Source organism: Microtus pennsylvanicus, chromosome 10 (genome assembly GCF_037038515.1).
Source record: "Microtus pennsylvanicus isolate mMicPen1 chromosome 10, mMicPen1.hap1, whole genome shotgun sequence".
NCBI classification, from domain to species: Eukaryota; Metazoa; Chordata; class Mammalia; order Rodentia; family Cricetidae; genus Microtus; species Microtus pennsylvanicus.
The window spans coordinates 4799139-4871227 of record NC_134588.1 but is presented as its reverse complement, the minus strand read 5'-3'; the positions used below and the strand labels follow the sequence as shown (position 1 = coordinate 4871227).

At 40.8% G+C, this 72089-nt stretch overlaps 2 protein-coding genes across 5 annotated transcripts; both read left to right on the top strand.

Annotated features, from left to right (window-relative positions):
• Positions 1 to 348: 348 nt before the first annotated feature.
• On the top strand, positions 349 to 10931 carry Serpinb12 (serpin family B member 12). 3 transcript variants are annotated; one of them, XM_075987388.1, is made up of 8 exons: positions 349 to 516; positions 2780 to 2918; positions 3001 to 3012; positions 3197 to 3321; positions 4333 to 4450; positions 8192 to 8334; positions 9299 to 9466; positions 10527 to 10931. In XM_075987388.1, exons 1-8 carry the CDS (start codon positions 349 to 351, stop codon positions 10929 to 10931), a joined length of 1278 nt encoding a protein of 425 aa, XP_075843503.1. The 3 variants fall into 3 exon arrangements, with proteins under 3 accessions (XP_075843503.1, XP_075843505.1, XP_075843504.1); XM_075987390.1 differs by lacking the exon at positions 3001 to 3012 and having other exon boundaries at positions 2780 to 2867; XM_075987389.1 differs by lacking the exon at positions 3001 to 3012 and having other exon boundaries at positions 2780 to 2914; positions 3184 to 3321.
• Positions 10932 to 42749: 31818 nt separating this feature from the next.
• On the top strand, positions 42750 to 58346 carry Serpinb13 (serpin family B member 13). 2 transcript variants are annotated; one of them, XM_075987387.1, is made up of 8 exons: positions 42750 to 42769; positions 43870 to 44051; positions 44549 to 44605; positions 53413 to 53535; positions 53903 to 54020; positions 55841 to 55983; positions 56151 to 56306; positions 57629 to 58346. In XM_075987387.1, the coding sequence occupies exons 2-8, from the start codon at positions 43887 to 43889 to the stop codon at positions 58028 to 58030; spliced, it is 1164 nt and encodes a 387-aa protein (XP_075843502.1). In that variant the 5' UTR covers positions 42750 to 42769; positions 43870 to 43886; the 3' UTR covers positions 58031 to 58346. The 2 variants fall into 2 exon arrangements, with proteins under 2 accessions (XP_075843502.1, XP_075843501.1); XM_075987386.1 differs by having other exon boundaries at positions 53407 to 53535.
• Positions 58347 to 72089: the final 13743 nt, after the last annotated feature.

Here is a 72089-nt window from a genome sequence, read left to right as displayed (position 1 = left end):
TAGTTCCTCCCCTCTCCCCTCACACTGTTTCCCTCACCCTCGCCCCTTGCCTTCCTCCCCTTTTTTTGTCCCCCTGTTTCCCCTCCTTTTCTTTTCTTATCCTTCCTGATCCCCTTTCTTTCTCCCTCCTCTCTTTTCTTCTCTCCTTCCTCTCCCCTCCCCTTTCTTCACCTCACATATGCAAGTGTTCTATTGAGCTACCCTCCAAGTCAATTTTATACTTCTTCACAAACACATTGAATAATTATGCATTGTTATGTCTTAGGCATTAGAAATAAGAATTGGTTGTTTATCCATATTTACCTATTTACTTCCCCCACTTTTTTTTAGACGGTAACCAGTTTTGCAATGGACTCTCTTATTGCAGCAAATAGCAAATTTTGCTTCGATTTTTTCCTAAAGATAAGCAAAGATGATATTCATAAAAACATCTTTGTTTGTCCTCTGAGTCTCTCAGCTGCCTTTGGCATGGTGCGCCTAGGAGCTAGAGGTGACAGTGCCCATCAGATTGACGAGGTATGTATCCAGAAGGATGCTGAATAGCAATCTGACTCTCATGTGAGTTGGAGTTGCTCTCTGCGCTCAGCATTTGGGCTTGGAAGCCTCTAAGGTTTCGTTTCTATTGGTCTTTCGTATGGGACTTCTCTATCCTCTCTGCCTGATAGTTTTTCCCATTCATCTTTATCTCTTCACCTCTGTCTTCATGCTTGTCACTCTTTCTCTCTACGGTTATTGCTACCAATACTGTTGGTATCTTTTAATATGAGTATGTTTCATCTCTTTTTCCTCCATTAACTGGATGTGTATTAGGACCTAGATATTTATCCAATAGCTTAAGATCCTTCTGGACTTTCTAATTTCATTTGTCAGAAAATTCCATTGGCTTTTCTTTTGATATACCTCCCAAATCCAGACATTCTGAACTCCCTGAGCTCTTCTGGTTGCTTCTGTGAAGGCATCCTACGCTGCTCCCATTAGCAGTATGTTTCTAATACTTGGTTCCCTTGTGAAAGGAAAATGAGTCTTATGTTGGGGTCTTTGTGTTCCTTTGCCATTCTTTTCGATTTCTGTGACAAAACATTGTGACCACAGCAATGTGTAAAAGAAACCATTTGGTTGAGCCTATAGTTTCAGAGGGTTAGAGTCCACGAGGGCCAGCAAAGGCATAGTGGCAGGCACAGCTGAGAGTGCTCGTCAAGAACAAGGACTAGGAGGCAGAGAAAACATGCTAGGAATGGAGCACGTCTTCAAACCTCAAAGCCCACAACTGGTGATGCACCTCCTCCAAAAAGGTCGTGCATTCTCATGCTTTCAAAGCAGTTCCATGAGTGAGAGACCAGGTATTCAAATGTTATGAGCCTATGGAGGCCACTATTGTTCAAACTACCACACTCAACACTTTGGTTTACTTTCTCCTTCATCATTGTTTACTACCTTTGAAAGGCTCACTCCTATCTTCCAATCTAATGCTCCATCTAAGCTCCCACTCCTATAAATGAACCTGGCACACTTACCCACAGTACTTCTCATCACAGTACACACAGTAACCAATTGCTGTGCATATTGTTCCCATACCTTCTGCAATACCGCATGATCTCCAAGAGATTTTGTCTACAGCAGCACCAGCCCAGAGTAGCCCCCAACAGATACCTGTAAGAGTAAGTGCACATGACAGAAGTGCTCCCCACCCCCTTCACTCAGCTCTAACACACTGCACAAAGGCTGGGTGTCGACACACAGAGGAGCTGGATTTACAGACTAAGGCACACTTGTTTGGGGGTCACTATGGTCTTATATTTACTTGCTCTTGCTTTACCATTATTTCCTGTTCCATAAGCAACACTTAGCGGTAGAATGGGGCTTGCATCTTCCAAGACCACCTGGTGTTCTTTCTCCATGCAGCTCCCATAATGTGGATCTGAGCAGTGCAGGGTGTGCCTGCCCTTCCCCACTTCCTCTGACGTGCTGAGCAGCTTCCCTTATGTTACACTCACTCTCCTGACCGATGTGAAACTCCGGGTCAGTGCTGTCCAAAGCAAATACAGCTAAATCCACATGTGAACTTAAAACACTTTTAGTAGTCACATACAAATTTTCAAAAGACAAGACTAAGTTTAATAACAAAATTTAGATAATTCAACATTTCCACAGTACATAATCAATAGGTATTTTAATGAGATATTTTTTATCCTACCCTTAAGACCTCATGTGTATTTTGCATTTGCATGGAGCTGGGCGGTGGTGGCGCACGCATTTAATCCCAGCACTCGGGAGGCAGAGGCAGGCGGATCTCTGTGAGTTCGAGGCCAGCCTGGTCTACAAGAGCTAGTTCCAGGACAGGAACCAAAAGCTACAGAGAAACTCTGTCTCGAAAAATCAAAAAAAAAAAAATAAAGACTGTGCATGGAGAAGTGTAGGTTAGTAATGGCACATAGCTCATGAATTCCTCCTGTCCCTTGATTTGACTATATTAATTCTAGTTTTTCTCTTTCCTTTCTTTGCTTGTGTTTTGGAAAAGGTGTCCTATAACCTGTGCTGGCATCAGACTTTCTATGAAACTGAGAATAATCTGGAACTCCTAATCTTCCTGCTTCCTCTGGGGTTGAAGGAGTGTGGGGCTCTGTGTGCTAGGCAAGCGCTCCATGGACTGACGTGGTCTCCGTGTAGTTAGAGGAGGAGGGCACTACCAGCCACACCCACTTCTGGGAAGTACTGTAGATGATTTTGTTGACTTCCTATTCTTCACGTTATCTGAAAGGCCCATGTCATTATCCCACAGGTGCTGCACTTCAGTGAACTTTCCACGAATGGGAGCCAGGAACCCAATGATCCCTGCTCAAAAAGCAGAGGAGACGCATTGTCGGACAGCTCCCTGGAAGGGCAGAAACAAGCACCAGCGTCTCAGGAGGGGCAGGCGAGTCTCTGAGTACACTGCTCTTTGCTCTCTGCTGACTGCGCCTGTGCTCTGCCTGACGATAGACGCTTATTCTGCAGCTTGAGGCAGGCTTCACAGTCAGCTGTGTCGTTAGTTGTCCCCCAGTCTTCTCTGCCTCCCCAAACCTCGTAACACAGGACAATGATGTGGGCCTGGCCAGCGATGCTTTGCTCCTGTGAAGATACCATTTCTTTAGTGGTTCTTAACCTCCCGGTTTTTAGGAAAGCATGTGTTTCTTCTTTTGTTAGGATGAATCCACAGATGAGAATGAACTGCTTGGCTGCTACTTTGGGAAACTTCTCTCCAGATTAGACAGAGCCAAAACATATTACACTCTGAGTATGGCTAACAGACTCTATGGAGAGCAGGGATTCCCAATCTGCCCGGTGAGTTACAGGGATGGAGGTGTCCACAGAGCATGCTCCATAAGTAAGTGAGTAGGTGGATGGCTCACCTTCCTCATACTCCATGGGGCTATGGACTACAACCTGCTTCCCGAGGTCCTAGACTTCTGTCTTTTTCCATCCAGTTTTCATTTTGGGTTTAGGAGTCCACTTATAACTGGCACAGCATGGACAGGAGAGTCACATGATTCACAGCCCACTGGCACATACATGACTTTGAAAGATGCTCAGTTGACTGTCTTCCCCAGTCAAGGTGCATGGTGGTCACGTTTTGTGGCTTCTCTACCTGTTGGCTGCCCTGAAGGCACTGGTCTAAGAACCTTTATTGCGCCTCAATTAGATAGTTCCCATGGGGACTGCGCTTTGCAGAAGGTGCCTGGTGCCAAGAAAGGTGACCCCACTGGGTGCTCAAAGCCACAGGTCTTTTTTCTGTTGGTAGGCGGTTTTCACACAGAGCAGATTAGGTTCCAATTAGATCCAGGGTCAAGAGAGTGAGTCACATTGCCAATAAGTATGATGTATGTGAACAGAGGCAGATGTGGCACAGCTGGTGTGAACTGGATTAGTCAAGGGTGCTAAGGTCCTACTTTACATCACAATAAATTATTGTAGCAGGCTGGTATCTTACATCAGCTTATAAAACTCCAGAATTTTGAGAATTAAATGCACACATGCAATTCATTTATTAAAGAGTGTACAAATCAATGTTTTTGGTAATATATTATTTATTTAAAATTATGCTTAATTGCAAACTAAACCATTTTAAAGTTTGTTTGTAAGTGTAATTAATTATGTCTACAACTAACAATTATGCTTTTCTGAAACTTTGTTATCTCCCTAAAAGAAAGCCTGTGAACATTAAAATGGCCACTCCCTTGATGTTAGGTGACCAGGAGTTTCTTTTCTGGGGTCTTCTTATCCCCATCTTATCCTAATTACCAGCACCTCCACATGATTTTGTCATGCTCTTTCCCATATATTTAAATTGAACAGGAGTATTTCGATGGTGTAATTAAATTCTACCACACGACGGTTGAAAGTGTAGATTTCCGGGGGGATACTGAGAAGTCGAGACAAGAGATCAACTTCTGGGTTGAAAGTCAATGCCAAGGTAAGGAAGGACTAGCAGTGAGGCTGCCATTCCTTTCCCTCTCAAAGGAAAGCAGTGGGCCCACTGTGCAGGTTGCTCATCTCCTGCGGCTGGCGTTTTCATGTGTGGTATGTGTTCACAGCTCATTAATGGACAGCATCTGACGAGGCTAGGCACGTCCAGGGTGGTGGCTACTTACATGTCAACCATTTGTTTCTGCTTTTTCTTCCTTCTAGGATCTCTGATTTCTTTTAAATAGTAACATTTTATTCTCAATAAACTAAATCCTTAGGGTGATGATTCTGTGTAACTCTACTTCATCTAAATCATGGTAGTATGAGTTTAGCATTTTTATCATCAAAGTGACAATCAAAATATTATTGATTCAAAATAGATAAGTTTAAATTATTAATGTTTCATAAAATTATGTAGAAACAAATGAAATTCTTACTGAAAAATGGGAACAGTTCTGAGGATAGAATCTATTATAAGAATTGAATGAGAAGAAATTTAGAGATCAAAGCACTTTTAAATAGCAAACTAAGTACGACATGTACACATGTGTAATACTACAGGGAATAAACTAAGTATGACATGTACACATGTATAATACTACAGGGAATAAACTAAGTATGACATGTACACATGTGTAATACTACAGGGAATAAACTAAGTACGACATGTACACATGTACACATGTATAATACTACAGGGAATAAACTAAGTATGACATGTACACATGTACACATGTATAATACTACAGGGAATAAACTAAGTACGGCGTACACATGTACACATGTGTAATACTACAGGGAATAAAAACTTTGAGAGGGTAAATATTAAAAAGAAAGGGACAAAAGGGAAAAGAGAAACATTAAGTCAGAGTGAGAGTGAACAAGTTGAGATCTCTGATTTCTAAAGACTTTTGAAATTACTCTTATTTATTTATTGTGTGTGTGTGTGTGTGTGTGTGTGTGTTCATGTGGGCATGAGCTCGACACGCACATGTCAGAGGACAACTTGCAGGAGCCAGTTCTCTCTTCCCATGTGGGTCCTATGATTTAACTCAGATTGTCAGGCTTATCAGCAAGTGGCTTCCCCCTCTGAGCCACCTTGCAAGCCCATGACTTTTCAGGCATGTTTCAGCTCCCAGGGCTTTTATCACAGCTTTCCTGTGAATGGTCTTCTGGAAACACACCGATGTTTGCAGCACCGAAGATCATCTTTTCTACACGATATCCATTTAAAATTGTAGTTCATCCATCATATTCGAATTATCGAGGACTCTACCTTTACTTACAATATCTATCATGTAACAAGATGATATAAAACCTTAAAAATTTTTGGTTGAGAAATTATAATGTTGAAAGCTATAGTAGCACTCATAATGTATTACATATACTTAGAATTAATATAAAAATAGGCTGGCTTAATAAGAATCTACTTATGCATATATACTTTAGCATCATTTTTCATAATAAATTAAGAATGAAGGAAACTAGGGAGTTTAAGTCAGGTAAGTGACTTACATTTTTATAATGGCATCTGTATGCATGTATGCATGTGTATATATGGTTGCAGTTTGCTAGGACTCCCCCCCCCCCTTGATGGCCCCTCTCCTCTCCTGGAACAACCAGTCCTCCCGCTTCCATATCCTGTCATCCATATGACTTTAGATTCTCAGTAGGAGAGAAAGCAGGCAGTGTTTTATATTCCTTCCCCATCACCCATTTGTTTCCTATCCCTTTAGAGCCCCTTCCTCCCTCATGTGCCCACCTTTTATACTCAAACCCAGCAGGAGAGGAGACCTGGGCTATTTGTCTTTCTGAGCCTGGCTCATTTTGCCTACCTCGATGACACACACTTCCATCCACTTTCCTGAAAATAACATAATTCCATTCTTCTTTATGGTCAAATAAAACTGTCATGTATGCATGCAGATTTTACTTATTTATTCTAATAAGAAATAAGTTAAGCAAGAGTTGGGCCTCTTCATTTTTCAGTTTATTATGACTCAGCCAACAAGGAAAAAGCCTAACCTGTTCCGAGTGGTTTACCCATTTGTTTCTTCACTTGCACTTGTCCCATCAGCCTCTCGACTCCCCACAATTACTATGGTAGACTCTGACCAATTCAAGCCCCCGGTCAGGGGGAAGTGACATGTGGTCATTATTAAGAATGAGGGCAGGGTTTCAGCCTGAATCTCTAGATAGTGAAGAACCCCTTTTTACCTGTGCAAGCTTACTTTACAAACATTGGTTCTTTATGTCAGGCCTGAGTGTTAGAATAAGGTAGCTGATGATTACGAGTATTGCTGGAGACATTCTTGCTCAGTGAACTTTGGCGAGCATGAAGGAAAAAGGTGGTCATATAAAGTGAGACACTGACTGGGGGCGCTTGCACACTTGAGTGGCTGTCAGTAGGGAACCTCAGTGGTTAGATTATTAGTTGTCTTTGGTGCAATATTTTCTAGTTTTCATTTCATTTGGATGCTTATACTCATTGTTTGCTATGCTTTTAACATGGAGTTAAGGTCAGCTTACTAATAGTGTTTTTGTAGGGGAAACCTTTAAGTCCCACAAATATTTACTCTTCCTTTTCTGTGTGCCACAGAATTCCTGCTCTTTCAAGGTACAATTTAGTTATCAAGAGAGTAGTAGTTTGGTAAAGAAATCCTGACTGAACCCTAATATATATTTTCTATGTTGGGCCCACACGGGCATCAACAGTCTTTAGCAAGTTAGCTTTCCTGATATATTTTAAGTATTGTTGATATTGACATAATGTGTTATAGAATCTATATACAGCCTTTCTCAATGTAAATTAATATCCCTCATTAAGACCTTAACTGGCATAAAAGTGGCTGGTGATGAAAGGTAGAAAAGAAAGTGTCTTGAAATGGACTAAGTGTTTGATGACAGCAAGGACCACCTCTTGCCAATTTTAGGGATGCTTCCCATTTTTCTTAATATTATTTTAGAATGGAGGGTGCCTGATGAGAGTTAGTTTGAGGGATGGAAGACCCCAGGATCAATGATAACTCACCTTGTTTATTTTTGCCTCTTGGGCATCTTCTTTTATTACTTTCATAAAATTATTCCATTAAGAATGGAAAGCTATCACTATTTCTGGGAGGCTTAGTCATTATGTGGGGTTTAGAGGGTACCCCTACAAATGAATTTGTGTGTTTGTGAAACTGAATGAACTCTTCATTTAAACTGAAAGAGAGTATAGAAACTTCTACAGAGTAAGTTTTATACTGTATCCTAGTCTCTCTCTCTCTCTCTCTCTCTCTCTCTCTCTCTCTCTCTCTCTCTCTCTCTCTCTCTCATCTATTTATATGTATATCTATCTAGCTGACTACCTGCCTATCATCCATCTATCTGTTTATATGTGAGAGCATATGTTGAACTTCAATAAATGCTTGAGAAAGGAAGTTCATACTGTAGTTATTCTATCCAAGAAATTATAAAATTCAGGTGATTAGATATATAATATGAAACATAAATCATAAATGTCTGGTGACAATTTGTAACCAAAAGTGACCCATAAATCATAGAAGATGCTCTTGTTCCCAGTGCTCTGACTTGGGTCTTCCTCTAGGGGAGTGAGCCTTCTCCCCAATAACGCCCACTCTCCTTCAAGCCCCCATTACCCTCTAGGTTTCTTGGGTAAGTTCTTCAGTGAGACACTCTCTAATGTCTCCATGAATATCGTTCATGCAACACATGCTCAGGTTATTCTCTGGCACCGTTCTTCTAGGTAAAATCAAGGAGCTGTTCAGCAAGGAGGCTATTGATGACTCGACTGTGCTGGTCCTAGTGAATGCAGTTTACTTCAAGGCCAAGTGGGAGAAAGAATTTGACTGTGAAAACACAGTTGATGCACCTTTCTCTCTAAGTGAGGTACTTACTGTTGTGGTTTTTAGGTAGCCCACTCCTAATTTCTGCTAACTGTGATCAGTAGTGTCCAGACTCAAACCTGTTAGTTGTGGCTTACATCTATAAGAAACCATTTTGTGTTTACAAAAGGCAGTACCCAAAGTTCCCTGCACATTTTAAACATAGCTATTCTACAACACACATACATTTTAGGGCTTTACATATATACTAAATGCATATAATCTGTTAAAAGTTTGTGTAGATGGGCACATGTCTAAAAGCCCAGCATTTGTGAGCCAGAGGCAGTAGGATCCCCACAAGTTCAAGTCTAGCTTTGTCTACACAAGGAATACCACAAATATAGATCTACATATTAAGACCTTGCAATAAAAAATAAAACAAAACAAATGTATATACTTAAGAAAAGAGATGGGTCTATTCATTTTGAATCTGCTTCTTATCTCAGATAGCTAACACATGAGACAGCTCAACTTACCTCTAAATTTTCTGTCCCCAACCCTGACCATCTCCCCCTATTTTTATCTATCCTATATCCCCTAGTCAGAGATTGTAAACACTGAGCTTTTGGGGGGGGGGTGAAAGTGGTCTGGGTGTTGTAGGCAGTCCAGGAAATAGAGCAAATCAGCCAGGTAGTTCCTGAATGTTATCAGGATGTACATTGATAACTGTTCTTTCTGGACTTGTTTGGGCTGAATTAGGGTGTGGGAGATATTTGGCTTGAAAATCTAGTAGTAAGTAATCTCATGAACTAAGGAACTGATGAAGGACATGGGAGGGTAAAGAGTTGGCAAAGCCAGGGCTGCTTCATTGATTGGTAGGCAGAGGGTTGTCTTAGGTTGGGTCACTGGTTTGACTGGGGACTTCTGGGGTATATTTTTCCATTCTTTAACCTCCCTCATTCTCAGGGATGTTAAGATTATGGGTGGAGCTCTCCATGACCTTTTGTGATTACCTCCATGTTGTGCAGAATGAGAAGAAAATGGTAAAGATGATGAATCAGAAGGGGAAGTTCAGAATTGGCTTCATTGAGGAACTGCAGGCACAGATCCTGGAGATGAAGTACACCATGGGGAAACTCAGCATGTTGGTCCTGCTTCCATCTTGCTCAAATGACAATGTGAAGAGTCTGCAAGAGGTACAGCTTCCTTGCCATGCCTGTACAGATTCCATATCACAGAGGAGTAGCATAGCATCCATCATCCAGAAAGGATGCTATCTCAGCTAGTAGAGACATTGGAGACACGTGGAATCTGAATGAGATTGGATATCCATTTTTCATTTGTTTCAACCAAATGAACAAATGCCAGAAATGTCAGAACAAGAATCTGGATGCCAAGTAGTTTGAGAAGTTCCTCCTTTTAAAGTAGCTTGCCCTTTGGTCTCTGCCATATCTGCCTTTTTAGCTGCAATTGTTTTGGAAACAATTCTACCAATGCCATTTGGTAGAAGTAGAAATACTGATACTAACAGAAAGGAGTCAATGAATGCTGTCGAGGTCCAGATATCTCTGTTCTTGGAAGAGGAGTAAAGAGAAGATAGGGAGATAGATAAACAGAAATAGAAATATATCAACAGTGTAGTTATAGTAACTGCCATTGTTCACAATACAAGACACACTAGCATTATTTTACTGTATGCTAAGTGCATTACAAACATTACTTTGGTCCTCAGAAGGGGCTTATTGTGTTATCTCTGTTTATGGGAAAGGAAATTTTACTTCACAGTGGCCAGGCTGGCCTGAGCCTACCCAACTGAATTTTTCTTGTCTTTGAGCATAAACCTGCCAAATACCAAAACACAGTGGGATTTTTTTTTGTTTTTGTTTTTTTTGTTTTTTCGAGACAGAGTTTCTCTGTATCTTTGGTGCCCGTCCTGGAACTAGCTCTTGTAGACCAGGCTGGCCTTGAACTCCCAGAGATCTGCCTGCCTCTGCCTCCCGAGTGCTGGGATTAAAGGTGTGTGCCACCACCGCCCGGCCTCATAGTGGGATTTTGATTGGCCTGAAATTTCAAGGGGGAAAGTTAGACAAAGTCTAGAGAGGAAAGAATGAAGTAAACATATTTTGAAGTTTAGAGAAAGTCTTTGGAGTCTATATAGCTGACTACTAAACAGATTAGCTCGGGAACTTTGAAGTAACTGAGATACTTTTGCTGGCTTGTAATCTGACCTTAAATATCATTTTCTTATTATTGTAGCTTGAAAAAAAAATAAGCCATGAAAAAATCATGTCCTGGAGTAGCTCAGAAAATATGCCCGAAGAATCAGTAGCCATTTCTTTCCCCCAGTTCATCATGGAAGATAGCTACGATCTCAACTCTATTCTACAGGACATGGGCATTAAGGACATCTTCGATGAAACGAAGGCTGACCTGAGTGGAATGTCTAAGAGTCCCAATCTGTATTTGTCCAAAATTATCCACAAGAGCTTTGTGGAGGTGGACGAGATGGGCACAGAGGCGGCTGCAGCCAGCGGGGCTGTCACTGCCGAGAAGGCCATTCCATCCTGGGTGGAGTTTAATGCCAATCACCCTTTTCTCTTTTTCATTCGGCACAATCCAACCAACACAATTCTTTTCTGTGGCAGGGTCTACTCTCCTTGAATGCCCTCTGGCAATACACAGTTTCCCCCCTTTTAAACATAGGCACTTGTATTTTTGCTGACTGCCAGAAGCTAATTGCCTTCTGCTGCAGTTGCATGCCCAGGCCCTCAAGCCACCCCTGAATTTTGGTGATTACCTCTGCCACCAGAAGCCAACTCTTCCCTGTCGGTGAAAGAAGTAGTCTTGTCTCCCTAAGCTTTACTACCCTAAACTTTTAAGCATATAAATTCACCTTCTATGATTTGGAGGTCAACACCATGCAGACTGTTATTGCTTTTATTTAAGTTACCTCCTTCCTTATGAAGAAATATTCTAAGTTTGTCATTAAACCATTCTGAGAGATTGAAAACTCAAAATGTGATTCAATGCATTTGGGAAACTTGGTTCTGCTTCTAGGGCAGTAATAATCACGGGTACCTCCTAGGCAAGACTCTCGACTCCTTTTTATGTGTGCTGTACTACATAGAGATGTCTTGTGATATCTTTTCAGTTCAGAGAAGATACAAGCTAGAGACTTATTTAAGTGATGGATCAAGGATGTGTGCATGTCCCAGCCAATACTTCTTTGACCAGGAGAGTGACATTTCTTTTATGCGTTTGTTCCTGACCCAGGAAAGTGGCAAGTCTGTTCTAAAGGTTTGGTTTCAATTTTCTATAAGGGCTTCTTTTATAATCATGCCTCTGAGGTATCATTACTGTGAGCTTCCTCTATCTCTTTGCTCTCCCTCAGAGAATACCCATTTACAGCTAGCTGATCCTGAAGACCAGAGAGCTGAGGCTAGGGCAAGACTGGCCACCATTATAAATGGCTGGGAGAACCTCTCTTCTGTTTCCTCTTTCTGATATTTAACCTTCCAGAGGCCTATTGCTGGGCATAGTGAGAACAGTCCTTGACTGGATGGATACCATGTATATAAAAGCCTTTTCAGAAAAACATATCAAGTTCCAGTCTGCTAAAAGATGGATGAATGTATGTTCTGGGCCCAAGCTTTTAGAGTTTATGGCCTCGGCTTTATTTGGGTGCTCTGGAATGGCCACTGGCACTTCTAAATGGGTAATATGTCAGGTTCTACTTTAATAAGGACTCTTTTTGGTGTGGTCCAGGTTTTGTACCCTGCACGGCGACTTTCCTCCTCAAGCTGTCACGACACAGGGTAGGGTGGCTGCGGCAGGTTTTTCAGGAAGCTGATGACCTTGGCTTGATCTGATGTTGACCTCCTCCCTTCCTTGTGACTTTTCATTGCTGTGGGAAACAATTCTTACATTTTTATCCATACTTCCCATCTTGTATGCTTATTTATGAAACAAAACAATTTGAAATGCCAGAGAGGAAAGGGATCACCCTTTTAAACGATTTATTTTTAAATGTTATGTATATGGATGCTTTTTCCGCATTTTATGCCTGTGTCCCACTTGTGTACAGTGCCCATGAGATCAGAAGAGGGTACTGGGTCATTTGGAACTGGAGTCTCAGATGGTTGTTATCCAACATGTGAATGACAGGAACCAAACCCAGGTCCCTGAAGAACAAGTACTCTTAACTCTTGGGGCATCTCTCCAGGTCTAGGAAGGATTCAATAAGATTCACTCCCCAGAGCCAGAAAGAACGTTCAGATCAGTGAGCTGTGTGACTGATAGGAAGCCCAATAGGTCATGATAATCATGACCATCAGCTCATTCATTTCCCAGGGCGCAGTTCCCTCTGCCCAGCAGTATTGATGGGGGCAACAGATGGGAGATATGCTTCATAGACACTTGCTTCCTCTCTCACCATTACAGTATTTGTAAGAAAACTTTCTATTCAGAGACTTTAACAGGCCTCGCATGTGCTTCAGACTCCCCATGAAATTACTTTGAACAACCTCCTCTTTCTGATTCCTGTTTGGACTACTGCATCTTTCCCCCATCAAACACCTCCTCAAATTTTCTTCTTGATCTGGGCAAACTAGAACTTGGTCACTTCATATAATTACTATTTATTTTTTCACATGTGTAGTACTTTAAAAACCAGTCTACTTTTAGCTCAAGGCTGCTTCAATCTGAGAAGCTGAGTGGGAGATGTACATTGGTTCAGTGGATTTCTTAGATCTGTAGTTGAGTGACAGTCCCAAATAAAGCAGAACTCATAAAGATAAAATGTGCTGAGCTATAAAGCTGCTAGAGAAATGAAAGTGTAAAGTAAGGCTAAGTAGGTGTTAGAGGTGGCAAGAGGCAGCACTGGAGGCTCAGTGGGAGTGCTATATAGGAGGCCCAAGTCGGCTCCCGGCTAATGCACTTTCAAAGTTTCCTACAAATAAAGGAAAGGAAAATAACCCGCCTGAAAACATAGTTAGTGAAATAAGTCAAATAAGAATGTTATTCTCATAATTTATGGGAAATGTTGGAGTTGAAGATATAAAACAAGGGCTGCGGAGGCGACACCTATAAAAGAGAAGGGAGGTTGGGGAAATGGCACTGTGGGTAAAGCACTTGTCATGGAAGAGTGAAGATCTCCATGCACAGACAACTGGACACACGGCAGGTGCATCTAGACAGGCAGCTGACACACAGCAGTAGTGTATCTAGAGTCTACTGCTTATACTGCACAATGGGAAATGGAAGAGAATCCCAGGGCCTTAGGTAGATAGTCTGGTATGTGTAGTGGTTGGTTTTGTTGTTGTTTGCTTTACTCTTTTTTTGGGGGGTACCATCCAGCTCCCAAATAAATCACACGGAGGCTTATTCTTACTTATGAATGCTCAGCCTTAGCTTGACTTGTTTCTAGCCGGTGTTTCTTAACATAAACTATCCTGTCTATCTTTTGCCTGTGGGATTTTATCTTTCTATTTTCTATATACCTTTCTTTCTTTATTATTCCATTGCTGGTTGTATAGCTGGGTGGTTGGCCCCTGATGTCCTCTTCTCTTCTTTTCTTGATTCTCTAATCTTTCTTCTCAGATTTCTCCTCCTATTTATTCTCTCTGCCTGCCAGCCCTGCCTTGACATTGACCATTCATCTCTTGATTAGACCAATGAGGTGCTTTAGGCAGACAAAGTAACACAGATGTCAGAGTTAAACAAATGTAACATAAAAGAATGCAACACATTTTTTGAGTTATTAAACAAATGCTCCATATCATGAATAAATGAAGTACATCTTCAATAATTTTCTACAACATAATGGAGAACAAAAAAAGACCCAATCTCAGAACAAGCAAGAAGAAGAGGACCAACACTTGAAGTTGTCCTTTGACACACACACACACACACACACACACACACACACACACACACACGTAAAAGAAGAGAAGGAGACAAAGACAGAGATGCAGAGACAGACATGAGGAAGCAAACCCATGAATTATGATGTTCCTGAAAAATGGTCATGCCAAGAAACTTTACAAACAAGAGTTTGAGAAAGATATAATGATGTGAATAGTGACTAAAATAATTTATATATAAAAGATAAAAACATAAACATATTTTTCCTTAGTCTTTGGGAATTTCATACTAAAATAAAATTTGATCATACCCAAGCTATTGCCTCCCCTCAATTTCTGTCTGACTACATTCACAGGTTAAAACAGTTATTTTGTGTTGGATTTTGGAGAACAATTAAACCTAGTCTGTAGTTTTGAAAAGCAAATACACATTTAAAAACTTTCACATCCAGGTTGATTTCTTTGGGTACAAATCACTAGAAAATTATTTTCTTATATTTCTGTGTATGTAAATGTGGGTTTTGTTTAACCCTAACACCGAACACCGTGCTGCAAAAATCAGTGAAATTAAAACGAAACATGTGTTATTTGAGTGGACTCTAATGCAGGCAAAGACTCAAGAATCCAGCCAAGAAATTGATCCAGTAAAAATATATTCTCAATTTATAATCACAAGAAGAAAAGAAACTCCCTATTTAGAATTTTTGCACCCCTAACAGTTGTCAGCAGCTATAACTCTTCCCATTCGTCCATGGGTTTTAGATGTTGGATCCATGTTTGGGATGAACTTCAAGTTTCAGAATAATAGTGCAGTCACGAACTCTCTGAATTAGGATAAGCCTAATACTTCTTGCGTTGTTTGTGTTGCAGTATTGGTGGCCTCCATTCCATAAAACTATCAGCTATTCATGCCTTTCCCTCATTCTGAGATCTATGTCACTCTTATTATTCACAGAGAGCAAATGGCAAACTGAGGTACGAGATTCAATAATTTCATCAAGATTATGCGGAAAAAAAGTGTCTGAATCTAGATTTGATTCTGTCTCTTAGTTGCCAAGCACTGCTCTTGCATCCCGCTAAGCAAAAATCAAGGATCAAGGAGTCATTCACTGGCATCTCTTTACTTTACCCACTGCTCTAAGAGAGCTCAGAACTCACTTGAAAGTTTTGGGTATATGATAGGATCTGGGTTTGCAGTGCCAGTGTTCTTGAAGTTCCCGAGATGGAACATTCAGGAAGGTGCAGAGTACCATTGTGGTTGCTGGATTCAGGACTGCAGTGTCAGACAGTGAATGGCACAGGCCCATCTGCCAAGGCCGGATCAGTGTGCCAGCTGGAGCTGTGGTGGCTCAGTGGTACTTGGTAATCTCAAGGGAGACGAGATGTTTCAAGAAAGCTTATGAGTCACCAATACACTGAAATGGAAACACACACAATGTCTCCCATTTTTAAATCTCCAAGGTAGGTTGAGGCCAAGCCTTGAAGGGTACTCATTCAGTTTGATGAGGGATCACATATGCGAAGATCAGCCTATCCCCTAGACCTACCCAATACTGGAGGGATATACTAATACAAGGAAATCAACTTCAACATAGTTTGTAGATCAAAGAAAAGACTTAAAAATATAAAAAACGTAGTCCTAACATTCACTAACTTAGGGCTCGTTCTTCCAATGAATTTCATTAGTATATCAGATGGAGAGCAACCTGAGCAAGGTAACAGACTGGGCTAAAGAGTCAATCAAGTAAGTGCTCCATGGACATCTATAAATAAAAATGGAAAGAAATCAGAAACGATAGCCAGGCTTGTGGCTCATGTCTGCAATCCCAGCATTTAGAAGGCTGAGACAGGAGGATCACTGTAAGTTTGAGGCTAGTCTGAGCTACACAGTGAAATCCTGTCTCAGAAACAATGCTAAGAGTCATGTGCACGGTGGTTTAAGAAATGTAACCCTCCATCATCGAGCATTTCAAGAATAAGGGAAGAAGAAATTGAGGGCAAGCATGAAAAATATATCTTCAGGACCAGGGGCTGAGATTAGTGGTAGGAACATTTGCCTAGAACTGTCCCATCAGGAACCCATGCTTCCATACTGTGGCAAAATCACACAGATCAAAGAAAAAGAAAAAGCATTCTAAATGCACTTATAGTTAAGAGAAATAATTCATAAGAGAGAATGAAAATCAGGATTTCCTTTGGTCCTTTGGTCTTGTAGACACAGAATAGTATTACCGAGTTCATGTTGGGGCTGAAGAGAAGGCAGAGAGCATAAGAGTGCTCTTCCAGAAGACAGGTCTGGTCCTAGAACCCCCAGGGAAGCTCAGGGTTGTTAGTAACTCCAGGCCAGAGACTACAGTGCCCTCTTCTGGCCTCTGCAGGAACTACGTGTAAATGATATACAATAAAAGTACAGGCAAAACAACCAAACGCGTCAAACAAAATAAAAAACAAAACAAAACAAACTAATACGTTTGTCATATAGATTGTTATTTAAGGTCGAAGGCACCGAAAAAGGCCTCCGAGTTAACGATTTGCTAACCCTAACCTTCAAAAGAATTTAGAAGTTTTACCGTAAAAATACAGAAGTTATGAAAAAGAAATATGAGTAGCAATTACAAAAGGAGAAACTGTGGCTTTAAATTAAGGTAGAATGAGCAATTATAAGAAAATAATTGCAAGACATTAACAGTTCCAGTTATGTGATCTGGACGTGAAAGGTGGTGTGGGACAGCACTAATGATGCTAAGGGAACGAGAGAGCAGAGGGAAAACCTTTGGGGTTATTGCTCTATATTTAGACGCAATGGGAGAATAATTTAACTCTAGAAATTAATAGAAAATGAGGTACAAGATTTGTATTGAACTATGAGTAACCTCCGAAGAACTGAGATAACTTCCAGAATTATTAGAAAAAGAATACTGACAAACAAAGAGGGATGCACACGGTGTATCCACACAGACATACAGTGGCCGGTACATCCACACGGGACTGGCTTAGAGTGGCTGAGCTGTGTGGGTCGGGTGAAAGACAAGCTGCGTTACAATGACAGGGATCTGGCCGCAAACTATGCACAGGAGACAGGAGGTGCTCAGGTTTCTCCAGGGAAACAGGACCGAGAGGATAAAGGCATAGAGCACGGATGGTTGTGGAGCAAACGTTCGGTGAGGAATTGCTCCTGGAGAAGGCCCACGTACTGTGTGTGCACGCTGAAGAGACAGATAAGCTCCATTGTCACAGGCTAACTGTGCAACTGTAGCACATGCTGCTCCCGCTGCCACCCTTGTTGAAGTTTCAAGTTAATCTGATAAGTTCTTGTCCAAAAGTACGTTCTCTAAATCACTGACAGTTCAGGGCTCCTCTTAGGGGCTTCTTTAAAGAATACTTGTTGGGGTGTAGAATGCTTGGTGTAGGGATTTTTAAACTTGTTGTTCCTCTGAGGGGCTGGGGATGTGGTTCAGTTGGTAGAGGGTTTGCGTAGTAGGCAAGAGTGCTGGACTTGATCCCCAGTACCCCATAAAGAGGGCCTGGTGCATATATCTGTAACCCCAACGTGCGCGCATGCACGCACGCACGCACGGAGGCACACACACACACACACACACACACACACACAGAGTATAATATTCATGCATTCCATTGATTTACATTTGCTTTCGAGAATTCTCAAGTCACTTTTCTGTACTTTATAATGGATGACTCTTTTAAACCCCCCTCACCCAATCCTTCCCTTTCTTCCTTTCTTTGGAAATATTAAAGAACAAACTTACTGGATTTATCTTAGTTTTCATCATGTACTGTCAGTTTTTCCAGTACATATTTCTAGGCAATTTCAATGTATAGATTCAAGATTTATTTTATTTTTGAAATACTTTCTTGGATCACAGGTTTAAATAAAGTTTCTGCCCAAAGATTTTAGTTTTGTTTTTTAGAGACTACAATTTCACATTTTAAATGCTTCTTTGTTTTCTCTATTTTTGTTCTATCTGACCTTTCAACTCCATATTCTGTTTTTGTTCTCTATTTTTCTACCTCTTCTCTATGTCCCTTATGGTACTGCACCCTGTAGGCAACTTATTTAATCTCATTTCTGGGAAGAATTAGTTATTTCTATAATTTAATTTCTTAGGTTAAGACAACCATAGTTTCATAGCTTTCTTTTTATTGTTATTTTTGTTATTCACATATGTTCCAAATCATGTTTAGGGGCATCCTAAACATCCTTATTTCTTGCCAGATGTTACTCAGAAATTCTGGACTTCAGGCTTTCCTCTGGTGGTAAGCTTGCTGGGCGGGGTTCCTGAGTCCAGAAACACTGATTTTGCTCCTTCCCACCTACCAATTTTCAGGACTTGTTTCAGACTTCATTATTCTCTGTCAGATTTTCCCAGGTTCATCTTCTCAGGGTTTTTAACATCTAGATTTAGAATTTATTTTATTTTTGATTTTTAAAATAGATTTTAAAGGTACAGTTGCCTGTGTGTGCTAAACTGTGGAATATATTCAGACTAGAAGTGATTGACATGTTATGAAAGGGACAGGTTCTGTTACTTTGTTTTTCTTGGTTCAAGACTGCCCTCTTCTGTTTGTGTAGATGAATGCAGTTTTAGAAAGGATTCCCAGAATACGGTGATGTAGTTCCTTTAGGAGAGTTAAGTACTAGCATGTGTTAAGTACCTAGTGTGTGTGAGGTTCAGAGTTCAAACTTTTGATATATATATATATGCATATGTACATATACACACATATGCATAATACATAAATACACACACACAATGTTGCAAGGTAAAGACTTGGAGACCACCCAGCATGACCAATGTTCAAATTTAGAGTTAGTATTAAGCCAGCCAACAACTGCCTGCAGAGAAGCGCGGTTTCAAGGTGCAGACTTGAATACATTTTACAGGAAGCTTTTAAAGGCAAAGAACACAGAAACTCATACCTTGGTTGGCAGTTACCGGGGAAGTCAAGCTAGCCAGCAGTTTAACAGAGCAAAAACTGTAGCTAGGGTATTTCTACCCTCAGATTCTAGAACAGGGTTGGTATTTTTCCATGGGACTTTTCACAGCAGGGGTAGAAAAGTCTTGGGGGTCAGTTTCAAGTAACACCAAAGAAGACCCCAGGTGAGAGAGGATGAAGGAATCATGGCCCCACCTCCACATTTATCCAAACCTCGTGTGTGTGTGTGTGTGTGTGTGTGTGGTTTTCTCAAGACTGCTGCTGTTACTGAATTTATGTTCACTGAGATTGAAGTGAAGTGGTTTCAGTTTTATCTCAGTAATAAATATTGGTAAAGGGATACATAGACGGCATTTGATAATTTATAACACACTGTAGAAAAATACTTATGAATAAGTTGTGAATTTAGTAGGAAAGAATTATTCAAAGTGGTTAGTGAGCTATCCCTTGCAAAAAGATTACTCACTAGCAATAATATTACCAATTCATTCCTTTAATTAATTCATAGCACTGCAGTCTATTAGAACCCATCTTTTAGTATCATATTGTAGATATCTTGTCAAGAGAATGTGAATTTAATGATAAAAGACCCTTGAATCAGATCCATTACTGTACCTACTGTGGATCTAATGTAGAGTGGGTGCTCAAATGTTGAGGAAATGATGGAAAACTCCCAGCCTGATTCATAAGATAGAAAAAAACCTGTGAAGTACTTGCCAATGAATCTAATCAAGTCTTTTGATATTTTAGTCAATGTTCTATTGCTGTGAAGAGACATCATGACCGTTTAATTGGGACTGGCTTACAATTTTAGAGGTTTAGTCTTTTATTAGCATGGTAGGAAGCATCACAGCATTCACGCAGGGTGCTGGACAAGGGGCTGAGAGTTCTATATCTAGATCCACAGGCAGCAGGAAGGGAGGAATTCTGGGCTTGGAATGAGTTTTTGAAACTTCAACCTGCAGAGACCTCTGACAGATAGGGCAGAGGCAGAGCTGGTCCTGCTGGTCTCTCCCTGGGGCTGAGCAGGAGGATGATGAGTGTCTGCTGACAACCCAGACCTCCTCTGGCCACTGGAAAGAAACACACTGAGTCAGGAGTCTGTTGAAACAGGATCTCATTTTATTGTATAAGGAAGGGGGTTGTGATGGAAGTGGGAGTCTTGAGATGGGGTGAGGAGGAGAGGGGAATAAGGGCCAATAATATTTTACCGTGTTAGTTGTGGATGGGCAGAGGTGGTCTTAGGTCGGGCTATGCTCAGTCACTTATATGCAGAAGTTATGGCCAAAGACATGTCACCAAATTCGAGTTAGGCTCAGGAAGTTACACTGGGCCTCATGCCTGAGCCTCATGAGGCCCAACATGATGGAAGACATGACTCCTGTCTTAGGTTGTCTCCCACGTGGAGATTTTGCCTGTTATTGAGTACCCTGTATCTCATCTATGAAGAATCTATTCCATGACCTGTCTTAGGTCATCCCAGCCTGTCTGAGATCTTACTCTCATCACTGGACAAGTGGAGGGCAGGGAAGGGGCGCTCATAGGAGAATAACCAGTCATATGAGGGGCCAGACTCCTGAGTGGTCAGCTTATGATAGTGTACCTCAACCTGGTGTAATTTAATTGTCTCCAATCTTTGGTGAATAAATTGTGTGATCTTATTGAAAACACAAGGCCCAGCAGTAAGGAGGAGAATAAGGAGAAGAAAAGGTCTGAGTAGGGGAAGGAGGTAAGGTAGGAATCCGTGAAGGACCGTCTACAGCGGATTATCTTGAAGGTCTCCTTTCCAGGTCTTCCTGGAATTTTTTGATCTTGTTTTGCATGGTCCCCTACTTACTGGCATAAAAGCAGCACTTGTCCTGAAAGAACAAGCAGATGCCTCCCTTTCTGCAGTTAGTAGGTCTAGCCCTCTTCTGTTTTGGAGGACCATTTCTGCTAGGGAGTCTAACTGGTGTTGCAAGTCAAGGATGGTACTGGAGATGGCCTTCCCATCACCAATTAACTGAGGGAATAGCTTTCTAAAAATATGTGAGGACAGGCCTATCCCTGTAGTCACCCCCAGCCCAACAAGGAGGGAAATCATTTGTATGGCCCTTTTAGACTTCCGCCTATGTAGCGAAAGAGCACACAGGGACTGCCTCATCCCTAGGGATGATATCTACATCAGGGATTAACATGGCAGGGGCACAAAGGCCTGTACAATTGTCAGGCAGGAAATCATAGGCCATCCCCCACCCCCCCCCACAAATGAGGACCATTCCAGCAGGAGGGCATTGTTGAGTATTGGATGCTGTCATGTTTAGATCACAGAAAGAGGGATAAACATAGCCCACATGTGTGCCAGAACTGTTGGAGAAGGGAGGAGCCCAGATACAGGAATTAGAGTGTTGGAGGGATGGGGCCGCTTGTTCTTACTGGCTGCCCGGCTAGTTTACATCTGAAATAATCACACAGAAACTATTAATTAAATCGCTGTTGGGCATATTAGCTCTAGCATCTTATTGGTTAACTCTTACATCTTAATTTAACCGGTTTCTATTCATCTGTGTATTGCCATGTGGCAGTGGCTTACTCACACAGTTTCAGCACATCTATCTCCAGTGGCAGATCCATGGCATCTTTTAACTCTGCCCTTCTTTCTCCCAGCATTCAGTCCAATTTTCCCCACCTACCTAAATTCTGCCTTATTAACAGGCCAAGGCAGTTTCTTTATTCATTAATGGCATTCAAGCATACTGAGGGAAATCCCTCATCATTAGAGGAGGCATAGGGAAACACTGAAATGGGAAACATGGCCAGCAATTTTTAGTGTAGTAAAGGTAGTATCTAAAGCTAAAGCCAGTGGCCAAGGGGGTCTTGATTGGAGGCAGAGCCAACAGTTCTCTGAAAGAAAGGGGTTGTCTGGTTAAGCATAGAAAAAGCCATGTGGAGAAGAGATTCTGTGTTTGGACCGAGATCAAGATCACCCTGGTTCTCAGGAAGGGCAATGGGATGGTAATTTAACTCTGGGTATTGGGCCAAGATGAGCTGCTCTATCTTATGTTGGACTTTCTGTTCTCTAATCTTGTCCTGGACACCCCCACGATCAGAGTAGCCAATGGGGGTGTTAAGCTCCTAGCAGACTGTGGCTCCTGGGGCTCCCATACAGGTAGAAAATTGGGGTCCTGGATCTCCCCTTATAGCTTCATTTCTTCCTATGGATGTCAAACCATTTCTTGTGGCAGCCCAATAGATTTGTCCTGTGGAACTATGTGTATATTGCTCTACAGTGGAATAACAGGCTGGATTGATATTCTGATAAAAGACAGTGCAAGGGCAAGGTCCTGGTTTGCCATCCACCTGGGGTATGATTTTTGGTTTTTCTATACATACCCATTTGTTGGATGAGGAATCTGGAGGAAAGGCTGGCAGAACTTACAAGTCTGAACTATCCTTTTAAGGTCTTTAATTGGTACCTGTGGGAACCTGTGCTTTAGGCTCCTCCAGTGGGTCGAAAGGTGCAAGTGTGTAGCTTTCGTAACAGTATTGCATTGAGGCTTGTCAGCCAGGTGGTCAGACAGCTGATTTCCCCTCAAGGTGAGTTTTGGTGGCCTCTAAGATGTTGTAGGAAGATGAGATTGATTCTTTGTTTAAGTAAAAGGCGAGCTTGAATCATAAGAAGAGATATAGGGTTGGAGTATAATTTAATATGGGCCTCAACCAGGCTGGGTAAAAGATTAACAATGTAAAAGCTATCAGAACATAGATTAAATGGTTCTGGTATGGAATCCAATGCCATAATGATGGCAAATAATTTTTTAAACTGTGAGGATCCCTCCACCTCATGGGAGATTGACTTTATAGGTATTGACACCTCTCCCCACAGGAGAGGCGGGAATAAGACTAAGGATGCTCCCAGGTGCCCCATCAATAAACACTGTGAGAAAATCAAGGTTGGGTTGAGACAGAAAAAGCTAAGGGGCTTCCATTCCATTTGCGAGGGCCATAATGCCAGTCAGTTTTGCTAGGAATCCATCAAGGGCTATGGCAATTCTACTACTACTTCTCTGATGCCAGGTGAAATCAGTGATTTTAAATGGAACAATAAGGGAATGAGGTTCTGTGCCAAATGTCCTGACTGAATCATCCCTGCTTTTAATGATGCAATCTACTATCTGATTGGTCATGGGGACTCTGCCCACCTAGAGGTGAACCCAATGAATGGGCTCCCCCTCCTGTGCTAATAGTGTGGTACACTAAGTTTCCCCAGAAAAGGTATATAGGGAGACAGGCAGGTCAGGATCAAACCTCTTTAGGGCCACTGAGTCAATGGCTTGTTGGACCTGGCATAAGATCTGTCAATGGCGAGAGGATAAAGTGACTTGGGAGGAAAAATCGAGGCCCTTTAGGAGTTCAAACAATGGAGCCAACTGTTCCGTGGAAACATATATGCATGGTCTCATCCAATTTATTTCTTCTATACCTTTCGGAAATGAGGTAGGGTATAGGAATCCTGAATATGTAATTGGGATTTGGCTGGAGAAACCAAATTGAGGGAGAAGATGGACTCTAAAATTTTAAAGGGAGTGATAGACTGAATTTTATCTGGAGCCACCTTGAAGTTATTGTTCTTTAGAATGGTAAGGAAATTCGCTGTGAGGTCTCGAAGGCCTGATGAAGTGGAGCTTCCCAAAATAATGTCATCTATATAAATATAGAATAAAATATTGGGACATTCCATTGAGTAGGAAAAGATGTGTGACATATAATACTGACATAAGGGTGGGCTGCTAGCCATCCCCTAAGGTAACAAGTTTATTTGAACCTCTGATCTGGGCCCCGGAAGTTAGTTGAGGGCAGTGAGAATGCAAACTTTGCCATGTCATCTGGATGTGATGGCCAGACGTGCCCCAATAACAGTTGTTTAACCAAGGCATCAAGTTGTTGTAACTTAAAAGAAGGTAGAGGCCACTGCTCAGCTCATACGGGGTTCCCAGGAGCCCATTGGATCTTTGGCACTGGAGAGCAAGTAGTGGCACTTAGGACTAGGGGTGAACCCGGGAAAAGTCTTGCCTGAGTTTTTCAAAATATGGATCATCCTGATAATTGGGATGGGCGGCCCCTCCCGCTTCAAATTGTTGCTCATATTCCTCAGTATCAAGCAAGTCTTGATGAAAGGCCTTATGGTCAGTAGTGATATAGGTCTCAGCCTCCCAGAGGATATCCTGACCAAGGGGGTTGGCAGTCAGTCCAGAGACCACTAGGGAGCACACCTTCCAGCGATTACCATCGGGATCAGTCCAGCTTTATCTGCCATGATGTAGCTTGCCTTCCCACACCAAGTAGGGACGCTCCAGGACTAGCTGCCAAGAGAGGGCGGTCCTCTTTTCTGATGACTGTGTGATTGGTCCCAGTGTCTATAAGGACCCTAAAGGTCCTATCTCCAATTGTTAGGGTAATCTTTTGGTCTCAGTCCCGTTATCAGAAGCACTGTCCAGTGTACTTTGACCACCCTTTTCCTCTTATTTAATGGGGCTGGGGATGGCATGGCCCCTGGGAGAGTTTAAAGGCTCCACCTGGAAATTGAACTTAGACTTACAGTCCCTGGCCCAGTAAAATCCTCTTTTTTTTTTTTTTTTTTTTTTTTGCAGCAAGGACACGGAGTGCGGGGTGCACCATCTCTTGGGGAGGCCGACGAGGAGCCCTTGGTTTTATTAGGGAGCTCTCTCTTGAAATGGCTGTCTCCACCACATCCAAAGCAGGTCAACTTTCCCCCTACTAAAACCTGCTGAAGAGAGTTGACCAAAGTGGTCATTTCCTCCTTATGGGTAGCCTGCATAGCAGATGCTATAGCCCTCATTTGGTAGGTGGTGGAGCCTACATCCTTTGAGGCAATGGCCCATCTTCCCATGGATTAATCTCTCAGCCCAGAGCAGGCCAATTTATGATCAGCGTTCATCCCATCCCAGACTAATGTTCTAACAAACTTGTCACGAGAAGCTCACCAGGAAGAAATTTTCTTTTGAGGCTCTCTGACACTCCGTCTATAAAAGAGGTTACATCCTCACTAGACTTTAGGGTGATCCGCAAGATCGTGATTCAGTGGGACCCTCTTCCACTTTATTTCAAGCAGCCAGTCCCAATGCCTGATCCTGATGGGAGCGGGGATGTTGGCCTGCTGAAGGCCTGTGAAAAACTGGTCAGAGTGCTAGAAAGCATCCTGTATGTGAGGGGATTTGGGGGGTTAGCGGCCTGGTTTCTTTCAGCCTGAACCTGCACTCCTCCCTGAAGAAGGCATGCCATTTTAGGAACTGTGAACCCGGGAGTATAGCTCTCACACGGTCTCTCCAGTTGCCTGCGGTACATGGTTGATGGGCCGTCCCCTGGAGGATGGTTTCAGCCCATGGTGAATTGGGTCCATCCTCAAAAACAGCCTTCTTTAATTAAGGTCCTGAGCCTCCCAGGGGGTACCAGCAGTTAGGCCAGTTACCCATGGGGTTAACATTTACAGGAAAGAGACTGTCCACTTCCCTTCCGGATGTGCCCCGGACACAAAAGGCTGGAGGTGCAGAAGGGGTATGGAAAGGGTTAGTAGGGAATCCCAAAGAGGGCCCTTTAAGAGCCAAGGGGTGCTATCAAAGGGATCAAGGGGTGGGTATAACAAACTATGCTGATAAGGGTGGCTCAGGAATTTTGGGCTAGGCTCGGATTGCACCTGTGAACTATGCTGACTAGGCTGGTTGGGGAGTTTCGGGCTAGGCTCGGATTGTGCCTGTACGTCCTTCTTTTCCCAAGTCTGTTTCCCTTCTCCATGACTCTCTTCAAAGGTAGTGGCCTGTTTTTTCTCTTTGGAGGACCTTGGTGGAAAGCAGCCCTTTAAGGCAGTGGCAGTTGGAATGGCTCCCAGAGGGGGAATTTCCCCTTTCTCTACCTGAGCTCTGTGGAGCAGGATTTCTACCTTGTTCCAGGTATTCCAGTCAGAGAGGTTGCCGGAGGAAGCCATGGAGCAACCCTAAGGAGATATGTCTATGTCTGGAGGGCTTGGCTATCAGATAGATCAAGGCCCCTGCTTTTAAGTAGGACCCATAGGGATTCCAAGGCAGAATTCTGCCTAGAAGAAGACTGCCCCATTTCTTATGAGGGCACACTCACCCATGGACTGATTAACTCGTCCTTACAGGGGGCACCAGTCTGTTGGGATAGGGCAGTGGCAGAGCTGGTTCCGCTGGTCTCTCCCTGGGGCTGAGCAGGATGGTGGAGTGTCTATCAATGATCCAGACTTTCCCCAGCACCGGAGAAAAACACACTGAGTCAGGAGTCTGTCGAAGCAGGATCTCGTTTTATTTTATCAGGCACGGGGTTGTGACGGAGGTGGGAATCTTGGGACAGGGCAAGGAGGAGAGTGGAATAAGGGTCAGTAATGTTTCACCACGTTAATGGTGGCTGGGCAGAGGCGGTCTTAGGTCAGGCTGTTCTGAGTCGCTCATATGCAGAAGTTATGGCCAAAGACAGGTCACCAAACTCGAGTTAGGCTCAGGAAGTTCCACTGAGCCTCTAACCCTGGCCTCATGAGGCCCAACATCCACCCTCCCCCACTTTATCCACCACAGCTCCTAATCCTTACAAATAGAGCCACTCCCTATGCGCCTATAGGGACTGTTTTCATTCAAACCACCAAACTGAGGAATGGCATCAATGTGGGGCCATTAAATACACCTGTGTAGGTGGGCATGGTGGAGCATGCTGGAACCTCAGTCAGTACTCAAGAGGCAGAGGTTGGCAAACTGCAAAGTGGAGGAGAGCCTGCGTTACACAGAGAGAGTTTGTTTTAAAATACAAACCCAAAAGTAAATGAAATTTCAAGTCTAGCTTAAACACTGTCAGAAAGTAGAGAGTTTGTAGTGGCTACCGAGGTGAAAAAACGAAGCGTTTCTTCAAAATGTCTGCCACGTGGCCTATGCTGATGGTGTCTCTCTTCCTCAGCTTGTAGCATTCTTAAGTAGAGAAACCCAACTCAGAAACCTAACCATGTACTAGTATTCTTTTATACTTACCTACTTTATAAAATACTATTTGCGAATCAATCCATTTTACTTTCTGCTGTTTTCCACAATGTGAGTAGATCACAGTTAATTTTTATTTTGTTTTAAAGCTTAAGTGAGGAGTTTATTGAGAGACAGAGACAAAGAGGATGGATGAGAAGAGGCAAGGAGTGGCCTGCCTTTTCAGAAGAGCTGTGAAGAAAGACCACAGTTAGTTTTAAAAATGTCGTTAATGCACGTTTGGCTTCCTGGTACGTGGCTATTTTGAATAGGGCTGTTGTAAACCCTTGTGCACATGACTCTTGGTGCCCTGCATGCATTTAACTAGATGCTTGCTTGAGGTGAAATTGCCAGGTCATGGGGTACATATGTTCAATTTCAAAAGTATTTTCTGACTAATGAAAGAGTTTAAATTTTATACAGTATAATCTGCTAATCTTGAATATTATTGCCAGTGCTTTAGTGAGTCTTTGTAGCACAGTAACCTTTTGATAATGGAAATTTGCATATGGATTCTGGAAATACAGTCAAGATTTCTTTTTCCCCGTGTGTGTGTGTGTGTGTGGGGGGGGGTATCTGATGGATTCAGTGTAATTGTTGGAAAGTCCATTCTTTCCTCACTGTCCTGCAGCAACAGCTTAAATAAAGCTTGAACATGTGACCTTTCCCACACTGGACAGGCTTAGGTGTAATAATAGGTCTCCTGTCTGACAGCATAGCTTTGCTTGCCTCCTTTCTACCCTTGAAGGTTGTTTGGCTACTCTTTGTCTTTTTCTAGTTCCTATAAGTTAAGTATCAATTTGAGTATTTTGAGAAATAAGGCCTGGAACTGTGACTGAGATTACAGTGATGAATTTGGAAAAAATGGACATCTTTAAGATACAGAATTTTTCAAGCCATAAATTGAACACATGCTTCCACTTACTTAGTCTGCTGGACTCCCTTAAAAGTATTTGTATTTTTTCTTTTAAAAGTTTATACAGTTCTTGTATTTACCTAGTATATATTGATTTTTAAAATTTTGCTTTGCAGGTTGACAGATAAATTGTATGTGTTGTGTACAACATGATGATTTTCATGGGTGTGCATTGCAATGCCTGTGTCCAGCTACTTAGTCTCACATCACTTTCTTTTTCTTTCTTTTTCAGAAAGGTTCTTTCAGTGTGGTCCGGCTAGCCTGGACTCCTCTTCCTGCCTCAGTTTTCTGAGTGCTGGGATTACAGATACGTGTCATCATATTCAGCATTCAATAGACTTTTGATGTTTATTAAATTATATACTAACATTTTCTAATACATGTTGTCAATGTATTTGATTTATATATTGATCTTGCTTTGAGTAATCATTCTAAGATTGCCCTTTAATTATATTGGTTGAATTCTGTGTGAGTATAAATATATTTTTTTTGAAAAATTAGTTAATTTATTTATCAGTTAATTAACATCTCTATTGTACTTCTGAGGGTCTCTGATACAGTTTTGAATGGGTGCAGTGGTGGTGTGCACAGTCTTTTCATTCCCTTTTATTGTGTATATAAATAATATTTATTTCCTGCCAGGATTACAGTTCTTTCTTTTAGATTCTGTGTAGCAAAGCTAAGTTATTTGAAGAAAAACATTATAGTGATCAAATGATGTATACAAAAATCTTACATTTTAGATTTCCTTCCTCTAATCATAAGGAGAAAACTCTCTCCTTCTATATGTTTCTGTCTCCCTTTAAGTACTACCAAGGGACATAAAAGACAATAAACTTCTTGCACAATGTGCAAAAATGACAGTATGTTAATTTAAAGTAACCCCAATTTATATCCAAAGAATTTTTTCATATGTCTTGTTGAATCAAGAATTTATGTAAAGGAAATATATATATATATATATATATATATATATATATATATATATATATATATAAGAGTCGCTGAAGAATTCTGTAAATTTTGCAAAAACAATGTGTTGTTTGGACTAGGTATAAAAACATGTTTGTCTTAGGTCAAGTACCTTAAAAGTAAAGCCAAAGACATTTATTTTTGTCCTTGCAATTTTTGGAGGGAGGAGATGCTTTGAGAAAAGAAATTTGAAGCAAGGGGAATCATTAATTATTAGTATGTTTCCACTAGAGATTTGTTTCTCTGCTCAAGTATAAAACCAAGACTATATGACAGTTAGCCCTGCCTGATGTGGGTGGTGGGCACATTCAGGTAAAGATTGTTTACAATTTTATGCATAGGTATGATAAGTGCTAGTCATTTTACTCCCACCACCTTTCTTCATTTCTCCTTCCCTCCCACTAAACCTTTCTTTTTCATTAGTCTTCCTTTGCTTTCATGCCTTCTTTTGTGTGTGACTCACTGAGTTCAACTAGAATCACTGTGTGAGCATGGGTGAGTGATAACCAGATGTGAGCACTGGTTACTGTGCCACTGAAGAAGATAATACTTCTCCCATTAACCACAAACTAGCAATGGTGTCTCAGGGAGAGGTGAGGTCTCAGACTCCTGTCCTATTCACAATGAGATGTTGAGGAGGGTCAATCTTTTGAAGGTCTTATGCTGTGGGATAATCCTTGGTACTCTGTGAATGTGTATTGCTCTAAATGGTTAATAATAAAGCTGGTTTGGCCTAATAAGACTAGGCAGGAAAACCAAAATGAAAATAGAGAGAGGAAGAAGGGTCGAGTTGAGGAGATGCCAGCCAGCCACCAGAGGAACAAGATACAGCCACCAGAGGAACAAGATATACTAGAGAACAGGTACGTAATAAAATATAGATGAATAGAAATGGATTAATTTAAGTGTTAAGAGCTAGCTAGACCCAGCTCAGCCTGTCTGGGCGCTGGGTCCAAATCCTCAGGGCAACCAAGCGGACCGGAGTTCCTTTGTTTCAATAGCCTGCCTGCACCAAGCAAGGTTGGCGCTTTGTTTACGAGCTACCCAACCAGCATGGAGACCTGATCTCGGCACCAGGAGAGCCAGCATTGGGGAAAGCCATCATTGGGCACAAAGATCTGATCTCGGCACCAGGAGAGCCATCACTGGGGAGAGCCATCACTGGGAAGACACATCAGTAGGCAAGGAGACCTGATCTTGTAAAAGAAGATCCATAGGGGAGCATTCAGAGGAAGAGATGGGCAGGTGGCCAATGCAAGAATTCACCCAACAATTTGAAAAGCAACATGAAGCCACCAGAAACCAGCGACCTCACAACGGGAGGACATGAACACCTTAATCAAGAAAAAGTAGAAAAGATTGACTTCATGAAAGTGATTGACGCTCTTAAACAGCATGTAAAGAACGCCCTTATAGAAATGGATGAGAAATATAACAGAAAATTTGAAGAATTGAATAAATCAGTGAATGATACCCTAGACAACCAAGGAAAAACAATCAAACAGATAAGGGAAACAGTTCAAGACCTGAAAACTGAAAAGGAGGCAAAGAAGAAAACACAAACAGAGGGCCGGCTGGACATGGAAAATTTAAGTAAACAAACAGAGACTACAGAAACAAGCATAACCAACAGAATATAAGAGTTAGAAGAAAGAATCTCAGGTTCTGAAGATACAATAGAGAAAATAAATGCACTGATCAAAGAAAACAGCAAGCCCAACAAACTCTCATCACAAAACATTCAGGAAATCTGGGACACACTAAAAAGACCAAACCTAAGAATAATAGGAGTAGAAGAAGGAGAAGTGCAGCTCAATGGTCCAGAAAATATATTTAATAAAATTATGGAAGAAAACTTTCCTAACATAAAGAAAGATATTCCTTTGAATATTCAAGAAGCATACAGAACAACGAATAGGCTGGATCAAAAAAAAAAATCCCCTCGCCGTAAAATAATCAAAACACAAAGCATACAGAATAAAGAAAGAATATTAAGAGCTGCAAAGGAAAAAGGCCAAGTTACTTATAAAGGTAAACCTATCAGACTTACACCTGACTTCTCCATGGAAACCATGAAAGCCAGAAGGTCCTGGATAGATGTACTGCAGAAACGGAGAGACCATGGATACAAGCCCAGACTACTATACCCATCCAAGCTTTCGTTCACTATAAATGGAGAAAATAAAATTTTCCAGGATATAAACAAATTTAAACAATATGTAGCCACAAATCCAGCCTTACAGAAAGTAATAGAAGGAAAATCACTAACCAAGGAGTCCAACAATGACCACAATAACTCAGACATCTAGAGACCCTTCACCAACACAACTCAAAGAAGGAAAACACACAAACTCTACGACTAAAAAAGAGACCGGAGTTAACAACCACTGGTCATTAATATCACTTAATGTAAATGGACTCAACTCACCTATAAAAAGGCACAGGCTAAGAGATTGGATAAGAAAACAGGATCCAACATTCTGCTGTTTACAAGAAACACACCTTAACCACAAAGACAGGCACCTACTCAGAGTAAAGGGCTGGGAAAAGGCTTATCAAGCAAATGGACCTAAGAAATAAGCAGGTGTGGCCATACTAATCTCTAAAAAAGTTGACTTCAAACTTAAATCAATCAGAAGAGATGGAGAGGGACATTTTATACTCATAACAGGAACAGTTCATCAGGATGAAGTCTGAATCCTGAATATCTATGCCCCTAATATAAAAGCACCCACGTACTTAAAAGAAACATTGCTAAAACTCAAGGCAGCCATCAAACCGCACACACTAATAGTAGGAGACTTCAACACTCCTCTCTCACCAATGGACAGGGAAATCAGACAGAAACCTAACAGATAAATGAGAGAATTAATGGAGGTAATGAAGCAAATGGACTTAACAGACATCTATAGAACATTCCACCCAAATAGGAAAGAATATACCTTCTTCTCTGCAGCTCATGGAACCTTCTCGAAAATCGACCACATAGTCAGTAACAAAGCAAACATCCACAGTTACAAAAAAATATTAGTAACCACCTGTGTCTTATCAGATCACTATGGATTAAAGTTAGAATTCAACAACAATGCTACCCCAGAAAGCCTTCAAATTCATGGAAACTGAACAGTCAACTACTGAACCGTACCTGGATTAAGGAAGAAATAAAGAAAGAAATTAAAGTCTTCCTTGAATTCAATGAAAATAAAGAAACAACCTACTCAAACTTATGGGACACTATGAAATCAGTCCTGAGAGGAAAGTTCATAGCACTAAGTGCCCACTTAAAGAAAACAGAGAAAGCACACATTGGAGCCTTAATAGCCCACCTGAAAGCTCTAGAAAAAAAGAAGCAGACTCACCTAGGAGGAGTAGAAGACTGGAAATAACCAAACTGAGGGCTGAAATCAACAAAATAGAAACACAGAAAACAATACAAAGAATCAATGAAACAAAAAGCTGGTTCCTGGAGAAAATCAACAAGATTGGCAAACCCCTATCCAAACTAATCAAACAGCAGAGAGAGAATTTGCAAATTAATAAGATCAGAAATGAAAAGGGGGACATAACCACAGACACAGAGGAAATTCAGAGAATCATTAGATCTTACTACAAAAGCCTGTATGCCACAAAACTGGAAAATGTAAAGGAAATGGACACTTTTTAAGATAAATGCCATATACCAAAGTTAAACCAGGACCAGGTGAACGACATAAATAGACCTGTTAGTTGCGAAGAATTAGAAGCTGTTATCAAAAATCTCCCTACCAAAACAAGCCCAGGACCAGATGGTTTCAATGTGGAATTCTACCAGAACTTCCAAGACAACCTAATACCTATACTCCTTAATGTATTTCACAATATAGAAACAGAAGAGGCATTGCCAAATTCCTTTTATGAAGCTACAGTTACTCTGATACCAAAACCGCACAAAGACTCAACCAAGAAAGAGAATTATAAGCCAATCTCACTCATGAACATCGACGCAAAAATCCTCAACAAAATACTGGCAAACCGAATCCAAGAACACATCCGAAAAATTATCCATTATGATAAGTAGACTTCATCCCAGAGATGCAGGGCTGGTTCAACATACGAAAATCTATCAATGTAATCCATCATATAAATAAACTGAAAGAAAAAACCATATGATCATTTCATTAGATGCTGAAAACGCATTTGACAAAATTCAACATCCCTTTATGATAAAAGTATTGGAGAGATTAGGGATACAAGGGTCATACCTAAATATAATAAAAGCTATATACAGCAAGCCGACAGCTAACATGAAATTAAATGGGGAGAAACTCAAAGCCATCCCACTAAACTTGGGAACACGACAAGGCTGTCCACTCTCACCATACCTCTTCAATATAGTGCTTGAAGTTCTAGCAATAGCAATAAGCCAACATAAGGGGATCAAGGGGATTCGAATTGGAAAGGAAGAAGTTAAACTTTCAATATTTGCAGATGATATTATCTCGTTATTTGCAGATGATATTTGAGGGTATACATAAGCGACCCCCAAAACTCCACCAAAGAACTTTTACAGCTGATAAATACCTTTAGTAATGTGGCAGGCTACAAGATCAACTCCAAAAAATCAGTCGCCCTCTTATACACAAAGGATATAGAAGCAGAGAGGGAAATCAGAGAAGCTTCACCTTTCACGATAGCCACAAACAGCATAAAATATCTTGGGGTAACTCTAACCAAGGAAGTGAAAGATCTCTTTGACAAGAACTTTAAGGCATTGAAGAAAGAAATTGAGGAGGATACCAGAAAATGGAAGGACCTCCCTTGCTCTTGGATTGGGAGGATAAACATAGTAAAAATGGCAATTCTACCAAATAGATTCAATGCAATCCCCATCAAGGTCCCATCAAAATTCTTCACAGATCTTGAGAGGACAATAGTCAACTTTATATGGAAAAACAAAAAACCCAGGATAGCCAAAACAATTGTATACAATAAAGGATCTTCTGTAGGCATTACCATCCTTTACTTCAAACTCTATTACAGAGCTACCATGATGAAAACAGTGTGGTACTGGCATAAAAATAGAGAAGTTGACCAATGGAATCGTATAGAAGACCCAAATTTTAACCCACAAACCTATGATCATCTCATTTTCGATAAAGGAGCTAAAAGTATACAATGGAAGAAAGAAAGCATCTTTAACAAATGGTGCTGGCAGAACTGGATGTCAACCTGTAGAAGAATGAAAATAGACCCATGCACAAAACTCAAGTCCAAATGGATTAAAGACCTCAATATCAGGCAGAACACACTGAACCTGATAGAAGAGAAAGTGGGAAGTACCCTACAACAGATGGGCACAGGAGATCGCTTCTTAGGTATAACCCCAGCAGCACAGACATTAAGGGCAACATTGAATAAATGGGACCTACTAAAACTAAGAAGCAAAGGACACTGTCACTAAGACAAAAAGGCAACCTACTGACTGGGAGAAGATCTTCACCAACCCCACAACAGACAAAGGTCTGATCTCAAAAATATATAGAGAACTCAAGAAACAAGACTTTAAAAGGCTAATTAACCCTATTAAAAAATGGGACACTGAACTGAACAGAGAATTCTCAACAGAAGAAGTTCAAATGGCCGAAAGACACTTAAGGTCATGCTCAACTTCCTTAGCGATCAGGGAAATGCAAATCAAAACAACTTTGAGATATCATCTTACACCTGTCAGAATGGCTAAAATCCAAAACTCCAATGATAGCCTTTGCTGGAGAGGCTGTGGAGGAAGGGGTAACCTCATCCATTGCTGGTGGGAATGCAAACTTGTGCAACCACTTTGAAAATCAGTGTTTCGCTTTCTCGGGAAATCCGGAATCAACCTACCCCTGGACCCAGCAATACCACACTTGGGAATATACCCAAGAGATGCCCGTTCATATGACAAGAGCATTTGTTCAGCTATGTTCATATCAGTATTATTTGTAATAGCCAGAACCTGGAAACAACCTAGATGTCCTTCAATGGAAGAATGGATGAAGAAAGTATGGAATATATACACACTAGAGTACTACGCTGTGGTAAAAAACAATGACTTCTTGAATTTTGCATGCAAATGGATGGAAATAGAAAACACTATCCTGAATGAGGTAACTCAGACCCCAAAAGATGAACATGGAATGTACTCACTCATAATTGGTTTCTAGCCATAAATAATGGTCACGGAGTCTACAATTGGTGAACCTAAAGAAGCTAAGTAAGAAGGTGAACCCAAGGAAAAACATATAGTTATCCTCTTCGTTATGGGAAGTAGACAAAATTGCCGGGGAGAAAATTGGGATCTTGGGGGTGGGGTGCGATGCCGGTAAGGGGAGATGGGGAGAGAAAAGGGAAAAGGGGAGGATGGGGGGAACTTGGGGAAAAAGGATGATTGGGATAAAGGAATATTGGATAGGGGATCACGGAAGCACAATTCTTAGTTAAGGGAGCCACCTTAGGGTTGGCAAGAGACTTGAACCTAGAGTGGCTCCCAGGAGCCCAAGCCGAGGTCCCCAGTTAGTTCCTTGGGCAGCTGAGCATAGGGAACCTGAAATGACCCTATCCTATAGCAATACTGACGAATATCTTGCATATCACCATAGAACCTTCATCTGGTGATGGATGGAGATAGAGACAGAGACCCACACTGGAGCACTGGACTGAACTCCCAAGGTCCCAATGAAGAGCAGAAGGAGGGAGAAGATGAGCAAGGAAGTCAGGACCACGAGGGGTGCACCCACTCACTGAGACAGTGGGGCTGAACTATTGGGAGCTCACCAAGGCCAGCTGGACTGTGACTGAAAAAGCATGGGATAAAACTGGACTCTCTGAACATGGCGAACAATGAGGGCTGATGAGAAGCCAAGGACAATGGCACGGGGTTTTGATCCTACTTCATGTTCTGGCTTTGTGGGAGCCTAGCCAATTTGGATCTTCACCTTCCTAGATATGGACGGAGGGGGGAGGACCTAGGACTTTCCACAGGGCAGGGAACCCTGACTGCTCTTTGGACTGGAGAGGGACGGGGAGAAGGGGGAGAAGGGGAGGGAAATGGGAGGCTGTGAGGAGGCGGAAACTTTTTTTTTCCTTTTTTCAATAAAAAAAGAGCTAGCTAGTAATAAGCCTGAGCTATAGGCTGAGCATTCTATAATTAATATAAGCTTTTGTGTGTTTATTTAAGACTGGGTGGTAGAGATAGAAGAAAAGCTCTCCTTCTTTTACAGTCTTTTGCAGATACCCGAACTGTAGTAAGTTCATGAGTGCAATGGCTGTAGCAGGCCCAAGAAATACCTTTTGCTGCATGATGGAGGAAGGTCATTGGTTAAATAAAAAGAAACTGCTTGGTCCTCATTGGTTAGAAGGTAGGTGGGAGGAGTAAACAGAACAGAACGCTGGGAGGAAGAGGAAGTGAGCTCAGACTCCACAGCTCTCCTCTCCGGAGCAGACACCTCAGAGAGACGCCATGTCCCAGCTTGGACCCAGGATGGACTTAGGCTAGAATCTTCCCGGTAAGACCGGTGCTCACAGATTATTAGAGATGGGTTGATCGGGATATCAGAATTAGCCAGTAAGGGCTAGAGCTAAAGGGCCAAGCAGTGATGAAAAGAATACAGTGTCCGTGTAATTATTTTGGGGCATAAGCTAGCCGAGCAGGCAGCTGGGGTGTTGGGGACGCAGCCCCGCCGCTCCTATTATTACTTCAAATGGCGCCCACGTGGACAACTGAGTCCACAGAAAGCCTGAGACAGCTTGGGATGTAATTCTAGAACAAAATGACAGTGTTGTGCATGGTTTTTTGGTAGCAGCACTCTCTTGGGTCTACTCTGCTTGCTAGAAGCAAGCAAGTGCTCTCGTCTAAGAGAGGCTTCCTGAGGCAGCTTTAGCTGCAAAGCCTGCAGCTCATTAAGAGGTCCTGCCACAAAACACTTAAATGATGTTGACGAAAAGCTGAACGCATGCTTTTCGGTTTTTAGCTGTAGCAGGAAAAAAGCTGTGCCATTTAAAAATGCCAGCTTTCTGGGCCATCCTGCCAGGGCAAACTCTGACTGTTTGAGGCAGGAGGGCCGGCTACTGAGAGAGGACTTGAGTGTTGTCTGCTGTAGCTTGCTGGCTGGCAGGGACCTTGAAGCGCCATAGAGTTGTGGCTATAAACATGGCTGCAGCCTGTATATCCGTCATGAGGCTGGAAAGCTAAGGAATGGACTGGATCTAGCTGGCAAAGCCACGGCTTTAATCCCACCCATATTGCTCAGTAATTTAAAGGCTCTTGTGGTCAGAAAAAGAGAGATATACAGTAAAGAGAGATTCAAAGACAAATTAAATTTCTAAATGGTTTACTGTGTGTTAAAAATATAGCGGGCTAAAAGTTGAGGTTCTTAAAAAAAAGCAAGAGAGTTGTTGTGTGTGGTAATACACACCTTTCATCCCAACACTTGGAAGACAGAGGGAGATTGACTCTGTGACTTCAAGGCGTGGTAGCACACGCCTTTAATCCCAGTGCCTAAAAGGCAGAGACAAACAGATCTCTGCGAGTTCAAGGTGTAGTAGCAAACACCTTTAATCCCAATGCCTGGGAGGCAGAGACAGGCGGATCTCTGAGAGTTCAAAGACAGCCTGGTCTACAGAGTTATTCCAGGTCAAAGATATATGCTCAAAAAGCAAAAAGTTAACCTAGGAATGTCACAGTTTAGATTCTTAAGTGCCCAGTGATTTAAAGGCGCAAATCAAAAGTGCTCCTGGATAGTAAAAAATTGCAGATTCACAATAGGACAGATTCAGACCACTAAATGAGTCACAGTGTTGGATGAATGTACGTAGGCTTGGGAGAGAGAAGAAAAAGAATATAGAGAATAAAGTTAATGGTTTTAAAAAAAAGGTAAAGTCTTTAAAGAGACAGAGTACAGATAGTTAAGAGATTAAAAGAAATAAAGAAAAATAAGCCACGTAAAAATGGAAAATTCACAGAGAGTCTGGATTATGTACATTGTGTTTTCTTTAAAATTTTTGACTGTGAAGGAGCTAAGTACAGAGAGACATTTCATTATATGGGCTGCCAAGTGGAACCAGAACGGATATCATGAGGGTATGATTTCAGAGTTTGGGTCTAAGGATATGATGCTTTGGAGAGGGTCTTCTTTTGTTTTCACAGAGGACCAGACCCTGTGGATTGCATCTATCCCGATATGGTATGATAGACCACGACCTCCTGAAAGGTTCCTGTGAACACCCTCAAAAAATTACTTCACTCAACTGCCAACTGAGATAAACCTGGCACACAGGTTACACCCTAAATGATCTGATTAACAGCGCCCCCATTCAGCAGGAAGCAGTTTGGAGAGAAATAACTCCGCCCATATTCCCAAAAAATGTTTATAAATGTTCTTTTACATTTAAAGGGGGATATGATATAGGTATGAATAATTTGCATTAGTATAGATTTTGCTTTATTGATAGAGATTTACGGTCAATTTTGTTATATATATGTATTTCTGATATTAAGGTATTGTGATTGTGTAGTTCATTATTAAAATATAATATATAATTAGGAAATATAGGTTGTTGATGGATAATCATAAATAATAGTCAAGTTTGTAGTCATGTTAGTTAGTATTTTCTAGATGTGCGTATATATATTTCAGATAGGCATTCTTCATATTTTTCAAAGATTATAGAATATGGCATTTTAAATGATTTAATAACTGAGGACTTTTCATGACAATGAGACACTCTGCTCCTGGCAGCACCAATCTACTTCAAGAGGAAGATGGGCATCGAAGAGGCTCGTTATGGAGTTTGATAGCCATTTGGGCAAGAAACTGCTCTTGCCTGGACTATTGCATAAACTGGTCATAGAGAACCCACAGAGAAAGGACTACTGAACTTGCCTAAGGTGAGATGATCTTTCGGGGTTCCTGATTCATGAAAGAGTCTGCGAGATATTCTGCAGGACACAACAGATAGTGACTGAACTGACTTTGAATTTTCCTGCTTTATGGAAATGTCTGCTGGATACCATGGGCCTGAAGGCTGAAGATGGATGCCCCAACAGTACAGAGGAACTTTGGGTGACTGTCCAGGCAGCGAGATGTCTCTGTCATTTCTAGAGTTTTAAAAGTTGCTTTTTTCTTGTTTGCTTATGTAGTATTGTATCTTTCTGGAGTCTTTGATGGAGTTAAGAATAGTTAGTTATAGTTATAGTTTTCCTTAGTTATGATAAAGATTATTGTAACTTTTACTTGATAACTGTTTTGTTATATGTAATTTTGCTATGTTAAAGTTAAAGCCTTTTTTTTTTGTTTAAACCGAAAAAGGGGAAATGATGGAGGAAGGTCATTGGTTAAATAAAAAGAAACTGCTTGGTCCTCATTGGTTAGAAGGTAGGTGGGAGGAGTAAACAGAACAGAATGCTGGGAGGAAGAGGAAGTGAGCTCAGACTCCACAGCTCTCCTCTCCGGAGCAGGTGCCTCAGAGAGACGCCATGTCCCAGCTCGGACCCAGGATGGACTTAGGCTAGAATCTTCCCAGTAAGACAGGTGCTCACAGATTATTAGAGATGGGTTGATCGGGATATCAGAATTAGCCAGTAAGGGCTAGAGCTAAAGGGCCAAGCAGTGATGAAAAGAATACAGTGTCCGTGTAATTATTTTGGGGCATAAGCTAGCCGAGCAGGCAGCTGGGGTGTTGGGGACGCAGCCCCGCCACTCCTATTATTACTTCAGCTGCATATCTCTTCATCCTCTGGCACTTACATTGTTTCTCTCTCATCTGCCCAGTGTTCCCGAACCTTGGAAAGGAGTTATAGACACCTCATTTAGTGCCAAGCATGTACAATAATTTTATTCTTGACACTTTGACTAATTATGAAGTTCTTGCATTAACCACCACACACTGAAATAAGAAGAAGGCTGAATATCACTAACCTCAGATAGTCGTCAGGAACTGGGTAGGAACTATCATTTCATGTCTGTTTTCTAGGAAACCACAGCTGAGTTATAAGTAGCTACTGGGTAATTAGATTCCATTCAGATGGGAATCATTGACTCTAGTAAAGGCCAGATGAAGGGGTAGATGTACAGACTGGGGAAGGAATCTAATTGAGACACCAATAACATCTAGAACAGCATTATAGACTTGAAGAACAATGCTATAAGGATAAATAATAGACAAATAGATGCCATAACAGAGCTGTGAACTGTGGTAGAAGTTAGGGAATTCAGTGTGGTCTGCTTCATAGTGTGCCTATTTCATTGTTTTATTCATTGGCACCAACATTTTCTTCATTGAGGCTGTTTTCAAGCCAGAAAAAAGAGACTGATAAAGTAGAAGATATGGAAGGAATCTCATGATTGGGGATTATAACAATACTGAGAATATAGAATGGGAATGTGTAACCGGCTGGAGACATTTCAGTGTCTCCTAGTTTATAATATGAGCAGTTCCTGTTGATGGCAATGGTTAATGTCTGACTGTGTAAGTAGGCCACTAAAGGACTGCAATGAAGGTCAGAAAAATGGGAGATGCCAAGAAGATACATAGAAAGAAACCATGGAGTGGTGGGAGCAGTTAGAAAGGACAGAGAGGCCAGGTACAGAGGACCAGAGTAGCCTCCTGTTTGGAAAAAAGTAGTACCAGCAAGATAGTGAAGGCGTCCAAAGGGGAGCCTTGAAGGTAAGTAAAGGGAGAATGGCTTGGAAATAGCAAGAATGGGATGGAGCCATAATGGACTACGCTTTCTGATACCAGGATATGAATGGCTGTCCCCTGAGAAGACTGTGAAATGTCTGATCTCAGGGGAAGTCAAATTTCTTTGCAAAAACAGATGTAATGTTTCTCATTAGAAACAGAGGTCATTTGTAAGTATCTACACAGTGGGGGCAGTGAGTATAAGAGCCACAGAGAAAAGATTACAGAATTAAAGTGAATAGGTGAGGCTGGAGAGATGGCTCAATGGTTAAGAACATTGACTGCTCCTTGAGAGGACCTGGATTCAATTCCCCACACCCACATGACAGTTCACAACTGCCTGTAATTCCAGTTTTAGAGGACCTGACACCCATGGCAAAACACCAATGCACATAAATAGAAAAAATAAATTAAAAACAAAACAACCCAAAAAAGTAGATAGACATATTAAAGCATGAAATATTATTGTACATTCAAGAATTTTATACCATCAAAACCCATAACATGACTGTATCATTGACATCAGAGTTAACTATAACTAATTAAAACCCCTAATTTATTTCCATTTTACTGATGTCAGTTAACTATAATTAAATGCTAATTCTTTCTAATCCTTACTTAATTTGCATATTTCCAGTGGCAATTAAAAAGGCGAAGCTAATTAAATATTGCTTTGAATTTGCTTTAAAGGCAATAATAATTTTTTTTAAGAACTAGAAAAGCCAATTGTGAATATTAAGATGGGTACATGAGCTGTGTCTTAAGGTCGCGTCTCTGAGAAGGCCCCTCTTCAGGCTTGCTGGAGCTACATTGCCTTCCCAGGAGCAGTTGCTTAGCAACGGTGACAAACTCACATCCTTGATTAAGACTGAAGCTGAGTCCCAGTCTTCAGTATTTCTCTTGTTCTTTTGATGAACTGGTAAAACTAGTTGGGATGTTCCAGGGTTGGCAAAACTGGATTTTGGAGGTGCAGTTTCCTACCGAGTTTTCCCTACTTTGTGGATTGTTTCCCGAAACCCCATGGGGTTGTTGAATATTCATAAGCATTAGTATTTAGCACATGGTAGACTCAATAATTATTTATTGAATGCATTCTGATGGGAGTTAATGGACAGATTATTTGGTAACAGCTATGGTTGTGTGTGTCTGTGCACACGTATATGCCTGCAGGTTTGAAGTTGCCTGCCCAGACTCTTCTCTTCTTTCCTAGTTCATGCCTAGCACAATTATGTTCTTTAATCTTATTTGCTTTTGGCGCCACAGAACAATACAAACGCCAAATAGAGCTTCATATAGTGAATGGCTTGTCAGGACCCAACACTGTCGATCCGGAGTAAATAAAGCCTGATTTAATTGGTGTCTTATTAGGCTACAAAAAGAAGTGGTGCCCAGTCTTGTCTGTGCATCCATCATAATCACGCTGGGTGATTCAAAGCCTTAATGCTGGCTCTTTCCACAGAGAGGGTTACTCTTCTAGGTCAGTGCTGGGGCACAGACGCTTGAGTTGCTCCGAAGAGTGTGATGTGTTTCTAAGGTGCACAACTGCTGCTCTACAGAGTCTTTCCCTCCCAGAACATCCCTGTTACCATTTAAGGATAAAAAGCATCTCCTGACTTGTTCTGCCTCACAGGCTGTAATTCCCCTGACCTTGCCTTTGGTTGCAGCTTTATCCTCTAGCTCTGGTTTGAACATCTGCTTTCAATCTTGCTTTGTTCTCTGCTTGACTTGAATGCCTTTATGATTGGTTTCTAAGCATAATGTCCAAAGATCTTGAAGAAGTTCACTTCCTGTGTACCTGAAGCACACATTATTTGTGTTAAAGTTGAAAAGGCAGTTGCTGAATAACTAAGCACATGACTTTATGACCATAAGGAAAATATAAGGAATTAAGCTGTCAGTTTTCTCATAAACTTGTGAGCTGTTTTTATTAGGGAAACCGTCATTGAGAAAGCAGAGGCTGTCTCACTGGAAAGACTGTAATGACTGGGGAGAGGCCCAGAGAGCTTTAAATTAGAGGCCTGGGCAGCTCACTTCACATACCTCCTGTCCAGCCACTTCTGTCCCTTCAGGAGTCAGGTAAGCTCTCCCTCAGGTTCAGCTTAAGAGGCTGTGCTTTGAGAATAAGGATGTTTGCTGGTTTGAAATAAATATATTTTATTGTGTATAGACTCTTCTTGCAGTGATTTTATTTATTTCAGTGCCCAAATGGCCAATGTAGTTTATCTTCTCCATCTTATTTGCCTGTGATTTAAATCCTCTTATTTCTGAGTAAGGACTCCCTACAGAGGACTGAGGCTGAGACTCCAACAGTGAATGTCGGCTTGTGAATTTCACAGCAGGAGTGAGGCTTAGAGTATAAGGCTCTTGGGAGCTTTAGTCATTGTATTTTGCTTTGGGTTTCTTTAAAAGACTTTATGAAATAAATGTTGAAGAAAACATAAAGCTTATTTGTACTCTACTTCTTTATTTTTGATGAATATTAACTGCTCTTTGAAAATTATTTTTTGTGTGAATTAATAACAGTAAGATTAGCTCATTGAGTAAATCAAAAACAATGCAAAAAAGAAAAGTATTGAATATATTAAGAAAAGAAAACCAAATCCACCTAACAATCCCCAACTTACTCCACTGCCCTTTAGGAGAAAATTCAGTCCATAGTATACTTTCTGTGGGGATAGGATTCAGGAGTTAGGGACCTTAATAAGTTCTACTCTGAACTGGACTTTGACCTGTTCAGAAAAGGGAAGTTATTAGATACAACTGTAGAAATGAATCTGGTTTGGACAACACTGCTTGAATGTGAGGCCCGTGACGCTGTCTGTGCTTTGAGAACTCTGTTTAACCACAGCTGGGTGCCTGGGTAAGGTGCAAATCAGCCAATCAAGGGCGGGTCTGTTCAGAGAGCTTATCATAAGATGTGGAGGTGGGGACCAGACTCTGTGGCTAAACAAGAGGAGAAAACCATTAAGGCATTACCCTACCTCCCGGGGAAATGAGAACTGAAAACTACTGAATGAAGCTAGAGTCCAGCTGACTTATGTCTTCTGTTATGGGAGCAGAGGTAGGGATTAGGTAGCAGTTCTGAATCTCAGTGTTCTGGATGGATGAAGGAAGGTGTGATCATAGCATAAATCAGCCCAGTCCGGATGCTGTGTTGATTGTTATTGTTGTTCTAGAGAGCTTGGAAACCGTCATGGACTCATTAGACACGGCAACTGCACAGTTTGGGTTTGATCTTTTCAAAGAGCTGGATAAAACAAATGACGGCAACGTCTTCTTTTCCCCCGTGGGCATCTCAACAGCCATTGGCATGATCCTCCTGGGGACCCGGGGAGCCACTGCCACCGAGTTACAGAAGGTGAGGAGCTTCCTTTGTCTTTGCCAAGTTTCAGGTGGAAACTTGGCTTTGTGGTTTAAACCTCTGGCATTGAAAATGTGCTCATCTTGACTTGTTGCCCAGAAAATAGATGATGATGTGGAACAGTGTCAGGTCTCTCAGCGAAGTCCTCCTCCCTCTCTAGACACCGCAGTATCATTTTCTCTTTGATGCATGGAGCTCCTTTGGGTGGGAGTTGTGGTGAGTGGCCTTGCCAAAAGCCACTATTCTTATATATAAAGAGAGAATATGAAAGTCCAAAGCCATTGTGATCAGCTTTTTAATTTCTATTTGGTCTACCTGACGTATTGTAGATAACTAGGCTCCTCCTTTGGAGATTAGTGAGCAACCTAGACATTTCCCTGGCTTATCAAGGAGATGATACTTGGGTACCCTTAAAAATACTTTGCCAGCCTTCCCTTGGCTATGTGAAATATTTCTCTATTCTGACAATAATGACAGTGTTTTCTCTCTATCAGGTACTTTACTCTGAAAAAGGCACAGGAAGCTCCAGAATAAAGTCTGCAGAAAATGAGGTGGGACATGTTTCTATATCCTTTAGTGTGATTCCTTCTTAGGTGTAGGATCAATGTAGGAAAGTACTAGAAATAGCATACCTCATTTACTATCAAGCAGTAGTTAGTCACTAGAGCCAAATACCATCTCTAGGCATGTTAGTCCATTTTCTGATGCTGAAACAAAGGACTAGGGTCTGAAAGCTTGACAAATAGGAGCTGGTTTGTTAAGCTTATGTTTTCTGAGCTTGAAAATCCCAGACCGAGTGTCTTTATGTGTTTGGTTTCCATGGAGACTCTTCTGGAATACATTATATGTGAAGGATTAGGGGATAAACGTTGGTGACACATATAAGGGGCTAAAACTTGTGGGCTGTTCTTGCTTTGAGAGACTGCCATTAATCTCTTCTGAGGGACGTTCCTTTGGTGACCTAGTCAGCTTTCCTACTAAGTTCCTTAAGGGTTTCACCACCTCTTAACATTGCTTTACCAGGGTTAGATTTTTAGAACATAAACTCCTAGGAGAAAACCACTTCCAATCACAGCATTTGTACTGTACACAAACAGTAGATTCTCAATAATGATGAGAGATCAGAATGTTAACACACAACAACCACTATGAATGCTAACACACCAACAGGTTGTTATAACAGCTTTGGGGGTGCAGAGAATTGGGTAACGTTCTGGCTTGGGTATGCCAAGACTTTGGGACTTTGGCAAGTAATTCACTTTCGTTAGTCTTCTGTGACATTTCTGATAGAATCATCTAGATCATTCATTTAACTCACCTAGTACTGTAGGAAACTGAAAGCAATATTATTGCTGAACTGAATTAATATTTTGCTTCTCCTGATAATATTTCCTTAAATGCTATCAGCACAGGAGCATTGATCATCTTCCAGATCTAGCTTTCTGGTATCTCTTGCTTGGTCTTACCAAATACAGAATGGGAGGGGCCCATTAGGTCACAGGTTAGCATCTAGAAGTAACCCAAGGTCTCAGAAGGGCACAATTGCTCTGTCAGAAAGCACAGCACAGCATAGTACTGTCAAGCTCCCAACATTGTGAGCTGGTCACTTCATAATCCCACAATGCTAGGCTGCCTGTGTGCTCTGTTTCAGCTTTGGACTTGTGCTTCCTTCTTGGGATTTTTAACTGAGTTAGATCCGGTGGCTGTTCTCATGTGCAACTGAGACATGTAGTAGCTTCCAGAGAACTTCTCCACATAATAGTTCCTCAGACTACACAGGCACCTCATCTGGGGCAGATGCCGTTATCCTGGGTGGAGAGATTTATGACTGGGTGCAAGTTGCCTTTCAGTTCATATACGTGCCGTCTTCCACCATGAGACAGTTCTGCCCCTTCCCTAGGAGTTCTTGGGAGCTGAAGAAATGAAGAATAGAGGTACTGACTTCGACAAAGACATTGGGGCTGGAGCATATTCCGGAGGCAGCTGGCCCAATCTCCTTATTAGTAGATGAATAAACAGGAGTGAAGTCCAGTGGCAGGCTTGACATGTACTACTAGTATGCCATGAATTCAGAATATTCGGAACTCTTCTCTTCCAAAATGGTGTTAAAATCTCAAGACAGCGTAGGAAGGTCTAAGGAATATTGCAGTGAATACCTGTATGAGTACCTGTATGAGGTACTCAACTGCATTTCTATGAGAAAGATGACCATTGCCAATCCTTGATTCCCTTCCCTGAACATAAACCTCTCTCTTGAGAGCAGAAGCTCCATTCTCTTGAATTAGGAACTTATTATCCAATGCACTTCTTATTTTGCTACAAATGGCAAATGGGTTAATTTTTACAGCTATTTCTTTATGTGTTCTAGAATTTCTAGTGGTAAATCTTTTATTTGTATAATCATATACTGAGTCATGATACTTTAAAATTAAACACATTTGGTTTACTAATATTATGTTAATTTTGAAAAATGCTATAAATGATGTCAAAAATGTTTTTCATGAACATTTCTGTCCAGGTTTAGTATTAAAATAGCTCCAGGCCCTTAAAATGAGCTTATTATGTATTTTAAGTATATAATATTTTATCAGCTCCTCAAAAGTTTTTTGTCTGTATAAAGTTTGTTTAATTGCTTTTATCATCTCTCTCTCCACATCTTTTTATATTTTCCCAGTTCTTAGTTTTGCCCCCACTTTCATGTTCTTTTTTAAAAAATGTAAATAAGCCACAGAGTCCGGTTTGTGCTGCCATATACTCATGAATACGGTGCCATCCACTGGGTCGTCGTGACTCTAGAGAAGGCTGATGCTCCCTTCCCTAGAATCCGTCAACTGTCAATAGCTTCTGAGCTCAAGAGCCTTAAGCCCCTCCCATCCCTGTGCTGGAACCCTGACTGGCTTAACCTTGTGTGGCTCGTGAGTAGGCAACCACAAACATTGTGAGTTCACGAGAACAAATGTCTTGTCATTTCCTGAAGATACTTTTGTCATGGTCCTTCCCAACCTCTGGCTCTTACAATCTTCTGTGGTGTGCCCTGGGCCCTGGGAGGAGACAATGTGATACAGATGTCCCATTTATGACTGAGCACTTATTCTCTGGACTTTGACAAATTATTTTTTTTTAATTTTTAAATTGTGGATATGTTTGCATAATTCAGAAACTCACTAATTCATTGGGTAGAATTTGGATTAAAACTATTTTTACCTTTGCTATTTCCCTTTTTATGTGATTTAGGTTTTATTTATTTAGTGGATTTCTTATTAAAGAGTTGTTTTGATTCCATTCTCATTTCCTTTTGTGTCTAGTCTATGGACAAAACATCTTACCCTTAATATCAGTCTGGTATTTGAAATTGATGATCATCTAACATCTATCACATATAATGCTCTACTCCTTCTGTCTGCCTTCCCTTTATGTACCAAAACACAGTTTAACCTCTTTTTAGGTCCTATATTTGTATGCTTAAAAATCCCCTACCAGATTTTGAAGTGATTTTTGAACTGTAGGATCCTGGCTTTTTTTTTTTTTTTGTATAATTACTGTTACAAGACAATTTTATATTTTCATGTGGTTTTATGCAGTTATGTATCATCTTTTCATTTCAACTTGAAGCAATTTAGCACTTCTTATCAGACCCCCTACTTTTATTTAACTGGAAAAGCATTAATTTCTCCTTTGTTTTTGAAGGACAGTTTTACTGGATATGGTATTCTTGGTGAACTCTACCGCATTCTTTTCTTTCAGTATATTTTAAATAGCATATCAATCCTTTCATAACATTTTTTTTCTTGGAAATTTGTCAATATAAGATGCTCCCTTGTATCTAACAAGTGTGTACTCTGGTTCTCGCTAGATTCATTTTTTTTTTAATTTTTACAGTTTGGTTATGGTGTATGGCTTCAGAGGTCTTTGTAGCTTTGTCTTGGATGGAGATCTTTGAGCTTCTGAATGTCTGTTCTTGTTAAGAGCCAGGCCAATCCAAGATTTTCTTAGAGGCCCCTATGGAAAGGAAGCTAGTTCTCTTTCCTTCTTTACTTTCTCCTTCCCATTGTCTCCATCTTTTTCTCTTTTCCCCTTTCCTTTCTCCCTTTCCTCTTTCTGTTCTTTTGTTGAGACAGGGTATCACTATATATTTCTAGTTGTCTGGAACTTGCTATATAGACATGCTGGCTTTGAACTCACAGAGATCTGCCTACTTCTGCCTTCTGAGTGATGAGGTTAAAGACATGTACCACTGTGCCCAGCCTGGGATAGATATGTCCCACTGTGCCCAGCCTGGGATATACTTCTGAGTGCTGAGGTTAAAGACATGTACCACTGTGCCCAGCCTGGGATAGACATGTCCCACTGTGCCCAGCCTGGGATAGACATGTCCCACTGTGCCCAGCCTGGGATAGACATGTCCCACTGTGCCCAGCCTGGGATATACTTCAAGTACCACTGTGCCCAGCCTGGGATATACTTCAAGTACCACTGTGCCCAGCCTGGGATAGACATGTCCCACTGTGCCCAGCCTGGGATATACTTCAAGTACCACTGTGCCCAGCCTGGGATATACTTCAAGTACCACTGTGCCCAGCCTGGGATATACATGTCCCACTGTGCCCAGCCTGGGATATACATGTCCCACTGTGCCCAGCCTGGGATATACATGTCCCACTGTGCCCAGCCTGGGATAGACATGTCCCACTGTGCCCAGCCTGGGATATTCATGTACCACTGTGCCCAGCCTGGGATATACTTCAAGTACCACTGTGCCCAGCCTGGGATATACTTCAAGTACCACTGTGCCCAGCCTGGGATATACATGTCCCACTGTGCCCAGCCTGGGATATACATGTCCCACTGTGCCCAGCCTGGGATATACATGTCCCACTGTGCCCAGCCTGGGATAGACATGTACCACTGTGCCCAGCCTGGGATAGACATGTACCACTGTGCCCAGCCTGGGATAGACATGTCCCACTGTGCCCAGCCTGGGATAGACATGTACCACTGTGCCTAGCCTGGGATATATATGTCCCACTGTGCCCAGCCTGGGATATACATGTCCCACTGTGCCCAGCCTGGGATATATATGTCCCACTGTGCCCAGCCTGGGATAGACATGTACCACTGTGCCCAGCCTGGAATATACATGTCCCACTGTGCCCAGCCTGGAATATACATGTCCCACTGTGCCCAGCCTGGGATATTCATGTCCCACTGTGCCCAGCCTGGGATATACTTCAAGTACCACTGTGCCCAGCCTGGGATATACATGTCCCACTGTGCCCAGCCTGGGATAGACATGTCCCACTGTGCCCAGCCTTGGATAGACATGTACCACTGTGCCCAGCCTGGTATATACTTCAAGTACCACTTTGCCCAGCCTGGAATATACATGTCCCACTGTGCCCAGCCTGGGATAGACATATACCACTCTGCCCAGCCTGGGATATACTTTTCAATAAAATCATTGAAATGCACAAAGTCTACTAAACAAACAAGTAAACAGAAACACTTCTGGGGATTGTCTGTGCGAAGCTTGTGCATGTAACACTTCTGGGGATTGTCTGTGCGAAGCTTGTGCATGTAACACAGCTGGAGATTTGTGAGTTGCTACTTAGGCATTCTTTCTGTTGATTTCTAGTGCACTGCAGGCTCAGCACAGGGTACCTTGTTTGTTTCATAGCTTAAGTTTAGGTGAGACTGAGACCAGTCCTTCCCGTGCTTCCCCAGAAGTCAGAATGACCGACATGTTTCTCTCTCTCTTTCTCTCTTCTCCTTGGGTGAGTCAGGCTCAGCTCTGCAGTAGCGGTGCTATGCTGCTGGAAGGTGCTGTGATTGTGAGTTCCAAGGATTTCCCTGTTGTTTTCAGTGCACTCAGCTTTGCATTCACTTATGGATTACAGGGACCTTTGAATTGGTTTGAAAATTCCCAAGGTGACTTTGTTAGCATGAAGTCTCTTTGTCAGAGACTTGGGCCATGTGTTCTTCCATACTGCAGGTGTTATTCCTTTGTGGTTTCCTTAGTAACGATTTACTAAGGAATGTTAGTAGATGATGGTGGATGTTGTCAGACTGTATTCAACTCTGATGTGCTTTAATGACTGTAGAGAATTCTAGGTTTATATTTCTGGTAGCCATTGGAAGATTCTCTTCTCATATTCTAATATTACTATTGGCAAGCTAGCTTGGTTGACATCCTTGACAGCGATCTACCGAATTACTTTTTATTTAAAAAATTTACCAGTATTTGTCTAATCATGGACTTTTTTTATTTATTATAACTTTGACTCACTGTAATTTCTGAATAAAAAGTTCAAGCATTTCATGGTGCTCTTTCAGGAGTCACTTAAGTTTCATCCACTGTGTAGGTCCCAGTGATTGAACTCAGGGTTATCTAGTTTCTGTTTCTCAGATCTCCCAAGTGTCAGCTATGGCTTCCATTTTGTGGAGTGGGCCTTAAGTCAAATCAGACATTGGCTGGCTACTTCTACAAGGTCTGTGCCACCATTGCCATAGCATATCTTACAGGCAGGATAGATTGTAGGTCAAAGGTTTTGTGGCTGGGTTTGTGTTTATGCTTCTCTTCCGGTAGCGTACACAGCGCCTTCCCACACTAAGGACACTAGAATGCAGGGGTGAAGTTTCCATGTAGGCACCAGCTTCACTTCTTCATGTTCAATGATTTGTATGGATGTTGTCCCTGGCAATTGCACCCAATGTCAGTGTGCAAAGATCGCTCTGTTGTCTTGGCAATAGTCTAAGTTATTTTGGGTTTTCCACAGGACACCCTTAGCCAAGGACTAAACTGAATGCAACTGAGTGCTGATACTGGAAGCCTTGTTTGGTGACAAGAGATGGCCAGTTGGGACACTCTCTCTCCTATTATTAGCAGACCTCATTAGGATGTCTTTCACATATTTTAAAAAGTTTCCACTGCACTAGCTTTCCATATCATCCCTCAAACACCCCTCAATTTCATCTGCCTCTTCCTGCATTCCCTCCCTCAATCCTGTTTTCTCCCCTTCCACCTGATCCTTCTATTCCTGTCCACACCCACATCCAGTACACTTGTAAAATCGGTTCGATTTTTTCCATCCCAGTGATATCCATGTGTTCCCCCTAGCTCATTCTTCTATACCTAACTTTTCTCAGTCTATGCATTGCATTGTAGGATTCTAGGTTGCTTATCATTTATTTAATGGCTAATAGTCATATATAAATGATCACTTGCAATATTTATCTTTCTGGATCTAGGTTACTTCACTTAGAATAAATTTTCTAGTTCCATCCATTTGTGTGCAAATTTCATGATGTCATTTTTTTAAACAGCTGAGAAATACCTTATTGTGTAAATGTACCATATTTTCTTTATCCATGTTTCAGTTGAGGGACATCTAGGTTGTTTCCAGTTTCTAGATATTATGCATAAAGCTGTTATGAACATAGTTGAACAAGTGTCCTTGTGGTATGATTGAACCATATTCCCAGGAGTGGTATAGCTGGATGTTGAAGTCGATCAATTTTGATTGATTTTCAAAGTGGCTGTACCAGTTTCCACTCCCACCAGCAATGGAGGAGTGTTTTCATTCTCTGTTTAGACCTGTGCTCCATTTTTAATTGAATATTGGGCTTGTTGATATCTAGTATATGTTCTTTATATATTTTATATATTAGCCCTATATTAGATATAGGGTTGGTGAAAATGTTTTCTCATTTTATATGCTGCCATTTTGTTCTATTGATGGTGTCCTTTGCTTTACAGAAGCTTTTCATTTTCATGAGTTTCCATTTATTGTTTATCTTAGTGCCTGCACTATTGGTGTTCTGTTCAGGATGTTGTCTTCTGTGCCTGTGCAGGGTGATGCATATGGATCTATTTGCATTCTTCTACGTGCAGTTAGTTATTCAGTTTTTGCAACAACAACAACAACAAAAAAAGATCCTGTCTTAAATTTTAAACTATTCAAGGATAGACATTTTCCAGAAACATTTTTCTGTAATAGAGAACTGATGTGAACATCTAAATGTTTGTGTCTGTCTTGTGGATGCTTGCTATTTTCCCATGAGTTTGACTTGAGACTTGTTTGTTTACAATGTATAATTTTGGAACACAATCTGCACTTGGTTGATGACCTTGGGACATAGTAAAGCCTACGATGTAGTCAGTTTTGTGATGAAGATACCTTTTTACTTCCAGAATAGGATCTTTGGGTTTTACCAACTCCAGGTCATTATCAAGGTAGTACAAACTAAAACCCCAAACCTGTTTGAAAACAGGGGTTTCTTCTTTTTCCTTATTTGCATGTCGGTTTAGTCATAAATGACTCACTAGGAAATTAGTGCACATTAAATTCTTAATTCCCAAAGGGTGTAATGCACCTGACCTGTTCACTGCTTGCCCCAATCAACGCAAGCGGCAATAAACTGATTGCGAGTCACCCAGCCTTTCATAACAGTAAGGAGGCAGCAAAGGTCAGCCCAATAGATACTGCCAGATATGCATTTTCAGGTCAAATGTCTGCAAAAAGTTACCAGTTATTTGCAAAATTAGCTATCTATTACTTTTTTTGGTATAGTTGTAGGCAGTTGGGTTGTGAGCAATGAAAATAAGAGACACAATAAAGAATTAAATAAATCTTTATGCATAATTTTGTACAAGAAAATGACTTTTTTGTTCTCATGTGGAATCAGGACTCGATCACTTACTTTAGAGCTGAACTGCATCTCTCTGCATCCTCTGTGAATTACAGCAACCAGAGCCCACATGACAAGTCATGAGACAATGTTCTGGTCTAAGAAACTGTTCTGGCTCACCCGGTTTTGCCACGCACTGCCTGCAGCACACAGTCAGAAAGCTGGTACACCCTATGGAAGATAGCCAGAAGGTTTTGATAATTATTTTTAAAAAACAGTGACAAATTTTATTTTAGTTTGGTTTGCAGCTCTCATAAATGATCACTTTCTTCATGAAAAATTACTTTTAATATCCCAGTGTCAGTGGAGAGGAATTATCTAGGGGATCCTTTACACTTCTCAAGTGTTTAGAGTCTGTGAGCAGATAAAAACAAATGTACAAAACACTTAGTAAGCTGTTATGTTTGAGACCCAAAGTGACAGCTGGATCAGAAAACAAAGATTTGTGGTAATGGGGGCTGCTAGAGGCTTCTCCATGAAGTTCAGGTTGGGTTTGACTTGCATCTATGTTTATAGAGAGCCAGATGATGTCCAGAGACCAATGGACATTTATATTTTTCTCTCCAGTTTGCTCATAGAGGAAGGACTCTAGCCACATCCTTTTGGAAGAGAATCTAGGCTTGCTTTTGCCAAGATAACCCACTGAGTTTTTGTCTTGATTTTGAAGATTCAGAAGACAGAAGAAATACATGACCAATTCCAAAAGCTTTTGACTGAAATAAGCAAATTCCCTAATGATTATGAACTGAACATAAGCAACAGGCTGTTTGGAGAGAAAACATACCTCTTCCTTCAAGTAAGTTTTGTTGTGCATGCCACATCTATGTGTGGTAGCAATGAATGGCCAATATCCTATTTAGGACTGAGTTCTTGGGCCATGCTGCCAAGTTGGCTCTTGCCATGGTCCTGTTTTACTAGTCTTTCTGGACTGCTCTCCAGATATGCAGTTCCTTTTTGAGTCCATACAGCCTATACCTGACTTTTGCCTTAATCACATTGCACCTGAATGACAGTATGTGGAAGCAATAAGAACCATCTTCCCAGGACCTAAACATTCACAGTTTGACATTAGTTTTCCTAATGAACAGACACATTTATTAAGAGGTATTTGTACTTGACAAATTCTTCAATCTCTTTCTATTTCTTCCCCATCTCTCCTAAAGAAATACATAGATTATGTTGAAAAATATTACCATGCATCTCTGGAGCCTGTTGATTTTGTAAATGCTGCAGATGAAAGTCGAAAGAAGATTAATTCCTGGGTTGAAAGCCAAACAAATGGTAGAGTATGGATGGGTTTTTCACCAAAAAGCACACTTCTTGATTACCAGCTATGACAAAAGTCTTGGGCTTGAGGCTTCATAGATACCAGATGAATGAACTTTGGGAGGAGCTAGAGATGGGTTCAGGCAAGGATAGGCATAAAGGTTGCATAGGGTACTGCAGGGGATGGGATGGTCTTAGCATATATGGAGAGATGCAACAGTGGAAAATTGTTTGCACAAGCTGTGAGTCACACTTACCTTTGTAGTTCCAGGGATGGCATCTTGTTTATTGTTACTTTGTTCTTTATATAATAGACTTCCTCTCTTAGTCTGGAGCCCCAAATGTGAATGGCATAGAGCTCCCACTCTCTTTGTTAAGTGAGGCATACACAACTTTTTCACCAAGACTTGTCTGTACCTACAGCTAGGATTACTCAGGCCTCTTCCCCACTTGAGCATCTGGTAGAGATGATTAAATCTTCAGACACCTCCACTGTAAAGATTTGACAACTATCTTTCCCATCCTTCTTTTATCATTCTCTATTATAAATAAAATATATTAGAAACAGTAGAGAAACATTGAGAAGTAGGTAGTGTCTACCATTTTCTAGTACCACTATTAATGAGATTTGTCATGATGTTGAATATTTTTTCTTTGTATTTTATTTAAAGAAAGAAATTAAACAACCAGAAAACAAGGGTATATTGAAAGGTTGGCTGAATAGAATTTTTCAGTATTTAGTGTAATGTGAACTTAATAAAATGCAAATTTCTGGGACGGAGGAGATGCCTAAACAACATGAATACTACAGTTTGGATTCCCAGAGTCTTTGTATGTAGTCGGAGACTGCTTGTTTGTTTCTCGGCCTCCTAGACCTGAATATTCCCATAGAAACTATATTAATTACAGCACTGTTTGACTGGTGTCTCAGGTGTATTCCTAGCTAGTTCTTACATCTTAAATTAACCCATTTCTATTATATTATATTTTACCCTTGGTAATATAAAACCCTTAGCTCATGGTTTGCTAACTCTTGCTTCTTGGGCAGCTACATGGCATATGCCTTCTTCAGCAGCTATATGGCATCTCATTGACTCCACATATTCTCTCTATATATCTCTTCCAGCCTGGCTATATTTGGCCTTGCCATAGACCTAAGCATATTTGCTTATTAACCAATAAGAGCAGCAATATACAGAAGGACATCCCACATCATATATAAAAGCTAAGCATAGTGGGATGTGTCTGCAACTAGCATTGGGAGTTACAGGGTGGAGAGAGGTTGGCCAGCTAACCACTTGAATTGCTGAGTTCTTGGTTCAGGGATCACCTTTGTCAAGGTGGAGTGTGATAGAAGAAGACAATTTAATGTTGAACTTGGAGTGCACAGGTCAGTACTCCCTCTCATATATGCACTTTAAATCTGTTTCTTTTAAATAACTTCTGAACCACAGGTGAGGATTCTGTTGAATAGATAAGTATAGTAGCTAAAGCAGAATGCTTAAAATATGCCAGGTAGTGATTATAGGTCCATATTAAACCATGTATTCATTTCAACAATGCCATTAGGCATGCTCTTTTTCTGTTTGATAAACATGGAAACTTAGGCACTCATAGTGTAAACAAGTTGCCTAAGATTTCTTAGCTGATAATAAGTACATCTGCATGGAAACAGAGACAATATGAGAATTTCCCTGCTGACTCTGCCAGCAAATCCTTGGTGCACAAGGCCCCCGGGTGTTGATGTGGCTGCAAGTCCACCCACATCCATATCTGTTACACTATAGTCTGTGATTTGCAGGACAGACCACTCTTTTCTGTTTCTCTGTTTTCAGAAAAAGTCAAGGACCTATTTCCAGAAGGCTCCTTCAGCAGTTCCACCAAGCTGGTGCTCATTAATACAGTTTATTTTAAAGGCCTGTGGGACAGGGAGTTTAATAAAGAACATACCAAGGAGGAGGAATTCTGGCTGAATAAGGTATGGTCCTTTATATATGTGTCTGCTTACTTCTGGAATGTACAGTCTAAAGTCATTTGGCCAAATGCCTATTCAGTAGCTCAGACTTTGTGGTTATATTATTTTCAAGAGCTACTTGGGTGCCATATGATTTTCTTAACGCTTTTATCTCTGATTATTTGTTGCAGAACACAAGTAAACCTGTTCAGATGATGACTCAGTGCAGCTCCTTTAGTTTCACCCTCTTAGAGGATCTTCAGGCCAAAATTGTGGGGATTCCATATAAAAACAGTGATCTCAGCATGTTCGTGCTCCTGCCCAATGACATAGATGGTCTAGAGAAGGTAAACCTTCATACCTCATACCTATATCATTTTTAAAAACTCTGTATTGCGTCTCTTGTACCCGGGGAGCCTGGGAACATGGCTTCTGAACAAAATTTGATGCCTGGTTGTGCCACTTTGGAAGTATTTATTTCTCACTTTGTGCAGTGACTACCTACTGATCTCTATTGAGAAAGACACTTGTTGAGAATAACTAGAATGCAGCTGTGTTGAGATGAGCTAAATGGATATTTTAAATTGTATGGGGGTGGTTCTAAAGAGTCTCAGCCATTCTGAGCAGTCATTAGTCTCTATGAAGGTCTTTGCCTGGAAAAAACCATATATGCATGAATATAGAGCTTTTGCATGGAATTCAGTAAAGCCCTTGGATTTTGCATTTCTTTTGATCCTTTTTCTTGATGTAGGTCTATCCACTTTCTTTTCAAAACAATGACAAGGCTAGTGTTTTGGATCCTGGACACCAGGAATGCATAACTTCAAATACTTATCCTTTAAGATGTTTCCCAACCATAAATCCTCCGAACTGTTTCTCAGCATTCACATCTACAGCACTGACCTCCCTGGGACTTGATATGTGGCATTATGTTGTGTATGGAAGTGCAGCCTAGATGTGTAGAGGACACAGAAACACTCAGTAAAATTATAAATTGAAAATATTTTGGAATAACGTGAAACATGTATTGAAGCTTTACACACACACACACACACACACACACACACACACACACACACACTAATACAAAAGCCCCTTTCTGGGCAACGCTGAAAGGAAGTGATTCAGAAGAAGAAAATTGGCTTTGTTAGTCAAATCAGTAGTTCATTGAATACAGTAGGATGCCTAGTTTGAAATTTATAGTAATTGTTAATTTTCTATCTTCAGAATTTATGAGCATACATTAGAATGTTTTATACATATTAGTCTGTAAGGGAAATGGATAATGTTGACTGTTGTTAAAACATAGCAACTTGACAGAATTGTTATCTAACTTTATCAGTTTATGAGAGACGTGGTGTGAAGTTAAATACATATAAAATAGACATCCACTGTGAGTAATTACATTCATGCACATATAGAAACTAGAAGGGAGCAGAAATTGAAATGCAGAATTCAAAATACCTTGCTTTTAGTTTGAAAAAATCAGTTCATGCTATATGTAGATAATATAATACAGGAAATATAAGAGAGAATATAAGACAACAGTCTTTTTCGTAGACAACAGACAAATGAAAATTCTGTTTGTTAGTAAAAGTAGTGCTTTTTGTCTTTCTGGAGCCAGTGTGAGGCTTTTAAAATGTTCTTGGATTTACATTTCCTACCATAGATAATTGATAAACTGTCTCCTGAGAAGTTGGTAGAATTGACTAGCCCTGGACACCTGGAGCAAAGGAAGGTGGACCTGCGCCTGCCCCGCATGCAGGTGGAGGAGAGCTATGAACTGGAACCCGTGCTGAAAGGTATGGGCATGCTCAGTGCCTTCAGCGAGGATGCGGACTACTCAGGAATGTCTGCACGCTCAGGGCTGCACGCCCAGAACTTTCTGCACAGATCCTTCCTGGTGGTGACAGAGGACGGTGTGGAGGCCACTGCGGGCACCGGCATGGGCTTCATGGTCTCGTCAGCTGCAGACTGCGAACTTGTGCACTGTAAACACCCGTTCTTGTTCTTCATCAGGCACAGAGAGTCGGACAGCATCCTCTTTTTCGGCAGGTTTTCTTCTCCTTGAGATGATGAAGCTAGAACATGGCTCCATCAAGCGGCACTCGGGGTTGACAGACCATGGGATTCATTCATGTGCTCCAACCTCAGGCACAGTAGCAGCGAAAGCATATTTTCATATTTTGTTTAAAAGTGACCCCATCGTGTGTGCCACGCAGGAAGCCCAGTTTAGTTCTCCCCTGATTTCCTTCGACGGTCCATCAGTACCAGGAACATTTTTTTCTTTTTTTGATAAAAAGGGTGGACTCTATGGGGAAATTCAGGGTTCATTCAGTTCTAGCATTTTGGCATATTATAATACATAAATAAAATAAAGTAATAACTTACTCAACTAACGTGTTTCTTTTTTCCTTTCGTGATAGATACTGGGGACTTGTACTCAGAAAACAGAATTTAGAAACATGTGAATGGAATATAACTCAAATGCCGAACAAATTAAACAACAGTATGCCAGACAGAAAGATTTCCTTATTTTCATCCTCCATGCTAACATTATATCCCCCACATTCGTTTCAGAATCATTTTAGTATTAGAAATAATTGCGAAAGTAAATGTACCTGATCAATACTGCTACCCAGTCATTCTTTCAAGCTTTGGAAAGTGAATGTCTGGACTCTCCTCTAGATGAGTGGCCCTTTTCTTTCTTTGTCCGCTTGAATTTTTCTGTTGGATTCTTGAATGAGGGATGGCTCTGGCCAGATAACATCTCCTTTAAATTTTTTTTCTTCTTTAATTCTTGGGATTATAATACAGTATTGCTCCCTCACTTTCCTCCCTCCATATATTTACATATACCCTTCTTACTCTCTTTCAAGTCTATGGCCTCCTTTTTCATTAATTGTTGAGTACATATATGTGCATGTACATAAATACACATGCCTAAATACAATCTGCTTGGTCTTTATAATGCTAGTTGTCTATGTTTTCATGGTTGTCCCTTGGGTGTTGGTGGGATTCCCTCAGAAAGATTATTTCTAGCACTCCCAGCATTCCTCCCTTGACTGGAATTCTTTAGGGCTGAGACCTCATGGGCTTCTCCAGTCCACTTTGATGTGTTTATTGGTAACCAGACGCCATTTTCTTAAAGCTGCTGTTGAAAAAGTTTTATGTATTTTACTAACACCACATTACAAATATGCTTCAGATTTAAGTTTTATCAGTTTTTAGTAAGACCACATTGCTGACTTATCTTAAGCATTTTTCTTTTTTATGTCTCTGAAACATTTTATTTTATTATTTATTTATTTATTTATTAAAGATTTCTCCTTCCTCCCTGCTACCGCCTCCCATTCCCCTCCCCCTCCCCCAATCAACTCCCCCTCCCTCATCAGCCCAAAGAGCAGTCAGGGTTCCCTGCCCTGTGGGGAGTCTAAGGACCTCCCACCTCCTTCCAGGTCTAGTAGAGTGAGCATCCAAACTGCCTAAACTCCCACAAAGCCAGTACGTGCAGTAGATCAAAAACCCATTGCCATTGTTCTTGACTTCTCAGTAGTCCTCATTGTCCGCTATGTTCAGCGAGTCCGGTTTTATCCCATGCTTTTTCAGACCCAGTCCAGCTGGCCTTGGTGAGTTCCCAATAGAACATCCCCATTGTGTCAGTGTGTGGGTGCACCCCTCATGGTCCTGAGTTCCTTGCTCGTGCTCTCTCTCCTTCTGCTCCTGATTTGGACCTTGGGGTTGTAGTCCGGTGCTCCAATGTGGGACTCTGTCTCTGTCTCCTTTCATCGCCTGATGAAGGTTAATATCCAGGAGGATGACTATATGTTTTTCTTTGGTTTCACCTTCTTATTTAGCTTCTCTAGGATCACGAATTATAGGCTCAATGTCCTTTATTTATGGCTAGAAACCAAATATGAGTGAGTACATCCCATGTTCCTCTTTTTGGATCTGGCTTACCTCACTCAGGATAGTGTTTTCTATTTCCGTCCATTTGCATGCAAAATTCAAGAAGTCATTGTTTTTTACTGCCGAGTAGTACTCTAATATGTATATATTCCATACTTTCTTCATCCATTCTTCCATTGAAGGGCATCTAGGTTGTTTCCAGGTTCTGGCTATTACAAACAATGCTGCTATGAACATAGTTGAGCATATACTTTTGTTGTATGATAAGGCATCTCTTGGGTATATTCCCAAGAGTGGTATTACTGGGTCCAGGGGTAGGTTGATCCCGAATTTCCTGAGAAACCACCACACTGCTTTCCAAAGTGGTTGCACAAGTTTGCATTCCCACCAGCAATGGATGAGTGTACCCCTTTCTCCACAACCTCTCCAGCAAAGGCTATCATTGGTGTTTTTTATTTTAGCCATTCTGACAGGTGTAAGATGGTATCTTAAAGTTGTCTTGATTTGCATTTCCCTGATCGCTAAGGAAGTTGAGCATGACCTTAAGTGTCTTTTGGCCATTTAAACTTCTTCTGTTGAGAATTCTCTGTTCAGCTCTGTTTTATAATTAGGTTGATTAGCCTTTTACGGTCTAGTTTCTTGAGTTCTTTATATATTTTGGAGATCAGACCTTTGTCAGTTGCGGGGTTGGTGAAGATCTCCCAGTCAATGGGTTGCCTTTTTGTCTTAGTGACAGTGACAGTGCCTTTGCTTTACAGAAGCTTCTCAGTCTCAGGAGGTCCCATTTACTCAATGATGCCCTTAGTGTCTGTGCTGCTGGGGTTATACGTAGGAAGTGGTCTCCTGTGCCCATGTGCTGTAGAGTACTTCCCACTTTCTCTTCTATCAGGTTCAGTGTGTTTGGACTGATATTGAGATCTTTAATCCATTTGGACTTTAGTTTTGTGCATGGTGATAGATATGGATCTATTTTCATTCTTCTACAGGTTGACATCCAGTTTTGCCAGCACAATTTGTTGAAGATGCTCTCTTTTTTCCATTGTATACTTTTAGCTCCTTTATCGAAAATCAGGTGTTCATTGGTGTGTGGGTTAAAGTCCGGGTTTTCTATTCGATTCCATTGGTCGACTTCTCTGTTTTTATGCCAGTACCAAGCTGTTTTCAATACTGTAGCTCTATAATAGAGTTTGAAGTCAGGGATGGTAATTAAGAATTTTTCTTGAGCTATCATTACACATTGATTTTTTTGGTCAGTTCTTAGGGCTGCTCATGAATCATTATAAGCAAGTTTTAGAATATTTCCTCAATCTAAAGAACTTCTATATAGCTGCCTTCACCTCTAGTCACAGGAAATCACTCCCCTCTCTGGCTTTGTAGCTTCTTGATTTCTGTCTCATATAAGCAGACTCACAACAGATTATATTTCATGCCTGGCTTCTTTCATCTTGTAGAATGTTTTGTAGTTCATACCTTTGTAATACTGCTGATTATTAATTTTCTTCTATTGCTGAATGGTATTCTGTTTCATAGAAAAGATTCACTTTATTTATCTATTTGCCTGTCAATAACTTATTTCCACTTTTGCTATGAATATTCATATTAATGTGTTAGTATGTATATATATATTTAAAACTTCTCTTGAGTAGATTGTGAGAGTAGGATTGCTGGGTTACACAATAAGATGTTTGGCTGTTTTCCCACGTCAGCATCGTTTCCCATTCCCACCAGAGAGTGTAAACTCCCAGTGTCTTCACATGTTTTCTAGCATCAATATTTTGTCTTGATAGTTGGAGTCTTTTCTTTGGGTGTGAAATGTTCCACAGTGATTTTTCCTTGCATTTCTCTAATTATTAAAGTGAGCACCCCCACTCCCAGAATGTACATTTGGCTATTTGTATGACTTCTTTGTTGAAATGTATAGTGAAATTATTTGGTTGTTTTAAAGGGTAGCTTACCTTGTCTTATTTTGAAGTTGATAAACTTCTCATTCTGGATGTGCATTCTTCATCGAATACATAATAGGTGGGTATCACCAAACCCTATGGTTTCTTTTAGTTTTCTCATCGATGTCCTTTAAAATATATACTATCATTAAAAGAAATAATTTAATATAAAATTATGCAATCACATTCATTAATTTCCAATTATTTTAATATCCCACAAAGAAACGCCAAACACATTAATAGACTCTTTCTTTTTCTTTTTTTCTTTTTTTTTATTGAGAAAAGGAGAAAAAGAAAAAAAAAAAACAAGTTTCCACCTCCTCCCAGCCTCCTATTTCCCTCCCCCTCCTCCCACCCTTCTCCCCCCCCACCCTTCTCCTCCTCCCCCCACTCATTTCCCCCTCCCTCTCCAGTCCAAAGAGCAGTCAGGGTTTTCTGCCCTGTGGTAAGTCCTAGGTCCTCTCCCCTCCGTCCATATCTAGGAAGGTGAACATCCAAACTGGCTAGGCTCCCACAAAGCCAGCACATTACGTAGGATCAAAACCCCCTGCCATTGTCCTTGGCGTCTCATCAGCCCTCATTTTTCGCCATGTTCAGAGAGTCCAGTTTTATCCCATGCTTTTTCAGTCACAGTCCAGCTGGCCTTGGTGAGCTCCCAGTAGATCAGCTCTACTGTCTCAGTGGGTGGGTGCACCCCTCGTGGTCCCGAGTTCTTTGCTCCAGGAAAGAGAATTACAGGCCAATCTCACTCATGAACATCGACGCAAAAATCCTCAACAAAATACTGGCAAACCGAATCCAAGAACACATCCGAAAAATTATCCATTATGATCAAGTAGGCTTCATTCCTGAGATGCAGGGCTGGTTCAACATACGAAAATCTATCAATGTAATCCAGCATATAAATAAACTGAAAGAAAAAAACCATATGATCATTTCATTAGATGCTGAAAAAGCATTCGACAAAATTCAACATCCATTTATGTTAAAAGTCTTGGAGAGATTAGGGATACAAGGGTCATACCTAAATATAATAAAAGCTATATACAGCAAGCCGACAGCTAACATCAAATTAAACGGAGAGAAACTCAAAGCCATCCCGCTTAACTCAGGAACACGACAAGGCTGTCCACTCTCACCATACCTCTTCAATATAGTGCTTGAAGTTCTAGCAATAGCAATAAGACAACATAATGGGATCAAGGGGATTCGAATTGGAAAGGAAGAAGTTAAACTTTCGTTATTCGCAGATGATATGATAGTGTACTTAAGCGACCCCCAAAACTCCACCAAAGAACTTTTACAGCTGATAAACAGCTTTAGTAATGTGGCAGGATACAAGATCAACTCCAAAAAATCAGTTGCCCTCTTATACACAAAGGATATGGAAGCAGAGAGAGAAATCAGAGAAGCTTCACCATTCATGATAGCCACAAACAGCATAAAATATCTTGGGGTAAATCTAACCAAGGAAGTGAAAGATCTATTTGACAAGAACTTTAAGGCATTGAAGAAAGAAATTGAAGAGGATACCAAAAAATGGATGGACCTCCCTTGCTCTTGGATTGGGAGGATCAACATAGTAAAAATGTCAATTCTACCTAAGGCAATTTATAGATTCAATGCAATCCCCATCAAGATCCCATCAAAATTCTTCACAGATCTTTTGTTCTTTTTGGTTTTTCGAGACAGGATTTCTCTGCAGCCTTGGAACCTGTCCTGGAACTAGCTCTTATAGACCAAGTTGGTCTCTAACTCACATAGATCTGCCTGCCTCTGCCTCCTGAGTGCCTGTATTAAAGGCATGCGCCACCACCGCCTGGCGACTCTTTCTATTTCTTTGTCCATTAACTAACAGAAGCAATCATTCTGTGTCTATTCTATGTATTTGCCTGTTCTGGATATGTAACATAACACTGTGTAATAGATGGTCTTTTGCTATATGATACCTTGTTGCTTACCACAACAATTTAAGATTCTCCCAAGTCATTGCACATATCAGTGCTCAGTTCTTCATTATGTTTAAAATTTCATACAGATGTATTAGGTTTTGTTTAGCCATTAATTAGTTAATAAACACTTATTTTTGAGTTATTATCCATAATTAATAATACTGATAGGGACATTTTATGTATCCTTTTTCTTTCATGGACATATATTTCCATTTCTCTTGGATTATGCTGGGTCATACGTTATCTTTATGTTTAACATTCTGAGAAAATTCTGAATTACCCTACTTTACAATCCTGAAACCAAGCATAATAGATATAATCTGGGCATGGTGGTGCACATCTTTAATCTCAACATTGGGTAGGCCAAGGCAGGCAGATCTCTGAGAGTCATGACCAGCCTGATCTACAAGTAAGTTACAGGTCAGAGGGACACTATCTAAAGAAACAAAAACACAAAATGATTTAGTTTTCCTACAATATTTATAATCTTTAAATTTTAACAACTCTATTTCAGTGAGTGTGACATTGTATCTCACTACAATTTTGTTTCTTTCTTCCTTCCTTCCTCCCTTCTTCCTTCTGTCCCTCCTCCCTTCATCCCTCCCTCCCTCCTTCTTCCTTCCTTCATTCCTTTCTCCTCCCTCCTTCCTTCCCTACTTCCTTTACTCCTTTCCTCTTTCCTTCCTTCCTTCTCTCTTCCTTCCTTCCATTCTCCCTTTCTTCTTTCCTTTTTGTCCTTCCTTCTTTCTTCCTATTTTTGAGACAGGGTCTCTCAACATAGAACTGGCTGTCCCAGTACTCACATGGACTGGGATTAAAAGGATGTGCCACCATTCCCGGCCTGTGGTTTCAAGTGTGATCAAAGACCAGCTCATCAGTGTTACTGCTTGAGATTACTTGTTTGGTATCACATCTAAGGAATCTTTTCCTAACCAAACAATGAAACATTTCTTTTTGCTTTATTCCAGAAGTTTTTGTTTTAGTTCTTCAATCTAGGTCCAGAGTTGATTTGCAATTTTTGTATATGTGCTGTAGGGGGTGGGATTAGGGCCTCAGTTTGCTTTATTTGTTTGGACATAGATGTGAAATTGTTCATTTTTTAAAAGGGTAACTACATTAGTTAGTAGTGAATCTTCTAATCCATGAATGTAAAATAGTTTTTTGCTTATTTAGCACTTTCATTTCTTTGATGAATATTTATAAGGAATAATATGTATATTCAGCATACGTATCTTCTGATACTGTCAGAGGTGACATTTCTTAATTTTTCTCAATTGTTTGTTAACTTGTGGAATAATGAAATTTTCACAAATTGTTTTTCTCCTTCAATGTTGATGTACTCACGCACTGTTATAATTAGATTCTTGTGTGTTTCCAAAGATTGAAAGTTACTTTTCTAAGTGCTCCTTATTATTTTCTTTGCTACCCCTATTTTGTGGGGATTTTAATGATTTTTTTTTGTAAAATACTTTCCCCCCTCTATTTATATGCACATTGGATGCTAAATAAAGCACCTATTCCTGGGAAAATACACTTGATCATAGTGTGTAATGTTATTGGATTCACTTAGCTGCTACCTGTTGGTGGATATTTGCATTTAGGCTTGGAAAGGATGAATGCTCTATTTACATAAGGTTCTGAATCATTGGGACCAGGCATCTCCTCAGGCTAAGCACGAGAAGGTTAAACCAGGTCTGCTGCTTCTACCATCCACATGGTAACCTCTTCCCAGCCTATTAAAAAAGGCAGGGAGGAAGGAGAGGGGGTGATTCATTGTCATTATTAGTAATCAGCCTTTGCAAAGTGTGGTAACTCAAAATGCAATAGGGACAGGCCAATAAGTAAACAGATGTAAGCGGACTGTTGCCAGCTACAGTTGACACCCTGGGCTTCTGTCACTGCTCTGCTAACAGCTACACATAAAAGGTCTCTTCACTCTACACACACATTTATATTTGGGTTCCTTTTCTTTGGGTTTCCAAGTGCCTTCAATGGATACGAGCATCTCTGTAAATTGAAAACAAGTGATTTTGGAAAACCCCAAGTAATATAGCTTGTCAGTATACTACCTGACAAAATCAGAGGGCTTCTTGTTACACAGATGTGGGTATCAGTTGGTGCTAAGCTGGTTATGTTGCTAATCATACACAGCAAGGCTCTTGGCTGGACAAGGCTGCTAATTCTTAGCAAGGCTCTTTCTTGATTGGTCAAGGCTGATTATCATAGCAAGGCTCTCGATTTGTTTATCTGATCATTGTAGCCATTCTACAGGGGTGGGAATGGGCACTGGAACTTCATGTGATGATTATGGGATAAAAAAAATTTTCTTTCCTTGGGGTTTCCAGGTGCAGCACAGTAATGTTGACTTAAACTAGATATGCTTTTTCTCATCATTGAAAAATCTTTTCTTAATACAGTTGATGCTAATTGGTATGGAAAGAACCACAAGGAGTCTTGAAAACATGGGAATAATCTGGGAGGTAGAATATAATAGAAAGCAGATTCATATGTAGAAATTACTGGCATGAGTGGCAGAACTAAACATTTAGAGAATGAAAGTCTTAGCTTCTATTTTTTACTGGGCATAAACCATGTACACCCACAGATGGAATAAAAGCAGGAAGTCATTTTCATAAACATTTGCAAATTAAGTGATGTTTTCAAATGAAAATTTTTGCTTGCTTCCACTTGAGACAATTTACATTTCGGACACTTCACATTTTCTTCAAAATAATCTTGTTTGTTTTGCAGTGAGAATATAGGATGAATTTGGGAACATCTACTGAAGGAAACACACTACCTAGATATTACTTTGTCTGTGACATTTCTCAGAAGTTCCTCTCCCTGATCCCTCATGGATATAGTTAGAATTGTTCCTTCTTTAGTGGTGCATAGTTCTTTGCTTGTATATTTTTACCTCCTGGGACACAGGCTAGTTAGTTGTATGTTTATCCCTTGACAGACTATTATGCTCTTGAGGCTAATAAACATGTCTTGTTCTCCATTTCCAAATACTTGCACATGGTAAATAGTACCAAATCATCCTTCTGACACTATTTGCTAAAGCCCACAAAAGATCTTTGTTTATAAAGGATTTAGTGCAGTTGGTCCAACTTTATGGATAACAACGTTCTTGTAAAGGAATACAAACTCATCCAAATGAGCTCTGAGCTTCATAGAGAGGAATAAGACCCATGGTGACTGAGGAAATGTTCTTCCTAACGTCGATTTAAAACAATGTGTCTTGGCTTGGGTGGTGATGAGTCACACCAATTTAGAGAAGTATTTGGGTCAAATATAAATGACTGGCCATTTTACATTCTTTAGATCCTTCTGAGAAACGGGTAGAGTGGCTTAAAGAATTGGGTGCTTTGGAATGGGAGGATTATGACTGTGAGACAGGATGAAGATATGCTTCCAAAGGAAGATTCCAGGAGCCAAGTCTGATTTCTAATTCTACCTCTTACCATGTGTCATATCATCTAGTATGTCTCAATTTTGACATCCATAAAATGCCAATGACTCTAACATAGCATATAGGGCAGTTTTGGAGGTTAAATAAATAACATTATTTTCTCATAAGTCAAACGTGAGCATTTTCCAGCTTCTGTTGCTGTTTTGGGAGGGTGTGGAGCCTTGAGGAAGTGGGTCCTCACTGGAGGAAGTTGCTGGTGCTGAGCCTTGAGGTTTGATAGGCAGACCCTACTTCCTATCTATAGTCTACCCCCTCCTCAAGGTCTCAATGTGACATTCCTGCTGCAACGGACAGTACCGTTAAACTGTCAGGCAAGACAAACCCTTATTCCTAGAATTTGTTTTTAGTAGGTATTTTTGTCTGAGTAACAGTAAAGGTAACTAATAGAAAAGGGCTTCAGAAAGTGCCTTGGAATTAATAAATACTCAAATATTAATTGCTACCTTCCTCTTTCACGTTACTTCTTGACATCTCCACCATCTCCCTTGCTTTGTTATTGGCTATAAAAAATGAGTTTAGTAAAGTCTATTAGTTTGACTTCCAGAAAGAAAACATAATCAACCAAGGTGTTAACGTAGAATTTAGAGCATAAACATTTTATTTAGATTATCTTAGAGTTGCAGATACAGTACAACCGGTTGCCAAACACCTCCACCTACTGTCCCTTAATTATTACGCTATATTTAGCGGCATATAAGAAAGCATCATTTCTAGATTCCCCTGGCAGACAGAGTTTTAGGTCGAACTCTAGGCTTCAGGCTTCTTCCGGTTATTCAGGCATGTGGTTACCTAGCCATTACTGACCCGCTGGTGAAAATAATTAACATCCTGAACTAATTATTCTTAAGATAAACTATCAGAATGGGGTACAATCCTCAATTACACAAACTCTTTAAATATGGGTTAGACTTCAGAGTCAGGAGATTTGGCATGAGTGAAATCCCCTTGCTATCTTTGAAGACAGCACTGTGCCCTCTGTAGAGGTGTTTGTATCCCACGGATTATGTTGCTTTCATTACTATAGTGAAGAATTCGAACCAATCTAGTTGTCCATCAACAGATGAATGTGTAATGAAAATTTGAATGTATATATATATATATATATATACATATATATATATATAATCATATATATGGCTTTACTTTCTTCAAAGTGTTGCTTTGATAAAGTAGTTTTACATTTTGTGAAGTCTAACTTCGTAATTTTTTGTTTCACAATGCCTACTTTTCCAAATCTTACCTAAATTTTTTTTAGCCCATTTCAACTTCACTATGACCCATGTTTTGTTTCTAGACATCCATAGTCTCACTTTTATGTTCAGTCCTATGGTCCTTTTGTGGATATTTGTGAAGGAAGGGTTAAGATTGTTTGCCTTCCATGTGGATATCTGGTTGCTCTAGTCTCTAAGATTCAAAGGAATTTCTTTGAATGGATAGTTAACTTGAAACTGTGTGACATGTGAAATGTGAGGTCATCTTTGGCATGACTAATGCTTTTATTGGTCTCTGTGATTCAAGTTCCACCTCATGTCTCATCATGATAGGGGTTGTTTTAAAGCTAAGTTTGACCTCTATCAGCAGCCGTTCAGGCCTTTGTTTATGAGTGTTAGAATGATAGGTAGTTTTTCATGTTTTGTTCATGATTCACATTTTACCTCACGTTTATTATGAAAAAATATACTTGGATGCAGTGATGACTCTTGAAAGTTGTAAGATCCTAGCAACACAAAGCTGGTGGGATGTGACTGCTGAATGATGCTTCACATGGACCACAAGGGTGTGAAGAGATTGTTATATGCTGAGGGTGTATGGGGGGAACATAGACTGTCACAAGAACATTTGAGAAGCTCAATAGGGCGAACTGGTTTTGACTTCTACTAAGGTTAAGGTTGGAACAAAGGTGAAGTTTATTTATTTTTTCATTATGTTCAAGTCTTGCTCACTTTGAATTTTTCTTGGCTGCCAATTGAGGGAGCTCCAGTGTTTTCTTACCAACATTATGAAAAAAAAAAGGTTGAGATTAGAGCCCTCAGTAATGCATCAGAAAGTGGAATCTGTTGTGGGTTTCTGCATCTGCTCCCATCAGTTGCTGAATGATGCCTCTCTGATAACAGCTGGGCTAGGCGCCAACCTATGAGTATAATTTCATTATTAATAATATTTTTTCCAGCTGTGTTTGTTTCTATGTAAGATCTCTGGGGCTATTCAACCTCTGGTTCCTGGCCTGTCAGGCAGTATCAGGCATGGGCTCGCTCTGGTGGTGTGGGTCTCAACTTGGACCAGTCATTAGGTGGCCACTTCCACAAGTTCTGCTCCACCATGGCTTCAGTATATCTCACAGGCAGGCAGATTTTGTGGCTGGGTTGATGTCTCCATCCCACTGCTGGAAGCCTTGCCTGGTTACAGAAGATGGTGGGTTCAGGTTCCTAGAAGTCTTCGGTAGGCTCACTAGGGCAGATTCCAGGGACTTCCCACAACACTCCTCCCAACTCCAATATCACTCAGAATTCTTTCCCTTCAACCCACATTTCCTACTCCAACACCTGATTCCGCCTGTTCCCATCCCCACAAAATCCATTTTATTTCCTTTTCCCTGGGAGATCTATGACCTCCCTTGAGCCCTTCTTGTTTCTTGGCCTATCTGGGTCTGTGAACTGTAGCATGGCTATCCTTTACTTAACAGCTAATGTTCACTTACAAGTGAGTACACACCATGTTTATCTTTATGAGTCTAGGTTACCTATCACTCAGGATGATTATTTTATATTTCCATCATTTGTTTGCAAATTTTATGATGTCATTGTTTTTAACAGCTAAGTAATACTCCATTATATAAATGTATCACATTTTGTTTATCCATTCTTCGTTTGAGGGACATTTAGGTTGATTCCAGTTTCTGCCTATTAAAAATAAAGTCACTATGAACAAAGTTGAGCAAATATCCTTGTGGTATGATGGAACATCCTTTTTTTATATGCCCAGGAGTGGTATTGCTGGGTCTTGAGGTAGATTGATTTCCAAGTTTTCTGAGGAACTGCCATATTGATTTTCAGAGTGGCTGTACAAGTTTTGCCTCTCACTGGTAATGGAGGAGTTCCTCTTGCTCCACATCCTCTCCAGCATAAGCTGTCATTTGTGTTTTTGATTTTAGCCATTCTGGCGGGTGTAATATGGAACCTCAGAGTCCTTTTGATTTGCATTTGCCTGATGGCTAAGGATGCTGAACATTTTTTAAAAGTGTTTCTCAGTCATTTTGATTTCCTCTGTTGAGAATTTTCTGTTTAGATCTGTACACCATTTTTAAATTAGATTGTTTAGTTTATTAATGTCTAGTTTCTTGAGTTCTTTATATATTTTGGATATTAGCCCTCTGCCAGATGTGGAGTTGGTAAAAGTCTTTTCCTAATCTCTAGGCTGTCTTTTGCCTTATTGACAGTGTCCTTTGCCTTTTTAGTTTCATAATGTCCCATTTATTAATTGTTGACCTTAGTGTCTGTACTATCAGTATTTTGTTCAGAAAATTGTCTCCTGTGCCAGTGTGTTCAAGGCTATCCCTGTTGGAGGAGAATGCTTGTTAATTTCTGGCTGTTCGCCCCCAAAATAGCCACATAGAAACCATATTATTTAAATCACTGCTTGGCCCATCAGGTCTAACTTCTTATTGGCTAACTCTTACATCATAATTTAACCTATTTCCATTAATCTATGTATTGCCATGTAACTGTGGCTTACCAGCAAAGTTTCAGCATGTCTGTCTCTGGGGGTGGCTCTATGACTGCTCCTTGACTCTGCCTCCTTTCTCCCAACATTCAGTTTAGTTTTCCCCACTTACCTAAGTTCTGCACTATCAACAGGCCAAGGCAGTTTTTTTTTATTTACCAATGGTATTCATAGCATATAGAGGGGAACTCCACATCACCTCCCCCTTTCTGTTTAAATAAGGAAGGTTTTTCACTTTAACATAGAAAAATTACATTCAACAAAACAGGTATCAAACAATAATTAAAGTTATAATAGCTATATCTACTTTATCTTTTATCATATCTAAGGAAAACTATAATTATAAGTTATTCAACTCCATCAAAGACTCCATAAGGGTATGTGATACTACCTAAGGAAACAGAAAGTACATTATAAGCAACTTCCAAAACTCTAGAACTGACAGAGACATATCACTTCCTGGACAGTCACCCATAGTTATTCTGTACCATTGGGATATCCATCGTTAGCCTACAGGGCCATAGTATCCAGCAGACTTTTCATGAAGCAGGAAATTTCAAAGACAGTTCCACCTATATTGGCAGTTTGTCAGTCACTTTCTTCTGTGTCCTGCAGAATGTCTAGCAGACTCTTTCATGAAGCAAGAACCCCAAAGGATTGTTTCACCTTTAGGCAAGTTTAGCAGTCATTTCTCTGTGGGTCCTGCATGTCCAGTTCACACAGGAGTCCAGGCAAAACCAGTTTCTTGCCCAAATGTCCAACCAACTCCATAAGCGTCATCCTCTTGAAGTAGATTGGTGCTGCCAGGAATAGATGTGTCTCATTGTCATGATAAGTCCTACATTCTTTTATTTTATTTTATTTATTTATTTATTTATTTATTAAAGATTTCTGTCTCTTCCCCGCCGCCGCCTCCCATTTCCCTCCCCCTCCCCCAATTAAGTCTCCCCCCAGCCCGAAAAGCAATCAGGGTTCCCTGTCCTGTGGGAAGTCCAAGGAACCCCCACCTCCATCCAGGTCTAGTAAGTTGAGCATCCAACCTGCCTAGTCTCCCACAAAGCCAGTGCGTGCAGTAGGATCAGAAACCCATTGCCATTGTTCTTGATTCTTAAATCATCTTAAATGCCATAT

What these genes read in the sequence shown, in the direction of transcription:
- Serpinb12 (XM_075987388.1), top strand. Translation starts at nt 349, where the DNA reads ATGGACTCTCTTATTGCAGCAAATAGCAAATTTTGCTTCGATTTTTTC. An exon ending in AGGGATTCCCAATCTGCCCG is followed by an intron (nt 3,322 to 4,332) that starts GTGAGTTACAGG and finishes TAAATTGAACAG; the next exon opens with GAGTATTTCGATGGTGTAAT. An exon ending in CACCTTTCTCTCTAAGTGAG is followed by an intron (nt 8,335 to 9,298) that starts GTACTTACTGTT and finishes CATGTTGTGCAG; the next exon opens with AATGAGAAGAAAATGGTAAA.
- Serpinb13 (XM_075987386.1), top strand. Translation starts at nt 43,887, where the DNA reads ATGGACTCATTAGACACGGCAACTGCACAGTTTGGGTTTGATCTTTTC. An exon ending in GGTTGAAAGCCAAACAAATG is followed by an intron (nt 54,021 to 55,840) that starts GTAGAGTATGGA and finishes CTCTGTTTTCAG; the next exon opens with AAAAAGTCAAGGACCTATTT. An exon ending in ACATAGATGGTCTAGAGAAG is followed by an intron (nt 56,307 to 57,628) that starts GTAAACCTTCAT and finishes TTCCTACCATAG; the next exon opens with ATAATTGATAAACTGTCTCC.